Here is a 72,089-nt window from a genome sequence, read left to right on the forward strand (position 1 = left end):
AAGTGCACATCACACCGTCCACTAGATCCCTAGTTCCCGTTACCCACCATAGAAAATCTGACATCCTAAACCGGGTAGCCGGACCTGATAACCACCACAAGGGGGAGGCTCAGAACACTTCCATTATACAGATGCTAGGTCTTTACACCTACATGTGAGTGGACACTTGATCTACCTAAGATAACACAGAGACTAGGTCGTGAAACAACAACATGCACCAATCATGATCACTATGGCTCTCATATAACCAAATGCAGGTAAACATGAAAAGAAAGAAACATATTCCCTTTATATTTTAGAAAATTTGGCAGCATAACAGCTACATTTGAATAAACCCAAAAATCATAACCTGCATAAATAAGTAAACAAAAATATATATTTGGCACTCAGTGCCCTCAGAACAGATCAGAAACACATGCAGGTTAAGTTTTCTATTTTTTAAACATTTTATAAATATCGAAATTGGAATATGTTGAATGCAATTTGATACAAGTAAAATAAGTCCAATGGTCTAGTTGAGTCCCTACCTCTTTAGAATTTAATCCGAGCCCAAAGCAACGCTGCTAGGCTTATCGATGATCTTAGAATGATTTAGTTCGATTTTAATATCACGTTTTTCCTATGTGCACCAAATGAGCAAACGATTATCATCATAGCATTCCTTATTCAAAATCGTGTCCAATGACATATAATATGACCATATTTAAAATTTCAAGTTCCGAACCTCACCCAAGCAGTGCACAATAGCGGTTGGTGGCGGTACCGCAAACATCGACAAATATATGCATGACACATATCAAAACGATCCTCTTGATGAGTACATCACGAAAGTACAGCTCCTTCGCCCAAATGACCTCCGGTGTCGCCGGAAAATGCTTCCAAAGGGCGAAGATACCCAAAATCTCGCCGGAGAAAAATGGCGAGCTGACCGGAATGACTTAGTGGGCGACAATCCTCTCACGATGCTGATTCCAACGGTACCACCCACTCGCCGAATGGTGGTCGGAGTTCGCCGGAAACTCACCTCAAAGTTTCGACGGCGAAACTTCGAAGTGATCGCACATGCGCGTCCTTGCTCCGATGGTCACCAAATTTCGGGGTTGTCGTCGTCGCTGGTCAGGGAAGCTGCAGCTCCGGCGCGTGTTAGAAATGGTGCTCCGATGGTGGCGTGTCTGAAGCTTGCCGTGGCTGGTTTGGAGAGAAAACAAAGGAAAGAAAAAGAGAGAAGAAGAAGAAAGAGAAAGGTTCGGAAGGGAGGGAGAAGAAAAGGGAAAAAAAATCAAATATATAATTTAAAAAAAAAAAATTTCCTCTTATATTTGACTTTTTCAACCTGAAAAGGTCTCAGGTTTCACAAATAGTGTGGACCATGAAGATCAAGAATAACCATTGTTGTTCACCATATATTTATAAGAAATTTCCATGAATCAGCTAGCGATTTCATAGACTTTTTTTTATTATATTCTAACTACAAAAGAATTGCGTAGTAGCAATTCTAGCAAATTAACTTATACCACAAAAAAATGAACTTTATTTTAAGGATGAGAATTATATTTATCTATATGATATAATGTCTTATGAACTTTATTAGGTGAATCATGTCACATGTATATGAGTTATTTAATGGTAATTTAATTTTTAATCATAAACAAAATAAAAATGTGGGATATAAATATATAGTAGTTTAATTATGATAATTTATGTTATATTATTTATAATATAATGTTTAGATTAAAAAATGTGATAAAGTGTCACATATTGTAAGAGTTATATTTTTTGGATAATGAAAATATCCAAATGAGTAATATATTTGAAATTACAAAATCAGTTACAACTTTGCAACTCCCAAATATTCTGTACACATTTTGAGTTTGAATTTCACTACTTTGCTAGGTGAGGGCATTTGTAAATTCCTTCGAAACCTTTGTGTGGGACACCCTGCTGGTGACATCTACCCTACAAAATAGGGCAAAGACTCGTAAACAAGGCGCATATATTTCAAAGAGGCTTGGGAAATGATGGCCGTGTGAGTTGGTTTATAGGGGCATGATCCAAGAGGCCTTGCGTAGGTGCTTATGCACGAGGTGCCTTTCTTGGTGCTAGTCACAGTTCTAGTGAGGTGCGACTCTCCCTTGGCGCGAGGCGCATGCCTTGCAAGGCGTTCTTATCGTCATTATGCATAATATTATTTTTACAAATGTCTCTTTTAGGACCATTTTTGGCTAGACGATTTGGTGGTCGTTCTAGGCTTATTGGTGGATGCTCTCCTTGTGGCCTTACTCCTCGTGCAAGTATTAGCCTTTATTAGGAGACTATCCTCGTGAAACATTTTGACTTTTTTTCACAAGCGTCTATTTTCAGACTCTTTTTGGCTAGACGGCTTGGTGACCGCTCTATGCTTATTGGTGGACGTCATCCTTGAGGTCATACCCCTCGTGGAGGTATTATCTTATCATGAGGTTGTCCTTGTAGAACATTTTGACTCCCTTGACATCCATAAGGGTAGCTATTCCTTATGAACTCATGAAATGCTCTAGGCTTATCAACGGATGCCCTCATTGAGATCGTACCCCTCGTGAGAGCCTTTGTCGCGAGGTTAACTCTATAGAACATTTTGGCTCCCTCGATCTCCATCAGGCACTACAAGAAATAATATTTTAAAGGTGATTTTATCAGGGGCGACTATGTGTCACCTCTAATATTCAAGAAATCAGGGGCGACACATCAGCCCCTAACAATTAGATACTTTGACTAAAACTGAGTGGGAAAATTTGGTGGTATGTTTTTTTTGTGAAAATTATTAGGAGCAATGTGTTGCCCCTCATATTATGACACGTCGCCCCTGATACTATGTATGAGCAACTTATCCCCAAATGAATCTCTAATCCATAATCCTCTCAAACTTTTCACTCTCACCTCTCAACTGCACCTCAATTCTGAAAACGACCATTTCTCCCAAAAAAAAAAAAAAAATCAGATCTCAATCGGCCACCCATTCCTTTTCTTCTTCTCCTTCATTATGCGAAACTTAAAATTTTAGAGCCGCGCCAAACTTTTATTTTCTGCACCAAACTTTGTCTTATTTATATATATTTGGAACGTGGATCACCTAAGGGTAGTAATTAGTTTTTAAATAAATTTCTTTATTACAAAAAAAAAAACAACAACAACCGGTTCGGGTCGTGATCCGACCTGCTTCAATTGCTAGCGGGTCGGATCAGATCTCGACCCGCCCCATTTTTGCCCCGTTTATATTCAGATCAGGGGCACCCTTTCGGGTCGGGGCTCCAACCCGCCCCGACGCGCTGAGTTTTTTTTGCCATCCCTAGAAGGTATGGGGTTGAGATGATAGGCCCATGAAAGAGGAGAATTGAATATTCCTTCTTGGTGAGGAATCTGGAATCCATTTTATGAAAAGGATCGCAAGAGGAATATTTATGAAGAGTCGGAATTGAGGATTATGTTATGCATGCAATCAAGTTTTTGCTTTTTTTTGTGGGCAGTACTATATATAAATGCTGATCAATTATACTAGTATGTCTACAAAATATATAAATGTATAATTTTTTCTCTAATTTTAGATGGGACCAATATACATTTTAATAGTTAGGGCATGGCCACTCCTAGTCCCCGGCCTCTGTCTAATGATATGATCAACATATCTCTCATCGTCTACTAATGATATGACTGTATTGATAATTATTGTAAGTTGCAATAGTGATGACTGTTTTCGCAGGTTTGCTAATATGATTCTCATTCTTAAAATAAAGTTCAAGAGTATTCTCATTTTGTATAGTACATTTTTGTTCTTGGTATAAGTTAATAATTTGCTAAAATTGCGTAATACTCAATTTCTTATGAAGTAAAGATATAATGAAAAAAATCTATGAAATCGCAAATTGATTCATAGAAATTCTCTCGCCTTGAATCTCTGCTGTTTGTTTACGTATTCATATTTTTTTTCAAAAAAAATGAAAGAATATTGGGATATGAAGGGGTGGCACATAATCAAATTTTTAAAAATAATTTTGATTGCATCTATTCGGATTCTCCCTCAAATAGGAGAGTTAATATTAGTTGTTGACACGATTTTATAATTCTCATTATATATTTATATATTAAAGTCCACAAGATATATTTTTTTAATACGTAAACCAATCTCTACAATTCACGAAAAAATTCTAAAACAACCACGGCATCAGAACCCTAATTTTAAATAGCTAAAATTATTATAATTATTCAAATAATTAAAACATTAACAATCCTAAATAATAATCTCAAACATCAATAAAAGACTAATATAAACTTTGAATAATAATAATAATAAATATGTAGCTAATTAACCGGTGGTGATGGTGCTGTCTTCTGAATACTTCTGCAATAGTCTAGGCATTCTAAGATTAGTTGATCCCAGCCAACATCAGCAGGGCACTTGTTTGTAACGTCGATAATAGTTTCGCAACAATCTGAAGGAAGTGGTTTTTTCACGAGAGTGTAGTGTGATATATCTAAAAGGTATTTATGAAGTCGAGGTTCCTCTGCACATTTTTTATCAGCATAATTGATATTCGGGTACGGATCATCAGGTGACGGCTTCGGCTCTGGTGGTGATTGTGATGGCGGTGGTGGTGGCGGTGACGGCGGTGATGGTTTTGCCTTCTGAATACTTCTGCAATAGTCTAGGCATTCTAAGATTAGTTGATCCCAGCCAACATCAGCAGGGCACTTGTTTGTAACGTCGATAATAGTTTCGCAACAATCTGAAGGAAGTGGTTTTTTCACGAGAGTGTAGTGTGATATATCTAAAAGGTATTTATGAAGTCGAGGTTCCTCTGCACATTTTTTATCAGCATAATTGATATTCGGGTACGGATCATCAGGTGACGGCTTCGGCTCTGGTGGTGATTGTGATGGCGGTGGTGGTGGCGGTGACGGCGGTGATGGTTTTGCCTTCTGAATACTTCTGCAATAGTCTAGGCATTCTAAGATTAGTTGATCCCAGCCAACATCAGCAGGGCACTTGTTTGTAACGTCGATAATAGTTTCGCAACAATCTGAAGGAAGTGGTTTTTTCACGAGAGTGTAATGTGATATATCTAACAAGTATTTATGAAGTCGAGGTTCCTCCACACATTTTTTATCAGCATAGTTAATATTCGGGAACGGATCATCTGGTGACGGCTTCGGCATTGGTGGTGATTGTGATGGGGGTGACGGTGGTGGTGATGGCGGCGGGGGTATTGGTCGTGATGGCGGTGCTACTGCGGGTGGTGGTGGTGGTGGTGGTGGTGAAGATGGGGATGGAATGTTTGTGGTGGTGGTGCAATGTTGTTGGGCTTGAAAGAAAGCCAAGTTAGGTAAGGAGTGATAATAGGGTAATGCGTGGGGACAAAGGGCAGCGGTGGCAGAGATATCAACAACTGTGGCACAGCAAGAGGAAGAAATAGGACGCTGCCAATATGTGAAGCCAAGTAACTCACCAACGCATGGTTGAAATCTCATGTACTGACTCATGCAAACTCTCTTCTTGTTACTATAAGGCCATGGCCATCCCTCGGTGGAGCTCATCGATATGGTCCACGACAAAGCCAACAGAATAATTGAAATCTTCATCTTCGATAAATATATGTGATCAAGATCTGTAATTCTTTCTTTGGTTGGTTTGTATATATACTATTATGAGGTAAAAATATCACACCGTGTATTTCTCTTAGTTTGTTTTGATAAGATAACTATAATATTTTTTAGAAAATTAGTTATAAAAATATCTTATTTAAATTATCAACATTTTATAACATAATATAAATAAATATATATTTATATTTATATTTATATTTATATTACCAAAAATCATTTTTCAAGACGATTTGAAATGTGTATACAGAACACTAATATTTTTTTAAGGTAACGAATTTTTAATTTCAAAAATTTGGAAATTATAGATATTTTGACTCCCTAGATGAAGATGAAGAGTCCCACATTATTTTAGAAAACAAAAACATCATCTCTATATAGCTATATATTTATTTATATTATTATGAGATAGATGACTTACAAATAAATATTAAATGGAATAGAAATGAGATAGAGGGTAAAAATATCACCGTGCATTTCTGCTAAGTTGGTTTTGATAACGAAAATATCAAAAAAAATCTCATTTACATGTATATATATTTTTTAGAAAATTAGCTATAAAAATATCTCATTTAAATTATCAGCATTTTATAACATAATATATATTTGTATTTATATTACCAAAAATCATTTTTCAACACGATTTGAAATGTGTATGCAGAACAAGGAAACGAATTTTTAATTTCAAAAATTTGGAAATTATATCATATTCATGATATTTTAAATTTTCTTTGGAACTTATAGATATGAATAGTTAAAAAATTGAAAATGTTATTTGTTGATTCCGTAGAGGAAGAGTCTCACATTGTTTTGGAACACTTATTTGTAAGTGTATATATATTGTGGACTCACTACAAAAAAGGAGACTTTTGCCGGCGCAAAAGCAAATTTGCGCCGGCAAAAGTATGGTTTTGTGTCGTATCTCCATCGCTAATTTCACTTTTTCCGACACAAATCTAATGCGCCGACAATGGTCTTTTTTGGCGACGAAAAAATATGCCGGTAAAAATATGGATGCGCCGGTAAAAAAATCTGTCACGATATTGTGGAAAACACTTTTAGCGGCGCAATAATGCGCTGGCAATAGTTTAATTTTTTAGTGGCGCATTTTTGCGCTGGTAAAGGTGTATATGTGAAGTTAAGATTGAAACTTTTTACCGGCGTAATTTTACGCCGGTAAAAGTATTTTTAAAATAATAATTTTGATTAAATTACTAATATTATTTTCAATATATTAATATTAATTAATAATTTTCAATTTTAATATATTAATAATTATTTAATTTTTTAGTAATATTATTTAATTAGAAATAAAATTAAAATTTTATAAATAAAAAATTACAACTATTAATATTTATTGTCTCCACCAAACATGAAAATATAAAAGTAATTTAGTAAAATAAATGTCTCATAAATTAAATTTTAAATAAATAGAAAAAAGGTTCTACAAATGAGTACTGGCCGCCTCATCATTCCCACCCCCGTCAGCATCATCGTCCTCGCTCGAATCCTGGTCTGGTAAGTCAACAGTAAAACCAGGAGCCAATTGACCAACCTGCTTCAACAAAGCACTGAGCAGGAGATCTTGACGTCGTTGACGACTCTCAAGTTTAGTCGTATGCTTCTTTAGGTTCTGATTTTCTAGCATAATGTCTTGATTTTGCTGCAAAATGGTGTCCACTTCAGGTGGCAATTGTCCGAACATTTGAGAAGTTGACGAAGATGCTGCCCTCTTTGCGCCAATTGCCTTCAACCTAGGCAACCCCCCCAAACCCTTTCTTATAACGCGAGCGGGGTCCAAGGACATCCGTGACAATATCCATATCAGGCGGGAAATGACCGTCGACATTATCGCCGACACAAGAAGCAGCAGATGATGCAGGGGCCGTACTCTGCGATGCTCGACGTTCGGTCATCTCATTCTGCACAATAAAAAGCACTTATTTCGAATTCCAATATAAAATTATTTGAAAACCTAACTTATAAATTTTTAATATAACAACATATAAAATATAACTTTATTATCTATCTACCAACATCCTATCATTAATGACTGCAGACCAGTGATTGAAAAAGAATGTAATTAATTTTGTTCCCGTATCAGGGAGCAAGTGGGCTAAAGTAAATTTGGTCATGAAAATCCATTTCTGATTGAAAATCATGAAGATATTATTGATATATACGGTAGGTGCAGTTAATTCCATTAATGGGGAATTTACGTCTCCAAACATATACATCAACTACATTTTCATGTTTTTCAGTCAGAAATGGATTTTCATGACCAAATTTACTTTAGCCCGCAAGCTCCCTGATATGGGGACAACATTAGTTACATTCTTTTTTTATCTTAGTCCACAATCATTAATCATAAAAATATTGGCACATAGATTATAAAGATTTCATTGTTAAAAATTTAATTAATAATTAATAAATAATTACTAATTGACAACAACCAATTAATAATTAATATTTATTAATTATTTACTAAACTTTTTTAAAGTTAAATGATCATAAATTAGTTAAGGTTATGCAACTTACATGTTTTGTCGCCGCTGCATCACTAATCCACTTATCCTTCTTCTTGTGGAGGTGCTCGAATGTGTCGATCATGCTCGGGAGCTGGTCAGTAGATGGGTCCGTCTAAAAAAGCAAATTATTTAAACATTGTGACATTTATAATATTTTCGTAAATGTAAGGATATAAGTTATTATAATTTACGTGATCATAAACATGGGCAACGATGGATTTGGAACCGTGTCCTCCTGGTATGGTCATTTTAGCTCGAGCTTCTTTATTTTTCTTCGATATACGCTTCAAAAAGAAAACAGTACTCATTAATCTAAATTGTAATTTTATAATTAAAAAATTAATGTAAAATCTACGGCATACCTGGTGAGAATCAGAAGCCGAAAAATCACACAGAATTGCCCAATCAGAAGAAGTAATCGACACAAAAGGTTTTGACTTCGCTCTCTCATTGTCCACCTCTCCTCCAACATCTACCCAGTGTTTCTTCATCGTGTGGCGCCAATCAGTCAAATGTTTTTGCATTTGTCTTACCATGGTATCGTTGATTACTGGATTGTCTTCTGGATAAATGAATTTTTTTCCTAAAATCACAATTAAAATTGGAATTTGTTAAAATATTATGAAGATAGACAAAATATTTAATAATGAGTTATTAAAGGTTTAAAGAATGCTTACAGATAGTCTCTTTCGAATAACTTCGATATCAGCTGGTTTTACTTGTTCCCAAGCTAGTGTAGTTGGGGGTACGGTGCTACGCAAATAACGAGCCATGGAATTGTTGAACCACTTGCTGTACTTTTGAATAGCTTTTCCAGTTTTTTTATCAAACTCTACTTTCAAATGACTAACTTTTTTGATGGCCAGCTCCTTCTCGATATTGGCACCGTAATAAGCTCCCCTGCCTCTCTTGGAGCCACCACCTGTGTCATTACTTGTTTCGGCCATTCTACATTAAAATATTCATTAATTAACTAATTCAAATTATGTATGTCTGTTGTTTTTTGTTATAAAATTAACATTTATTCATTATGGTATTTCCAAACCTACCCTATTTCGACCTAGTGGATCACTTGGAGATAGTAAGGAGTCATGTACTTCTCCTCAGTTGTTTAAAATGTATCTCAAACATTTAAAAAAAATGAGGAGCAGTACATGAATACATTGGCTATCCCCAAGGCATCCACTAGGTGCATCACTATTATTTTTTGTTATAAAATTAATATTTTATTACTTATTGTCTTTCCCAACTTACCATATTCCGACCCAGTGGATCCCTTGGAGATAGTAAGCAGTCATGTAGTCATTCTCATTTCTTCAAGATGTTTCTCAAACATCTTGAAAAAATGAGAACCACTACATGAATACATTAATTATCCCCAAGGCATCCACTAGGTGCATCACTATTGTTTTTTGTTATTGAATTAACATTTTATTACTCATTGTCTTTCCCAACCTACCTTATTCCGACCTAATAGATCCCTTGGAGATAGTAAGCAGACATGTGCGACTACCCATTTTTTCAATATATTTCATCAAATATATTGAAAAAATGAGTACCAGTACATGAATACATTGACTATCCCCAAGGCATCCACTAGGTGCATCACTATTGTTTTTTGTTATTGAATTAACATTTTATTACTCATTGTCTTTCCCAACCTACCCTATTCCGACCTAATAGATCCCTTGGAGATAGTAAGCAGACATGTGCGACTACCCATTTTTTCAACATATTTCATCAAATATATTGAAAAAATGAGTACCGGTACATGAATACATTGACTATCCCCAAAGCATCCAATAGGTGCGTGTGTACCTATATCTGATACTATCATTAATTAATGATAATAAATAAAGTTTTCATTGAATTAAATAAAAAGTTACATACACTTGTAAAAATTACATATCACTGTCCTCATCATCACTAACTACAACATCATTACGAACATCACTATCACTATCACTATCAACTAGAACATGATCGTCATCCTCATCGTCTTCATACTCGGCCAACGTGTCGTCTTCAAATTCAACTTCATCATCGACAAAAAATTCATCTGAACCTTCGCCAACCAAATCATCAACGTTGTGCACTTCAGTGGCATTGACATCAATCCGATCATACTGAAGATTATCAAAAATTGGAAGTTCTACCCACAATTGAAATGAAGAAGAATTAACTTCTTGCAATATTGGTATATCATTTGTGGTCTCAGTATCATCAACATCGGAATTTGAGAAATCCCATACATTCCTTGGAATGTATTCATTAACGAGCCTCCAATCATCCCCATTTTTTACATCTCGAAGATAATACACCAACTTCGCTTAAGATGCGAGAACGAAAGGATCATCTTTATAACATTCTTCTTTCACATATACGCTCGTAAAATTGGATTCCACTTTAATTCTACTTGTATTGAACCATCTACACTTGAATAGGACAACATTGTAACCCATCAAGTAGGAAAATTCAATTACTTCTTCCAAAACTCCATAGTAGTTCACTCCTTCCTCACTTGGCATACATCCACCTAAAGTGCACGGGACCGCCAAGAATTGCCTCTTTCGGAAGGTGCAAAACCAAATGCACCATAATGTCGAAAAATGCTGGAGGAAATATCATTTCCAACTTGCATAAAATGGTGATAATGTCTGTCTCCATCTTCTCAAGGTCTTTCACATTCAAAGTTCGTGCACAAAGTTTTTTGAAAAAACCGCACAACTCAATAATTGGCTTCCGAACTTTCGGAACCAAAAACGACCTAATTGCGGCGGGCAACAACTGCTGAAACAACACGTGGCAATCGTGTGATTTCAACCCAGTTATCTTGCCATCATTGACATTGACATTCTTCGAAAGGTTTGCAGCAAAACCGTCCGGGAATTCAACTGACTTCACAAATTCACAGAAAACTAGACGCTCCGGGACACTGAGGGTGTAACTGGCGTGCGGTTTCTTCCACTTGTTTCCCTCTTTGCGGAGGTGGAGTTTTTCCCTAATTTTCATGTCTGCTAGATCAAGTCTTGCCTTGTCAGTGTCTTTAGATTTTCCCTCTAAGTTCAACAAAGTTCCCAAGACACTGTCGTAAACATTCTTCTCAATGTGCATTACGTCCAAATTATGCCTCAACAATAACTCCTTCCAATAATCAAGCTCGAAAAATATGATCTTCTTCGACCAATTAAGTTCAATCGGAGCCCTTTTGCGTTTCCCACCACCAAATTCTTTGTGTTTCCCAGGATGTCTAATCATCAAATTCTCTAATTGCTTCAACACATCATCACCGGAGTAATGTTTCGGTGGTGGCCTGAGTTCCTTGTTACCGTCGAATAGTGCTCGTTTGCTCCTCCATTCATGATCCATATCGAGAAATCTCCTATGGCCAATGTATGCAATTTTACTTCTAATCCCTACAGAGGGAGTTTCTTCATTGCATGTGGGACACGCCTTGTACCCTTTTGTGCTCCACCCAGACATCATAGCATAAGCTGGGTAGTCTTTAATGGTCGACAAGATTGCTGCACGCATACTGAACAAGGTACTATTGTATGCATCTCTTGTCTCGACACCATTCATCCATAACTCCTTCAACTCGTCAATCAAAGGTCTCATATAGACATCGATATCTTTTCCAGGTGAAGAAGGACCTGGAATAAGAATAGACAACATTAATGACTGTGGTTTCATGCACTTCCACGGCGGCAAGTTGTACGGGACAAGTATCACAGGCCACATGCTGTAAGAGTTGCTCATGTTCCCAAAAGGATTGAAACCATCTGTAGCCAACCCAAGCCTAACATTTCGAGGTTCGGCTGCGAAAGATGGGTACAGCTCATCAAGGTGCTTCCACGCCTTACTGTCAGCGGGGTGCCTCATCACACCATCTTCTCTTGGCCTTTTAGAATAGTGCCATCTCATATCCTCTGCAGTATATCTGGAACTGTACAGCCTTTTCAATCTTGGCGTCAACGGAAAGTACCGCATGACCTTATGGGCCACTTTCTTCCCGTTCCCACGATTATCTTGCCAGTGACACTCACCACAAATCGGACAGAATTCCAAATTCGCATTCTCCTTCCAAAACAGTGCACAGTCATGCTTGCAAGCATCGATGGACTCATATCCCAATCCAATACTCCACAACTTTGCCTTCGCCTCATAGTTAGACTTATGTAAAATTGTTCCGTCAGGCATAGCGTCGACTAACAATTCCAGCAAACCATCAAAGTAATGATTGCTGCACTTGTTAATTACTTTGAGATGCATCAGCTTCACCAAGAAGTTCAACGCGGAATACTTTCAGCAACCTAGGTACAGTTCACTTGACATCTCCTTAAATAAATTGTCATACTTGTCGCGATCTTGAGGATCATCTTGGGGAGGATCATTATAGTTTCCAGCAGGAACGTCATCTTCAGCGTAAACATCCTCCAAGATATCCGCTATCTCATCTCTATCATGATCTCGTACCACAGCTGGTGGCGACGGCAGCGCCTCTCCATGGTAATGCCACACTTTGTAGGATTGTACGATGCCATTGTTGAATAAATGCATCGAAATTGCATTTATAGGCTGGAACTTAACATTCCCACATTTCTTGCACGGACAGCGAACCAAACCTCGATCGTTCAACTGATTTTTGGCGATATCGAAGAACTCCTTAACACCATTTCTATACTCCAGAGACCAACGATTCCTCGCACTCATCCAGCTCCTGTCGCTCGCCATCTTTAAGCAAAATAATTAAGAAAATATTAATAATTATCTTAAAATGAGGGAAATGATAGTCAAAGTATTTCATGACTGTTTGTCTCCCTAATTATCACTAACTGATAATAATATCCTATCCCTGGCAAAAATAATTATTTATAGAGATATTTGCGGCTAAGTTACTTAAACTTACAACTTACTAACACTTACATGACACGTGACACCACATGATTGGTACACATTATTATTATTTTAAATAATTTTTCATAAAAAAAATCATTTTATATTTTTTATTTTTTTTAAAAATTCCAATTTATTGTTTTCCAATTTAAAGGTAACAAAAAATAATTTTTTTTTCATTTTTAAAAAAAAAATTCAAATTTGCTGCTTTTAATAAATTATTTAGGATTAAGTTAAAAAAATATTTAATCTTAAATTATTGCTTAGATTTTAAACAAAATTACTTAATCTTTAATTGCAAACAAGTAGACAAAATGATAAATAGGAAGATTTTAATAATAATAATAATAAATTAAAAAATTTGATGATATTAACAATATAAAATTAAATTTAAAAAAACATGTATTTTTCATACTTAATCTTAAGTTGAAAAAATTTTTGAATTTTTTTTTAAAAAATGTAAATTTTATTTTTTTGTTAAATTAAAAAATATTTTAAGAATAATAACAATGTAGATCAATCATGTACTGCCATGTGTCCGTTGACTAGTCTACTTTAACATTTACTTATTTATTACTTTTAATTTAAAATTAATTTAATTATACATTAATCTCCATTTTGTAATTTTTTTATTAAATTCTTCAATTTGTATTGGATTATTTACTTAATCAATAATAATTTTATTATATTTATATTTTATTAAATCATTTATATTTTTAACTTTTTCAATTACAAAACATCTAATATTAATGTTAAAATTAATTATTAATTATTATGATTGGTAATTTTATTTTATTTAAATTATAGTTAAAAATTATTTTTCTGATGAATTTTTAATTATACTTAAATTTTTATTTAATTAATTATTAAACTTTTATTAATTTTACTAACTCCAACAAAATTTGGGCAGCATAACGACTATATTTCAAACTATCCCAAAAATTGAAAAACCTACAAATTAAACACATATATAACCAGAATATTTCCAGAGCAATATACAGAACATTCTCATAACATGCACAACATAAACCAAGATTACTAACATATATCAAATCTTTTTATATCATTTTATATCAGTAGCATCAAAATAATTTATTTAATAAATATTTATAAACAAATAATATTTAATATAAAAAAATATAATATATATATTTTTAATATACATAATCTAATCTATTTTTTAATATACATATTAAGCATTAAAATTAAAAAATATACATACTCAAATCAAAATTTTTTAATAAATACTAAAATCGTATTTTATTTTTCATTATTAATCTCATTTTTATAAAACTACACATATTTATTTATTTTTTTAAAAGAAAAATATAACTATAATACCAAATGTCACACACATACATTTATATTAATCAATTTTCTAAAAAAATTTAACATTAAATAAACATATATACACACACATTTACACATATACATAAACATATATATAAACACATTTACACATATACATAAACATATATCCATACATATACTGATATGCATATATATATAAATATATATATTCAAATATATAAATATATACATATACTCGGATATATACTGATATATATAAATATATATATAAACTGATAAATATAAATTAATATATATAATCAGATATATATAAATATATATAACGAAATAAATATATATATATATAAACGGAAACATATATATAAACATATATATATAAACTAACATTTTTAGTCTTATTTTACCGAGAGGAGCTACACACCTGTTTATATAGAAAAAAAATCCAAAAATGTTAAAAATACCGAATACAAACTATGAGAGATAAGCTTCACTAACCTTGAGAGAGAAGCCACGGTGGGATTATGGCTCACGGTGGTCGAAGAGATTACACAGAGGAGAGAGAGAGAGAGAAGCTTTGTGTTTCGAAACTGTATAACTGAAATGGGGAAGAAGGAGGCTCGGGCGGCTGGGTATATCGTTATAACTTTTGCCAGCGCGTTTCGTTGTGCCGGCAAAAGTCTAAAACTGCGCCGGCAAAAGTGTTTAAGTAAACCCTAAAATAAAACGACGTCGTTTTAATTATCACGACTTTTGCCGGCGCAACTAAACGCGCCGGCAAAAGTATGCCCACCTACCTTATTTCAAATGTGTGAAAATTTTAAAAACACATTGACTTTTTCCGCGCGTGTTAGGTGAAATGCACCGGCAAAAGTTTTGTATGTTTTAATTTGAAAATCTGGCAGTACTTTTGTCGGTGCAATTAGGGGTTGCGCCGGCAAAAGTGATGGCATTTTTTAACACGATACTTTTGCCGACGCAACCCCGAATTGCGCCGGCAAAAGTCACCTTTACCGGCATGAAATTGCGCCGACAAAGGGTTTGATTTTTGCCGGCGCAATTCACGAATTGCGACGGGGAAAGTAATTTTTGCCGGCGCAAAGAACTGATTTCTTGTAGTGACTTGAGCCACAACCTTGAGGGGTACCTACTTTTGTGGAAGAGGGAGGAGTTGCACAAAAATTCACCTGAACACCACACGCGTGCCACCGTCCGACTGAACTGGTTGGTGTGCACCTTATTTTTTGGAGAAAATTTATTTATTAAATTATAATTTTATATTTAATAAAAACATTTTATAAACGTGATTAATTTTTGGTAAACAGAAGACTTTTTTTCTTCGTCTCCTACGATCTCAATTAACGTTTTTATTCCAGTTATCTTTCTGTCCACTTCTTCTATATAGTGCGATAGATTTCATGGGGTAAATGACATCTCATTTTTTCATCAGAAAAAAAACATTGGTTTCTTAATTATGGATTCAGAGCAGTAGTTTTAGGGTGTTGTATTTGACGGTTCTCTACAGTGCAGTGGGGGTCCGATATAGTGTTCGATTGGGTTATTTTATCCTGGCACTACAAGAAACAGGGTTTTTGTCAGCGTGTTTCAGAATTACGTCGGTAAAAGTTTCTTTTGCCAGCGCGTTTCACGAATTGCACCAGCAAAAACTTCACTATCATCATTGGCAATTTGCGCCGGCAAAAGTGGTTTTTCCTGGCGCAATTATGAAATGCGCTAGCAAAAGAATTTCTAATTGTGCCGGCAAAAGTTTGCACACTTTTTACAACCTACTTTTTGCCCACGCACTAGGCATTATTGCGCCAACAAAAGTGATTTTTATACGAACCTTCATTTGACGGTGGTATTTTGCCGGCACATTACAATGTTGCACCAGTAAAAGTCTTCTAAACACGTCAGTAAAAGTCATAAACACATCGGTAAAAGATAAAATTGCGCCTGTAAAAGTATTAAGAAATTTAAATACACAATTCTTTTTTACTTTTATAAATGATTATAGTTTTATATAGTATCATTCATTAATCAATAATTATTTAACATCTAATCAATGGTATAAAGTTGTTAGATTGATCTAAGATCAACAATAATACTAATTAACTTTGTAATTATGAACTAAGATTGTTGTGATAATTTTCGATTATGCTTATCTTACCATATGATTATCATTTATTTTTAAAAATTGTTATCATGGGTCTAATTATGAACTAACCTCTGGGGTTTGTAACTTTCTTCTAATTGTTCTTGATACACAATTGGGGTTTGAGAGTAGTTTTTTAAATCTCTGTACATTACATTGGTGGTTGTAATCTCTTCTATTTTCATAGTGAATTTCGTCTAGGGCTTTGCCCGGCCTTGGATGTTGGTAGCAAAAATATTTTTCTTTTGTCTACTAAACCAAGTAAACTTGGTGTTGTGTGCTTATGATTTTGTTCTGGTTTATTGTGTTAATTTTTTATCTCCTGTCATTGGGTTTAATACTAACAATATGTTTACAATGCAATAAGTTGGAGAGCTTTGGCAGAGGGCGTACATATCAAGGATTTAGCGACCATAAGGGATCGGGCCTACTATTATGAAATTTATTAAGTATTTTGAATGATGTTTTTAGTTTTATTGTTGGAATTAAGAGTTTGTTTTATTTTACTTTATTTACAATAATTACAAAAATTTTATTTTTTTAAATGTTTTTTTTTTTGATAAATCAGGAAAATTCACTACTTCTAACAGAAACATACAAACTCCAATAACAATTCAAAACAGGGGAAAACAAATAAAACACAAAGCCCCATTACAAAGTCCCAAACCAATCTCTATCCTTTTGACTAATTTTCTTTGGTAAACTGTACGAAATTCTATTTTTAACACTAACTTTAGTATTATGAACAATTAACTCAGGTTGTATCCTCTTCCCAAGCCACAAAGTATCATTTTTGGCCTTCCAAATGTGATAGAGTAAAGCTGCTATAGCTGCTATAGCAGCCGAAAACACTTGCTTCTGAAATTTGCTATTAGAAGCTCTCTCAATCCACCTAACAACTTTCCTCAAAGTGGTTAGCTTAGTTCCCCAATTCAGCCACTGTAATATCTGATGGTAGCAAAATAAACTGAAATGGTTCCTTAAATTGTTGAGGTACATCAGCGAAATCCAAGTAATGTCCTGGCAACAACAAAGTGACTTGGAGGCCTATCTCGCGGAAAAAAGCTTTGTCCTCCAAGACAACCACTTTGTCCGTCCTAGGATCAAGCTGAAGATCTAGTGGTTTCCCGGAATTTTGCCTTCGAATTTCAAGTGGCTTCGAATTAGCCAGGCCACGACCCTTTCTTCTCGGCACTTCAGCTATCCACATTTTCAAGAATAACCGAAATTTGAAATATTAATATATATTAAACATTCGTTGAGCTTGACTTTCAAGCTATGAGCAAAATTTGAAAATTATTATTAACCTAACTCGCAGGAAGAGGGTACTCTACTAGGATCTGGCGGGTCTAGACCTCCACCATCTCCGCCGTGAGAGGTGGCTATATCTGCTGACATTATACTTAGGAACAAAGATGATTAGTTAATATTAAATTATTAGTTAGTATCAAATATCACCAATGGAAATGAACAAAATGATTACAAGTCTCATATATTATATTTTAAACAATTGTCTTTATTACAAAAATATAAAAACTAAGTAGAATAATCACTATCACTTTCATCATTAATTAAATTAACATCAATCGGAGACACATGATTAACATCATCTTCACAAATATCAACTAGCTATTCATCTTCTTCATCGACTTCTTCTTCGCCTAAGTCGTCATTTATGAAATTTTCATCCAATCGATCAGCAGGTGAATTTTGTATAGTGCCAATATATGTTGCAGGTTCATGAGATTCCATAACCAACTGACCGAGATCCACGGTCAACACAAAATTTGATGAGTTTCTTTCATGTAACATGAACATTTGCATCAGCTTCATCGTCCTTGATGTCCCAAATTTGACGGTGATTGACATCCTCAACAATTTTCCAGTGTCGGCCTCTAAGTAGATCATCGAGATAGAATACTTGTTTAGCTTGGCTAGCAAGTATATAAGGCTCATCTTTGTACCATTCGCTACTGACGTTTATACTAGTGATATTATTTTCAGTGATTGTTTTCTTCTTGCTTGGATCAGTGTTAAACCATTTACACCTAAACAATGCAACTGAATATGCACCAGTGAAAGATAAGACCAGTACTTCTTGAAGCGTGCCATAATAGTTAAAACCTTCAGTTCCCGCAACAGACACTCCACTATTTTGTGTGGTGCGCTTTTGATCTCGGTCATAAGCGATAATTCGAACACCGTTAACTATACAACCTTCGTAGTATGTTGCCAAGTGATCTGACCCAGATGCTAAAGCTAGCAACTCATCACCATTCTCTAAAGATCCATGTTTGTGCAAGTCATATATCTAAATAAATTAATAAACCTATATTAGAATGATAAAAATATCATTATGATAATAAAGGTTTAAAAATAATCTCAATTTTACCTTCTTATGAAACCACTGGCGAAAATTTTTCTTCTATAAAAAAGATTATGATCACCATCTGGGAATTTCAGTTTGATCTCTACTAGGTGTTCGCTGTAAATTTGAATGCTTTGGAATAAAATAATTTGGAATAAACATAAATTTAACTTTAAAGGGAATAAACTTACTCTAAGTAATCCTGAATTTCGGGTGAATTGTTAATGATGAACCATTCAGCCATTTCACGAGTCGCAAGATCGAGAGGCTTGAGAGTTCCCTTTGTTAGGGGACGACATTGAGATTGAAACACAGTAAGGTGTCGTGGGACATACACCTCATCTTTATTGCGATCAAGACGATTAAATTTAGTTTCAACCCCTTTGAAAAACATCGAACAAAATGTCATAGCCTCATCAGCGACATAGCCTTCAGCTATTGACCCTTCAGGACGAGCTTTATTTCCCACGTAGTTCTTCAATTATTTCATGTACCTTTCAAAAGGATACATCCATCTCATAAATACTGGTCCACCCAAAATTGCTTCTTCAGGCAAATGTAAGACCAAGTGAATCATTATATCAAAAAAAGCCGGAGGAAAGATCAACTCCATCTTGCACAACTCCATCCAGACAAACTACTTCGAGCTGGAAAATCATTGACTGTCCATAAAAGGGCTGCGCGCAGCTTGAACATAGTGTTGGTCGTACTATCTCTCGTAACAACTCCGTTAGCCCACAACTCCTTCAACTCATCCACCAATGGTCTTAGAAATACATCTATGTCCTTACCCGGTGATTTTGGACCAGGAATAAGGATGGTCAGCATCAAATTGTTGTCTTTCATACATAACCAAGGTGGAAGATTATAGTTCGCCAACACCACAGGCCACATGCTGTATGCCAGGTTCGTGTTGCCAAATGGATTAAATCCATCAGTAGCTAAGCCTAAACGGACATTCCTAGGATCACTTGCAAAACCAGGATGATTGACGTCAAAGTTCTTCCACGCCGTCCCATCCACCGGGTGTCGCATCATTCCATCATCTTTCGATTTCCCAGTGTGGTGCCATAGCATGTCCTTCGTTGTAAGCCTTGAGTTGTATAGTCATTTCAACCGGGGTGTCAATGGAAAGTAACGCATCACCTTATGCGGCACCTTTTTTCCTTTAAATTTTTCAAAAGTAACCCATCAACTAGTACGGCAAACTGGACATTCCTCTTTGTTTGCATGCTCTTTGTAAAATAAACAGCAATCATATTGGCACACATGAATCGACTCGTATCCCAACCCTAATTTCTTCAATCTCTTTTTAGCCTCATAGTACGTTGATGGAATTTTATTTTCCTTCAGAAAGGAAAGCTTTAACAACTTCAATAATTCATCGAATATGTTGTTAGTAATCTTCCCTCTAACTTTCAAATGTAATAGCTTAGCTAAGAAGTTAAGGGAAGAAATCCAATCACATCCAGGATACAACTCAGCTTCAATCTCCTCAAATAACTCGTCGTAATATTGACTTGCGCCACTATTATCTACTTGCTCAGTAGTCGGTAACAGGAAGTCCTCCACTATGGGAATCATCTCGTCAACTTCATCATCATCAACTACCTCATCAACAACATCTAGTTCCGCTTCCCCATGATAAATCCACCTCTCATAACCTTGATAAAATCCCCTATCGAATACATGTGCTTCGACAACAGGTAAAATTTCAAGCCTATTATTTATGCATTTGACACACGGACACCTAATTCTTCCATCAGAGTCCTTATATTCCGAGGCCATCCTCAAAAAAGATTGTAGACCATTCCAATATTCTTGACAAGCACGATTTCTCAATGTTGTCCAAGTTTTGTCAATCGCCATCTAGAGTGTTACAAGAGTTTGTGAGTTTTAGTAATGTGAATAGGAATGGATAACAAAAAAATTTGTTATCATTTTTTAAATCTTAAGAAATATTATAATATCTTATGTTATTTTATGATGTTTTATTAGATAATGTTATTCAAATTTAAAAAAAAAATCATTTCATTATTTTATTGTTAATACTTTAAACTTATCATTTCTGTGCCGATATCCCTGTAATCGATGGCTGTAGTCAACAACCATCAATCACAAGCATACCGAGACAGAAAAAATAAATTATTATAAGATATGTAGTAATTTTTAATTAATCATTATTAATTGTAAAAAAATTTATTAAATTTTTTTTAATTTCTATATTAAAATAATTTAATAATAGTTAATATTATTAATTAGATAACATTAACTATTAAATTATATAATTAATAATATTAACTATATAATTAATCATTATTAATTTTTAAGATTTGTATTAAATTAAATTAAATTATTCAATTAGATAATGTTATTTAATAAAAAATAAATTATTATAAGATATGTAGTAATTTTTAATTAATCATTATTAATTGTAAAAACTTTTATTAAATAAAATTTTCAATTTCTATATTCAAATAATTTAATATTAGATAATAATATTTAATAAATAAATTAAAATAATTTCTTATAATAATTTATTATTTATTTAATTAATCGTTATTAATTTTAAAGACTTATTAAATTAAATTATTTAATTAAATAATGTTGAATCAAAATTTTATTATTTAATTAATTAAAAAATAAAAAAATAAATTTTTATAAGATATGTAGTAAATTTTAATTAATCATTATTAATTGTAAAAACTTTTATTAAATAAAATTTTCAATTTCTATATTAAAATAATTTAATAATAGTTAATATTATTAATTAGATAACATTAACTATCAAATTATATAATTAATAATATTAACTATTTAATTAATCATTATTAATTTTTAAGATTTGTATTAAATTAAATTATTCAATTAGATAATATTATTTAATAAAAAATAAATTATTATAAGATATGTAGTAATTTTTAATTAAACATTATTAATTGTAAAAACTTTTATTAAATAAAATTTTCAATTTCTATATTCAAATAATTTAATATTAGATAATAATATTTAATAAAAAAATTAAAATATTTTCTTATAATAATTTATTATTTATTTAATTAATCATTATTAATTTTAAAGACTTATTAAATCAAATTATTTAATTAAATAGTGTTGAATTAAACTTTTATTATTTAATTAATTAAAAATAGTAAAAGATAAACTAGCTTAATAAGCATAAAAATGTAGATACTTAAAACAGGGCTGAAATAAGAACAAGAATTCTTAGAAAGAAAAATTTCAAACTAACTCCAATGTTAAATTGTACATTACATAACAGAGAGTGAACTAAGAAACTTATGTGTTACTAGGAGCATTTGATTGAAAAATAAACTTAGTGGCATGTAATAATACTTTTTCTCATTCACAACAATGCAGCTTTTGAGCAAAAACAGCACCCGAAATAGACAGAGTTTTCTTCATTGAAAAGCTATTTATCCAAACAAACAGAGTAACACAAAGATTTAGAGGAGGATAAGGAATCATACTTGCCAAATACCCCAAAGAAAAATATCCAAAGTAGGGATCTACACCAGGTGGACTCCTTGTAAACGATCCAAGTCTGATATAAAAATACATACACACAATCAATTTCAGACATACTTTCCCAAAATTAAGCAAATATATATATAGAACATACCGATAAAACAGCGAAGATTATGTAAAAATCAACCCAAGTTGTCACAAGCCACCTGAAACAAAGTAGCAATGAGTGATTAATTTGTTAAACTATAAATGACATCGAAGTGAAAAATGAAAAATAAAGATATATATAAATATATATATATAGAGAGAGAACGAACTGGGAAACAGTTTTATGGCGACTTGGTGTAAAGAACGTGGTGTAAATTATAGTGACGGGAGAAGAATGGGGTCCAAGAAAATGGCAGTCGAGAGAAGAATAGGTGAGGGAGAAGAATGGGCCGGGACGTCGGAACAAAATAGCAAAATATGTTAACAGACATTATATAATATTATTACCGGCAGGTCTCCACCGGTAATACAACATCACCGGCGGGTCCCGCCGCATTTAATCCGCCGGTAATGCACTATCACCGGCGGGTCCGCCGCTATTAACCCGCCGGTATTATACTATTACCGGCGGGTCCCGCCGGTATCACCATAACTCGTCGACGAGTCCCGCCGCTATCACCATAACCCCGCCGGTAAAATCCCCGCCGGTAATAAATTTGAAACTGGTCTCCAGGCATTGTATTAGCGGCGGATAATCCGCCTCTAATAATAGGAAAGTCCGCCGCTAATAAAAAAATTAATTTTTTATTTTGATTTCCTCATTATTAGCGGCGGACCCAGTACTCCGCCGCTAATATACTGCACATTACCGGCGGACTAAGTCCGTCGGTAATATTTCCGCCTCTAAAAACTATTTTTCTTGTAGTGATTGCAGACCTCTTTCCAATCCAACACGAATGGTTAGGTCGATTGATGACATACATTTATTAGTAAGCCTATATTATTTATGAGTTCGTTTAGTTCTAAGTTTAGTTTTATGTAAATGTGTTAATGTTAATGCTAGCTATCTTACTTAAGTACTTATTTTTATGCTTATGTATGACATTTCTAATTAATGAAAGTTAGCATATTTTCATTAAAAAAATCATAACTAATTCTAATTGTAAAAATATGTATAACTATAAATTCATATAATTAGACTATTTAAAAAAATTAGGACAAAAAAAATATAAAAATAGAATTGGGTCATTTTAAAATAATTAAAAATAATTATTCTAAAAAAAAAAATTAGAGGGGGGTTCTGCTTCGGTTTTTACATAATAACCGAAGTAGAAAGTCTATTTTTCACTTCGGTTCTTATCTACTTTTAACTTTGTCCTGAACTACTGCAATTACGAATTTAAGCGAAAACCGAAGTAAATCCAACATAAAAACTAAAGTAAAAACCATTGGTTCCTTCCATAACTAAAATGTTTCTCAGTTATATATACTTAGCAAGAGATCGATCAGAAGTATATATATTAGCGCTATCTAAAGAGTTTTTTTGTATATGATATAACTTATTATGTCTCTCAAAGAAATGGATGATATCGATCAGTTTCTTGTACTTGAATTTCATGGTGGGGAAACTAGGGTGTAGTTATATAGGAGCTTCAAAGTACATGGAATTTTCTAACTTTAACATTTTCTGATTGGGGACCATGAAATTAAAGTGGAGAAAAGCTAATATTTTCAATGGAAAATTTATCCAATTTTGACCAGATCATGGTTGTAATTTCACTTCTTTATTTGACCCCAACAGTATAATTGACAGCATTTCCGTGCAAGTACGTTTGTGATATTTAATTAACTTTTGTTCATATTAGAGATATTCACATAATATTCCTATCTTATCCTTTCACTATATGTGTACCAAAATTATATATAATCTCTTCACTGAAGAATATATATATCGTGAGAATTGTAGGTGAGACTCGAGAATAGTAGGTAAGTTAACTTTAATAATTAGGTGATCAATCGAATGAAGACTAACGTGTGATATTGGCTATATAGTTAGGCAAAAAACCCTAATTAAGATCATAATTAACTTTGTGACTTCTTCTTTATTATATTAATTAAACCAATCAACTCTTGTCTAGGGCAACATATAAACTGAAAAAGACATGAAAGGGATGCCTAACTTTACTATATTTTTTAGAAGATAAACAATCCATACACAATTAGTTTAATTCGTAAGAGGTGGCGCCACATCTTAGCTAGCTAGGATAGGTCAATTAGGGCGACACTATCATGTTTAAAATTTAGATTTCTAAGTTCCAAGAATGCGAAAATTCAAAGGCGGCAAAATATGCAAATCTATTATCCAATATTTGACAAATAATAATATTAGAGACGCTCACAAAGTCGGCAAAATATTCAAATCATTATGAATTATTTGAAGAATAATGTTAGAGACACTCATAAAGTCGGCGAAATATATAAATGATATTTTTGAATATTTGACTGATAAAGTTAGAGAAACAAAGTCCGCGAAATATACAAATGATATGAAATGAATTAACCAAAACATGTACGTAATTAAATTAATAATTATAAATATGTAGTTTTAAATTATAATCATATTAGATGTCTAAATTTTACATTTCATCAATAAAATATTATAGGATTGTAATCAATCATATTATAATCATATGAATTATCATTATGTATAGGTCAATTAGGGCGACACTATCATGTTTGAAATATAGATTTCTAAGTTCTAAGAATGCGAAAATTCAAAGGCGGCGAAATATGAAAATCTTATAGTCCAAATGATATACAAATGATATTTGACAGTATACTGACATGTAAAAAAAAAAAAAAATTACAATTTATCAATATATCGAAAATACTATAAATATAAAGATTAACAATCACTACTCTATATATATATTTATATATAAACATATCTTTGATAGCTAGGAGTTGAAATTATTAGTCACAATTCGGTTTATTTTCTTATTGAAAAATTAAATATCCATGGTACACACGATAAAATAATACAAGCAAATATACCACATGAAATTAATCATGAAGTGTTAAATCATATATAAAATTATTACAAATAAATAAATAGTGGTAATCAATCAGAACACAACATACTATATGTGAATTGTTTTTGTAGTAACTAATATATTAACAAAATAATTGGATCAGCCTATCCCTCAAGTTTTTAGATTGCCTTTCTATCCTCACCACGAGTCTTTCTTTCCCGGGAAAGTATTTCCGCAACCCTGCACCAAAATAAATAAATAAATAAATTGATATAATTTTGCATAATTAAAGAGTACTTACATATATATGAATATTTTAACACTTTATATTCTATTTTTTTTTATGATGAAGTACATTATAGTTATAATAAATATCTCCTTAATTATTTAGAAATTTTTAATAATTTACGATATTGAAATCAGAGTTAAACAATCAGTTGCACGTGTGCCTAATCTTTTTTATACTCGTGGTAAACAGATTATTTAAACTCTAATTTCGACACTATAAATTATTTATAATTTCTTAAAAAAATTAATGAAATACTTAATATAACTCTTATGTACGCTGTCATTAAAAACAAATTGGTTAATTTTCGTGCGAAAAATAGAAAAATGCCACCCTAATGCACCTACAGAAACACCTTATATATATACCTTTTGATAGCCACTTCATTTGTAACATCATCATGACAAGGTTCTTGTAAACCTGTCTCCAAATTAACTCTCGTAACAGGTTTCTTCAACAAAGCCTCTCCAACTTTCACAAGCTCGTTAAGGTTTTCATCGGTGGCAATGTCTACAGAAGATACCTTTTCGGCCAATGTATCATCCTGCGCGCATTGATTAATTTTAATACCGTTATATACATATACAGTTAATGCAATTCATGTATGCATAGAAGATATCATTGAAATATATACCTGGATACGAAGATAGTGAGTCTCAGAGTCTAGAGCCTGTAATAGTGTGGAGAGGTAAAAATCGACCAAGTCACTGCTTGCTTGGGTGAAAATATCGACCAAAGGAGTGGAATGGTGGCTGCTCAACCACCCCAGAACACCCCACTTGGCTGCTTCGACTGCGTTGTACTTGTCATCAGCTTTTGGCGTACCCGTTCCTAACGACACGATCAAGCATCGCCCATACGTACGCTTGGTCACAGAGAAACTACTCCCTGAGTTGATGTCCTTTGACACTTCGTTCATAGCCACCAAAGTCTGATCCATCGATTATGATGAAAATAAATAAGTTCATTCATGAAATATATATATATATATGGAAATTATCATTTTATTTTAAGTTTTACCGGTAGGGCTCTCAGTATTATCAACATTTGAATAGTTTTTGGCGCGATTTTTTTATGACCGTGTATATTGTAGCTATTTAGAACATCGGTGCGATTTTAAAAAAATTCTGAATATTTTACGGTACTGAAAACTAGGTTCAAATATGTTGTTGTATACGTGACTAATTTTTTTTTATGCGCGTGGAAAACAATATATTTTAACCTAGTTTTCGATACCGTAAACTATCCGGAATTTTCTGAAAATTTGCATGATACTCTAAACAACTACAATACACACGATCATAAAAAAAAATTACGCCAAAAACTGTTCATGAGTCGAAAAATAATGAAAGTCTACTGGTAGAGCTTAAAGTAAAGCTATATTAATTTACGACAATATAATATGTACCGGATTGTTAGCCGCCATAGCACCATCGATGAGGTTAAACTCTCTGATCGCTTGGCCGTTGGAATCTTTGGTTTCGAAAGTATGGGCCGGAAGATAGGTTGGGGCTGCCGAAGTCCCGGTGCATATATCAGAGAGTAGGGCATCTAGGCTTGAATTCTTTCTCACCTAATAATAATAATAATTATATGAACCATTAAATCACATTAATAACGATGATTACTATATCACCATGTATAGAATTATATATTTACCTCGTAGGAAGAGAAGATAGTGGGTTGGAGGCGTTTGATGTCAAAGGTGGGGATAACAACGTTGGTCAATGTCTGACTCAACCGTAGCTCTCCTAATGTCTCCTTGAGTAGGCTGCGAAAATACTTACCATCATATTTTGGACCAACTAGAGATCTAATTGTCTCCGCCGCACCCCCAAATATTGGAATACTACTGCATATGAATTTAAAAAATTCCAACGTCAATAACTATGCATAACCTAAATTAGTTATACATCATATACTAATTAGGTTCTCATATATATATATATATAATATTATGGGTACGTGTAGTCTAGAGTGCCACTCCTAAAAATAGGTATACCTCCAATTATCATGGGCAATTTTTTTAGGGCTATGAATATTATAATTATCTAGAGAATTTTGTAAAATTTTGAAATTTTTTGAATAGTTTACAGTGCCGAAAACAATGTTTAAATAATTTATTGCATGTGGATGGCTATTTTTTCTTTATAGGAGTGGAAGATAACTTATTTGAACCATATTTTCGATACTGTAAATTATTCGAAATTTTATGAAAATTTGTAAGACGCTCTAACTAACTACAATTTACACGATCATAACAAATAAATTTAAGCTGAAAATCATTCCACTACAACCAAAATTAAAAAAAGGGGCACTGGTGTTCCCAAAAACATTTGCACTCTAGAATTTTCAAATATTTATAACTATTTTATATCTTTTATATGATAATGTATTGCACTGTTATTCATTACCTATCTTGAGGAAAAATCTTAGGACAGTGTTTGAGGTAGAAATCGTTGATATCCTTGGCAGCAAATAAGGGTCGACCGTTTTCATTCGGGGCAGTAAGCATGGCTGTAACGAGTCCACCAGTACTTGTTCCAGCGATCACATCAAAGTAGTCTGCAATCCTTACTTCCTCACCATCTAGTCTCTGCATACATATACATATATAGAGAGAGTTAATAAACTAAAACGAAGCTTATTTATATATGCATACGGCGTCGTTTTGTACGTACCTGAAGCTCGGATTCTAGACAGCTGAGAATGGTGCCGGGAATAATACCCCTTATCCCACCACCATCGATGCTAAGGACAGTGATGACATTATCATAAGTTGGAGACTGTAAAAATGACCTTGCTCTCTCCATTTTACTATAACAAATAACTCAGATTCTTAAGAACTAAAATCAACAAAGATAGAAAAACTTGCGACGAAGGTGTTTTTTTTTTATCACAAGAGAAGAAGAGCTTATTAAGAGTATTTGTGGTGTTGTGTATGCAATTTTTGAGACAAGAAAGAAATGAATCTCGAGTGCTCGTTATATATGCAATTTTTTGGGTTTGAACTTTGACTTGTCACACCTGCCAAAAGGTTGGATATTTGACTATTAATTCAACTTTTCAAATATAATTAATGTATAAGTGAGACTACTATTTCATCTTCTTTCCTGTTTCTGATCCTGATTTGATCTTACGATGTAGAAATTATTATAAATAGGAAGTTGGTACGAAGTAGTCCCATTGTTAGAAAATTATACACGTAGATGACTTTTTAATCGATCACATAGAATTTGTTATATTATCGATTTAAAATTCCCAGGCGGCATTTTTTGTACTTATTGATAGCATATTTTGAGTGGCCCAAATAAATTTAGGGATGATGATATCTTGTAACAGGTTCGTGATGATGATACTTTTCTTCGATATATAATCGTGTGGACCGATTCCAATATACCCTACCCCATGAAAGGTCTGATTTTGTCATTATTTTATACAGTGAAAAGAATAACTTTGTCTTGTTTAGGCTTTGCAAAGTTAAAATATTATGGAAAAATCACACCTAGTACTAGCACTGTAAATTTCAAAAAAATTTGAAAAATAAAGAATTTTACAAAAATGATAAAAATACCAATAATAACTTGTTACGGTTCTGTAGTCGCCTGATACAGTTTTTTATTTAGTCTGTAAATGTTATTTACAAAATTGTAACATATGGTTACAAATTTGTAAATTTTAATTACATATTTGTAAACTTTAGTTACAAAAAAACTGTATTGTTACAAATTTGTAAACTTTGTTTACAAAAAAATAATCCGTATTTATGATTATGCCACTTCGTATTTTTGTAATTTTTTACTGATTCTGTATTTTTAGTAATTTTTTCGACCAGCTGTCTAAAATTTTCGACCGGTTGTTTGAATTTTTCGACCACCTATCTAAATTTTCAACTAGCTGTCTAAATTATGAGAGACAATTTTGCAAAGAATTATTAAAATTAGGCTAGAATGCAAAATGATTTTAAAAAATAGGTAATTTTGCCAAGGACTTCTCTGTCTCTCTTCTTCTTCTTAAATAATAATTGTGTTGCTTATTACATTGTAGAAATTAGATGTGGTATCCAATTTAAAGGAACCTCTTTCATTTTCACCCATTATTTTAGATTTTCACCTTAATACCCAATATTTCATTAACATACCTATTATATCCCTCTCATTTCATATTGAACTAGTGGAGCTTGTAGAATATTATTTAAAGAGGGAAGTAAATAACATATTTAGGCAAAGATTGAGATTTTTACATTGGACTTCTAGTAGTGTTTTAAGGGTAATATGAGGAATGTGATTAAAAAAGTGGGTAATATTCAACTAAATGTTATTAGTAGCTATTTTTGGTTAACTAATCCTAAATCTGGGTACATTTCAAGTTATCCCTATTTTACATTCATATTCTCACTAATATCAAGCTCTAGATAGATAAAATTAACCTTCACTCTCCAACAAAAAAAAATATAGATACAAATAACAGAAAATGTTATCAAGGACTTAAGTGTGTAACTAATAAATAGTAAATTTTTGGCGAGTTAAATGCTACAAATAAGTAAATAAGGACCCCAATTGATATTAATGGTTACTGTGTGAATGTTACGTGTAATTCTGAGACAAAGGAGATTTATAAGTTAGACTGAGTCATTAATTAAAAAGTATGCCAAGTGTAGAAGTCAATCGTCAATGTCTTATTATTAGGAGAAGAAGAAGCTTCCAAGGTAATTTTGAGGAAATTGCATTCTTCTTTCTTTCTTCGAAAATTTGCTTCTCTCTTCTATATTACCTTACATTTTTTTTTTTTCAAATATACTTAACATACCTAAAAAATTATCTTATTACACATATTTTTATCTTTTCTTACCTGATCATGTATCACTTTTTGAAACAAAAGAAAAATAATGGACAATATATTTTATTTATTTTTATATGTGGCACTTTTTAGGCCCTTTTGTTTAGGAAAAATTACACTTAGCACTGCAAATTAAAAATATAGAATTTTATAAAAATTACAAAAATACGGATAACAGTTTGTTACGGTTCTTAATCGTTTGTTACAACTTTCTAGTTAGTGTGTAAATATTGTTTACAAAATTGTAAGTTTTAATTACAAATTTGTAAACTTTGTTTACAAAAAAAAATCATATTTATGATTATGCCACTCATTATTTTTGTAATTTTGTACAGATTACATATTTTTGGTATTATTTTTAAAACTTAAGGTATTTTTGTAAATTTCTCTCAAACAAAACTCTTGTAAAGTTTCCATGAAAGTAGCTAACATATTGGCCCAGTTTGACTTATGGGCTTCTTTTTACTGGGCCAGTATATTTAACAAATTCACAATAAATTTCTTTCTTTTATTTCTAAGTATTTGGTATCTGATTCCGATTGATCGAAGATCATATAAAGATTTCATTCAAAGTATCTAGTTGAAGCTTTTAATTAAGTCTCTTACTTTTCATTTGGGTTTGACAAGAAAAAAAAAAAGGGTGTCCTAGAAGCTGTAGAACAGCTCAAAGGATATATAATCAAGACACTCCACAACCATCCATCTTTTTGTTTTGGTATTTTATTTTCTCGTGTACAAATTTACACTTGATAAAATTGTGGTTTTCCTTAAAAATAATAATAGTAGTTAAAGGGTACGTAGAAGAGGTTTCTTTTCTCATTGTCTTATTCAAATCAAACATAAAGGGCATTGACGATGTCATTTTCTTTAGAGATAAGCCAAGCAAAAATTAGAGTCCACAAGAAAACTATGACCATACATATATAAAATTTTAATCCTATGTGACTATATAAGACTATTCCAAGGTTATTAATAGATACCCTTGACCTACTAATTTATAAGAAAATTACACTGTTTCTGGCGACCCATCAAATCTAAATGATCATTCGTATTGGTTTTACTCAATATTAATTCTAAGTAATAACAATAATAAATAAATAAAAAAAATTAACCATCATTAATCACTACATATAAACATATATAGTTTATTTTGTACAAATTAAATATTGATCAGCTTGGACTCGTAAAGCATAGCTGGCCTAGTACCTAACAAATATTTATTAACTATATAGTAATTTAAAGTATGGAGAAAAGAAAAAGTTTGCTAGTTGAACTGTATTAATCTAAAGTTTCTGGCAATTAATTTTCTAATACAAACAATCGAAAGACCATGTACAATCAAGAAAGTTAAAAAAAAAAAAAAAAAAGTGCTATAGATTTCTTGCAACTCTCATTCTCTTTCAAATAAATGGCTATATATATCACATTTAGGCCTATATAAATTTTTGCATTCCCAAAATTAAATTTTTTTAGCTAAGATTATATATATATATACAAGAATTAATATCAATATACAATATGGCTTCCCAAAGTTACTCCGTGGCCATTTTTGGTACAGTTATTTTGGTTATTTTGTCTCTGGTTCAAGGGCAGCCCTTAGTTCCAGCACTGTTTATATTTGGAGATTCAGTGGTTGATGTGGGTAACAACAACCAACTAGCCACCATTATTAGGGCAAATTTTCCTCCTTATGGCAGAGACTTCGTCAGTCACAGGCCAACTGGTCGTTTTTCTAATGGAAAGCTAGCCACTGATTTCACAGGTATATATACATATAACTATACAAAGTACACGTAATTTTATTCCATATACGTATACACTTCGAATAGATTTTGTTTAATTTAGAAAGCACACAATGAAAGCTACATATTTTTAAAGGAACATTATTCAAATTGGTATTTGGAATATTATATTATAATTAAATTTGATCTCTTTACTATTATATGGTCGTCATGTTATTTCAATTTACTTAAAAACCCTTCAACATCTATGTAAATTTCTCTAATGAGTTTTTGGTATTTGGTGCTTTTTCTTTGGTTTTGTTGCACAGCTGAGATGCTTGGTTTCAGTTCGTACCCACCAGCTTATCTTAGCAGAAGAGCTATTGGAAGAAATCTATTGATTGGGGCCAACTTTGCTTCTGCTGCTTCTGGCTATTTTGACCCTACAGCAAATATATATGTAATTAAATACATAAACATATATTATATATATTTGTCATTATATAAAAATATCTATATACCTCTCTATATATAGAAATAGTCACTCTCTATTTTTTTTACGTCTTTTTTTTTGCAGCATTCAATCCCACTAACGAGACAACTAGGGTACTACAGAGACTACCAAGGAAAGGTTGTGTCCATGGTGGGGTCAAACAATGCTTCATCCATTTTCTCTAATGGAATTTACCTAATCAGTTCTGGAAGCAGTGACTTTCTCCAAAACTACTACATCAACCCTCTTCTTCACAACACCTATACCATCGACCAATTTTTCAACATTCTCTTCCAAAATGTTGCACAATTTATCGAGGTACGTAATAAGTAGGGATGACAATTTGACCCGGCAGAATAGTACAATAGAATTTATAATGAATCAAAAACTAAATATATTAATTAAATTATTATGTAATAAAGGAATTGTATGGAATGGGAGCAAGAAAGATTGGAGTGACAACATTGCCACCAATGGGGTGCCTACCAGCTGCGATAACATTGTTTGGATCAGGGAGCAATCAGTGTGTGGAAAGAATAAACAACGATGCTATTTCCTTCAACACAAGACTCAATTCCACAGCTCAAAACTTGCAAAACAGGTTATCTGGTCTCAACTTGGTTGTCTTGGATATTTACACACCTCTTCGCAACCTTATTGCGCAGCCTGCTGAAAATGGTACCTCTTCGATCGTGTTTTTCATTCATGGTTGTTCGCTAAATTTATCAATATTAACAAAATAATTTTTTTTAATTTTAGCCCCAATATGTATATATATCGAGCTTTTTTGGATACCTACATAGCAATTGTTATAGTTTTTTGGTCATATAGCGTATAAATAAATATGACACTTTTTCTACAGGGACTTCACTTTAAGTCCTTTTGATGGGGTCCTCAGTGTTCTCGACTTGTGAACAGTTTTCGGCGCAATTTTTTTTATGAACATGTATATTGTAGTTGTTTAGAGCCTCCTATAAATTTTCAAAAAATTCTGAATAGTTTACAGTACCGAAAACTAGGTTTAACACATGTTATTTTCCACGCGCATAAAAAAAATTAGTCACACGTGCAATAACATGTTTGAACCTAATTTTCGGTATTGTAAACTATTCAGAATTTTCTGAAAATTTGCAGGATGTTCTAAATAGCTACAATATATACGATCATAAAAAAAATTGCACCGAAAACTGTTCACGGGTCGAGAACACTGAGAGCCCCACCAATAAGACTTAAAATAAAACCCCTATAGTAAAATTCCCCTAATTAAATATTTATATAATGTGATATTATGTTTTTATTATAGGGTTTTCTGAAGCAAGGAGAGGGTGCTGTGGATCAGGGTTACTAGAAACCTCACTACTATGCAACCGAAGGGCAATTGGGACATGTAACAATGCATCTGAGTATGTATTTTGGGATGCTTATCACCCTTCCGAGGCAGCCAATAAAATTCTTGCTAATGCTTTAATCAGTGCTGGTCTTTCCCTGGTCTAATAATATATATCCCAATGTTAATGAAGGGCTTTTTTTTTTAATATTGAATTTCATGACTTGTTATTTCTTGTGTACGTGTGTTTAATCAAGTAAATTAAGAACACTATTTTTAGTGTCTATTTGTACTATTTATGTATCAATTGTGAAGGCCGTACAATGAAAATAATTATGCCTTGCTACTTGAGAGCAATGTCTTATTATTATAACATACATATATGATTCATTATCTCATATATAAATATATTTTTTTTTCTTTGAAAATAATGCCTTGCGACCTGTACTCTCATGTCTAGATATCATGCCCAATTTTAGCAAATTTTGTCAATCTTTTCGAAACACACACAAAATGAAATTTTACTAATCAAAGGAAATGAAAACTCTCCAACTTTTGAAACTACACCACGGAATATGTGGGAGTAGTTTCTCCAAATCCCAACTAATTCTATTAGCGGAATGTTTGATTCACAACTGTCATAATAAATCCATTAACTATAATGTTATTTTTAGTTTTTGGTCTATAAAATGACAGCAGAGAAAAAAATTCAGATGAAACAAGAGAAATACCAAATTAGATGAGAGAGCTAAAGTGTGGAAATTAGGAATGAGTATTGAGAAAGGTTGTGAGAGCAGGGATTGGGGAACTGTATTGAGAAATACAATTGTTGGGAAAATGCTTGCTCAGGGATTGAGAGGAAAACAATTGTGTGATTTGAGTGTTTAGAGAGTTTGATCCAAGATTGTTCCAAAAAGTTTCATTGAAGCTTTGTACTCATTTCGTTGAGTGAATAAAGAAGAGATATCGGTTCCTAAAACTGGATTAGGTTCAAGAGCACATTGATCTTGTTCTCAACCAATATATATACTTGTATTGATTTATGCTTTCATGCTTTTCGTTTTCTAACTGTTTGATAGCTAGTCTTACTGATTTGTGTTCTTAGATTCATCTCTTGTTCACTAAGATTCATCTAAAGTTCTTGAACTTCATTTCCAACATAATAGTATTTTAGCAATCTGATATAAATGCCACATATATCTTTAGGACATTAAAATACTGTGCCAATAAAATTCTTCTTTTTCTGTAGTGTATAATCTACCATTGTCCTATTAACTCAATACAAAACTCACCACCATAGCACAATTATATATAGGCCTTTGAAAATTTAATGTGTACAACCTAACATTTTGTTGAGTTAACTTGAATAAAAATACACTTGTAGAGACTCAATTAGAGAATCAAAGAGAGTGAGCTAGCTTCACTAACAACTGAAAAACCAATTGCCAAGATGAGCTGGCACTTATATCACTAATAAGTTAGCGATTTACAAAAAGGGAAAATTTTAAACAATAATAGGATGAGAAAATAGTGACTATTACAAAATTGACTTGTATTAACACTTTCTTAAACATCAATTAGAGACATAATTAATAATAATAATTATGATTAGAAGACGAGGGAAGTGCCAGCAGTGATCATATCATTAGCAAGTATATTGTTGGCAGCCTCTGAAGGATGAAAAGAGTCCCAAAACACATAATCAGATGCATTCGAACACGTTCCAATCGACAATTTATTGCATAGAATTGACGATTCTACCAACCCTGTTCCACAACAACCCTTCTCTGTCTCTTTAAATCCTATAAAAAAATAGTTATATATTATGATCATTAATTAATTTATAATATGTATTGATCGATGAACTAAATAAAAGATAAAAGGAAAGAAATATGGTACGTACCATGTTCTTTAGGATTTTTGATAAGATTGTAGAGAGGTTGGTAGATGTCTAAGACAACCAAGTTTAAGGTGGATAATCTATTTCGTAGGGTTTGAGAAGTTGAGTTTAATCTTTTATTAAACGAAAGAGCTTCATAATTGAGTTTTTCCACACATTGGTCATTTCCAAAACCAAATAATGTCATGGATCCTGGCAAGCACCCTAGTGGTGGCAATGAAGTTACTCCAATCTTTCTTGCTCCCATCGAATACAAATTCTACATATATATATATATATAAATCACACCATGATAAATATTTCTTTTAATAATATATTAAATACATGTCAAATGGTTTATTATTATTAGGTGCATCATATCATGTGTTATTATTAAATAAATTTTTGTATGTATACAAATCACTAAAGATGTATACATTGCAGTTATAGTAAACATTCCACGCATAATATTTCTCTTTTGCGAAAACAGGGTTCCAAACATCTGCTACATACCATTGTGTGCGAAATAAGTTGTTGAACCCTGTTCTCGATTGACATAATAATATATTAACTCCAGAGTTAACTATTAAGTGTGGGAGGTTTACTATAATTACAATTGTACACAGTTAGATATAAAACTAGGATCATAATTTATCCACGTAGATGAATCCGATAATGCACCACAACCGCTCCTATATATACTTAACATGTGAAGAATTAAACAAATTAAGGCATGTAGATGAAAAATCAACGTATAGATAAGCTTTTCTAGATTAATTGACAAATAAAAGTGAATATATTTGATAAAATAATACCTCAACAAATTGTGCATATTTTTTTAGAAGAGGAACAAAATATTGCTCAGCTGTTGGATAGGTAGCCTGAAGAGTGGGACTAATATGATAGTTTTGAAGAAAGTCACTTGTTCCAGCGCTGATTACGTAAAGACCACCTGAAAATATCGACGAAGCTTTTTCTTCACCCACCATTCCTACTACTCTCCTTTGGTACTCTCCATAATTTTCCAACTGCTTCGTTAATGAAACTGTAAGCTACAAAATCCAACCATGCATATATGTTTAATGATAGTCTAATTTTTTATCATAATGAAAAGAAAAAAAAATGTCACAATCAATTTATATAGGGGATATTTCGGTACAGCCAACATTTTGGTGCATACGGTTGGAACATTTAAATAAATTTTTTTTATGAAAGTGTACACTGATGTCAATTAATACATTCTGCAAAATTTTAAAAATTTCTGAATAGTTTACGGTGCCAAAAATAAGGTTGTTGTATTCGTATTTATTTTTTATATGCGGGTGTAAAATTCAACTGTTTGAACATTGCTTTTAGCACGGTAAACTATTCTAAATTTTTTGAAAATTTGCAGGATGTCTTAAATGACAACAATGTACATTGTCATAAAAAAAAATTGGAAAAAAAATTGTCTAAATGCACGAACCGTACCTTGGCTGCACCGAAGTGCTACCCTATATATATATATATATACTATGGTTAAAAGCTATTAATTAAGAAAACATGGTGTAATTTACATATAAGTCAGCTGTAGAATCATCATATCCTGAAGCAGCTGAAGCAAAGTTTGCTCCAATCAAAAGATTCTTATCTGTGGCATTTGTGTTTAGATAAGCAGATGGATAAGATTCGAATGCGAGAGTGTCAACTGCGATTGAAAAGATAAAATTAAGTAATTAACAATGACTTAGAGAATATGATTAATATATTTAATCAGGGGATGAATGAATTAATTAATTAATGTTTTTGGTTAGAGGAGATTATTACATTAATTACCTAAGTAATCAATGGCTAATTTTCCATTAGAAAATCGACCGGTTGGGGTGTGGTTGGTAAAGTCCCTTCCGTAAGGAAGAAAATTGGATTTGATAACAGTTGGTAAATTGTTATTGTTGCCAACATCGAGTACTGAATCTCCAAAAAGAAAAACTGCTGGAACTAATTGAGTTTTAACGCCATTTATTAACCATAACCTGAGAAAAAATGAGAAGATTATGGCTATATTGAAATTAATTAAATCAAAACTACAAAAGAAATATATTAAAATTTATCAAGATTAAAGTTTCATATTATCATACAATGTGAAGAGCTTCCAAGAGAGAGAGAAAGATAGCCAGAGGAACGTCATGTAGAAATTTGTTAAGGAAGAAAGAAAAGAAGAGAAAAAAATGCTTTGTATATGGCTTTCAATTTATTTATTTTTGTAAATTTTATTACTAGGTTTATATATGTATAAATGGCTTTCAATTTTATTAGGTTTGAATGTTTTTCTAAAATTCTTACGTTCTTGCGCATGATTAGCTCTATATTGATGCACCTTTTGTTGTTGTAGTGATGGTGAAAATGTAATTTGGAATATGGGATAGACAAACAAGTTTGAATTCAAGGTTGACGTTGAGAACAATTTTCTAAATATAGTTTTTTTTTTTTTTTACTTGTAAAAATTTGGGAAGTTATGTATAATTCTCTACATAGAAACTGTCTATATATATATATATATATATATATATAACACACACATTGAAAAGCGAAAAATTAAGTTAGACGAGTCATTGTTTGTCAAAATATGGAGTACTAACTTTTACCCAGAGAATGTTCTTCAATAAAACGTCAATTTTCGTCATAAATGACAATGTTCTTGAACAACGATCGATGTTACTCATAAAACGATAATATTTTTTGAAAACGACTGTATACTTTAAAAGCGACAAGATTTTATCAAACGGTAATTTAACTAGACAACGACAACATTTGAAAAACGATAAATTTAATGCAAAACGACAACTATCATAAAAACGATATTATTATTAACAAAAACGGTTTTTTTTTTCCATGAAAACTACAATTTTGCTGTCCTGTTAATTGTTCCCTTGATCCGTTAATTTGTGATATATATATATTATCTATAATTTTAATAAAAAATGATTCACTATTTTTTTTAAATATATATATAATAAAATCAATTATAGTTCTATAAGATTTATAAATATTCAATAATATTTACATATATGACATTTAAGCACAACGTTAACATAAATATATATTTACATGACTACATGACATATATATATATAAAATACAATAATGATTAAAAAAAAATAATAGAAATAAAATAAGAATAGAAAAATTCATATTGTAATATACATGCATAAATTGTTTTTAGTTTCTAATTTATCTCATAATGTCCTTTGGTAAATTTAATGAAGAAAAATTTCAATTACTTGATAAAAAATAAATTATCACGCACTTTTATAAAATAAAAAAAACGATATGTATGTTGTTGACATTGTTTTTCGTCAACTTAAATCTGAAGAACACTAAACACTAAATTAAGAAAATAAATAAGAACAATCAGGATTTTACGTGGTTCAGCAGTTAAAATCTGCCTAGTCCACGAGTCAATATTGTTGAGTGGTGGTATTCTCTTAAAGCTTTAACAAAGCAATTTAGCAGAGTATTCTCAGTGCCAAATTGTGCGTATCTACAAATAAAATTCTCCAGTCTATTTATAGACTGGTTAACAAAATATTTTCCCTTTTAATTCGAAAAGTTATGATTCAAATTTGAAATACATATAATTAAATATACTAATCGTGTAATATCCCATGATAATCGGGATTAATTATCAGATATCAACAAATCCCCAAGGAATAGAGATTTCCTAAAAGCCACCGCGCCCAAACTGGGTTTCCGACCTCAAACATACAGTTTACACACTTTCGAGATCGACCAACATCATAAGCTCATTATTCTGGTTAGCCTCACCTTTAGCCAGCAATATCATCGATCTTAACCCTCGAAGATCAACATTTTTCGAGTTTGCAATGAAGGTAATTGCTCTCAAATACTCCGGAGAAGATCCATCCTTTCGAGCTTGATGCTTAAGCTCGAATCTTCTTAACTGGTGCTTGATCACCAATAGGAGCAAATCAAGAAACATGTTAATTTATACAAGTGTTGAGCCCTTACTTGACATTTTCGAGCTTAATTACACTTTACGAGCCTACACTTCGAGTCTTATTTATGACGATTTCGAAATTTGGGTGTAACATTTTGCCCCCTCAAAAGTATTGGTTCGAATCCTATAAGAAGGAAACTTTTGAACTTCATCTTTCAAAAACGTGCCACCTACCACACTCGAGTATGGACACGCGTCACTCGGGGATTGCACACCCAGAGTACTCAAGTACTCCCTATTTATGCACACGTCCTTTCATATAACCCCTTTTTTCCGCCATTGTTAGAATTAAACCCCATCAATCAGATCATTTCTCAACTCGAATCAATTCGACCTTTGACATCCCTCTTTGACGTATATATATACCCCACCTTCTTCCTCGTTCTTCACTTTTACTTCTTCATATAACACAAACCAGAGAAAAAGAAAGGAAGAACCGAAGTTTTCCTTGCATGTTTTCAAAGCCCAAAAAGCAAAGTACTATTTCAACCTTTGACACCGCTTCTTCAGTCTACGATGTCATCATATCTACGAACAACTTTGTGTATGTTTCTGTTCTTGAATCTCTTACTTTGGTATATACTTTTTTTTTTATGTGTTTCTTCTATTCATGAGAATACCTTCACTAGTTTTTACCAATTTTTTTTTAAGGCTTCACTTTGGCACTAGGCAAGCTTTTGCTCCGAGTAGATTTGGAGTAGCTATAATCACAGTTTAGACCAAAAATAATTCTGGTACAAACATGTAAAAATGGAGTTTTTTTGGTAATGGATGGTTTCGTGTAGCTTAAGAAATAGAGTTTTTGTTTGTTTAGGGTTTTAAACGCACGAATCCCAAAAATATCACCTTTTCAGGTAACTGCCAACTTTTTCTCTGAAAATCTGGGATTCTTTTAAACTAGTATTAACCTCCCCACTCTCACATGGGTGCATCCTCAATGCGCGAACTTTACAATAGTTCAGGAATGACATTTGACTCAATCTCGCCCTTTTGAGCCTTCAATCTCGATTGAGGCAATCTTGTTATCTCGAGCTTTCGAACTCGAGTTATCAAAATTATAATTTCCTTATGATTTTCTATATAATAGGCTCTCACCTTTTTATTCATTTTTAGATGTCCCAATACTCTGAGAATCGGTGGGGGCCCGAGCTCTTTATCCTTTATTACCCATCAACATCCATTCCTAAGTCACATTTTACTCGAAACCAGTGACTGATCTGCCAGCACAAAGAGAGGAGTGAGCAAGAAGACATACGAGACCACTTTCGACATCAGATAGACGAGGTCGAAGAGAAAAAGTGGAAAAGACTCCGAGTGGCGGCTTATCCTGACCTAGACCCTGAGATCAGGCCCATTCCCTTAGACCCCAAGCTTAAAGTCGCAGTTGCCTTTCCACCTGGTGCCCTGTCTTTTACCATAATGGAGGACTCTTCAGCTCATCCATCCACCTCCCAAATTATTTCAGTCCCCACCTCAAAGGAGAAATTTTTCGAGACTGAGCACTACTGGAGCTCAGTCATGTCCACCAACCATATATCCGAGCTGCTGGCCTATCATGGCCTTAAACTCTCTGGTACACTGATGAGTTGTCCACCAACCTCGAATGAAAGGAACTGCTACGCCCCGTGAGATGGCAATCTCGACCATAAAGTCAAGCTCACCGCCTGGAGCCGCGAGCATATGAGGATTGGGGCTTTGCTACCCTTGAAGACTTACTTCTAGGATTTCTTGGACTTCGTCAGACACGCTCCCTTCTAGCTCCAGACCAATTCTTTTAGGGTCTTGTCATCCCTCAAGTCATTGTACCATGAGATGAAATGGAAGGGCCCATGACACCAGCGATATTATATCTCTTCTGTAATGCCCCATGTCACTATGACTGCTTCTTGGAATGACAACTGGTCCTACAAACCAACACGAGTCTTTCCCGCGTGCTTTGTCCTCACTTGTACGCTTTCTGGGAAAACTTCCCAAGAGGTCACCTATCTTGAGATTACTCCAGGTCAAACACGCTTAACTTTGGAGTTCTCAAGTGATGGGCTACCGAAAAGAAGATGCATCTTGTTATCATACGCAGTACCCATCAATCCATTTAAGCCCTCTTCAACTGTGTAGTCCCATACCTACATAGTCTCAGAATCATCACACTTGACCTTCCCCAGGCAATGTGGGATTGCAAAACTTTTACCCAGTTTTTCCCTCTGTGGATCACGGGATTCTGATTGTCACAATCACCCACACTTAGGGGTCCGACATCCTCGTCGACCACACTTCCGGCTAGGGAAAGGCTATGTTACTATTTGTAACGCCCATGTCACTATGGTTGCTTATTGGAATGACAACTGGTCCTACAAACAAACACGAGTCTTTCCAGCGTGCTTTGTCCTCACTTGCATGCTTCCTGGGAAAATTTCCCAGGAGGTCACCCATCTTGAGATTACTCCAGGTCAAGCACGCTTAACTTTGGAGTTCTCAAGTGATGGGTTATCGAAAAGAAGATGCATCTTGTTAGCATAGGTAGTACCCATCAATCCATTTAAGCCATCTTCAACTGTGTAGTCCATACCTACACAGTCTCAGAATCATCACACTTGACCTTCCCCAAGCGATGTGGGATTGCACAGCTTTTGTCACAACCCGAGCCCTAGGCTGTGGCAGAGTTGTAATATCCATAACTTGGGTGGTCAAAGGTCAAACTTTGACCCTTGGTGGAAAATAGTCTTTATAAATGATCCTTTAATTTATTTTAAATATTACTATAATTATAAGTCAAGACAATGGATTAACACTTATAATTATATATGAAAATATTACGGATAAAAGTAGGATCATTTATCTTAATACATAGAACAATAATATCCCAACAGTTATGTAGTCACCAAACAGTTAAATTTAATAAGTCATAAAACACCAAAATAATACTTAGCATCCACCATTCCTCATTTCTAACTATTACATAGCTAACTTAGATATAGAGACCGATAGGTTCCAAATTAAATACATAATGTTCAAAAGATAGAACTAGGGATCTAAACACATTAGCTTCAGCGATAATTCACCTTATCCACATTTTTCGTCACTAGGATCCTGGAATGGGAGAGACATAGGGGGTGAGCTTGTAAAGCCCAGTAGGAAAGCAACTAATAACATAGGACTCAAAAGTTCAATAAAAACCCCTGCATGGTTAGCTTTTTAAAACAAAACATACATCATTATGTATAGGGAAATTTGCGGCATAAATACCCATTTTGTTCATTTTGTTGCTAATAAGTACCCAATTTTTAAAAATTGCGGCATAAATACCCATTTTGTTCATTTTGTTGCTAATAAGTACCCAATTTTTAAAAATTGCGGCATAAATACCCATTTTGTTCATTTTGTTGCTAATAAGTACCCAATTTTTAAAAATTGCTGCATTAATACTCAAAATTCCACTTTTTAGACTCTGTCGTTGGTATCCACTTAACAGAGTTACTATTAAGGACACGTGTACTGTCCTGATAATTCTTCTTTTTTTTCACCTAATTAATTAAGAAAATACAATAAGTACCATCAATAATGTGTCTAGCTTTATTTTTAGCCCGATAAAAAGTCCAAGAGGAAACTTTAGAGTACTTACTATCAGATGTCATCTGTCTGTAAGACTTTAGAGTACTAATTTTTATTTTTATTAGTTTTATGTATTTTCTTAATTAATTAGGTAAAAAAAAAGAAGAATTATCAGGACAGTACACGTGTCCTTAATAGTAACTCTGTTAAGTGGGTACCAACGGCAGAGTCTAAAAATTGGGTACTTATTAGCAACAAAATGAACAAAACGGGTATTTATGCAGCAATTTTTAAAAATTGGGTACTTATTAGCAACAAAATGAACAAAACGGGTATTTATGCCGCAATTTTTAAAAATTGGGTACTTATTAGCAACAAAATGAACAAAATAGGTATTTATGCCGCAAATTTCCCTTATGTATAAACCAAAATAGAGAGAAACCATAAATAATCATAAGAGCATAGCTACCAGTGCACATCACACAGTCCACTAGACCCCTAGTTCCCGTTACCCACCATAGAAAATCCAACATCCTAAACCGGGTAACCAGACCTAATAACCACCACAATGGGGAGGCTCAAAACACTTCCTGTATACAAATGCTAGGTCTTTACACCTACAGGTGAGTGGACACCTGATCTACCTATGATGACACAGAGACTAGGTCATGAAACAACATGCACAAATCATGATCACTATGGCTCTCATCGCTATAACCAAATGCAGGTAAACATTAAAAGAAATAAACATATTCAATTTTTATTTTAGAAAATTGGGCAGCATAACAGCTGCATTTGTATAAAACCCAAAAATCATAACCTGCATAATTAAGTGAACAAAATAATATATTTGGCACTTCGTGCCCTCAGAACAGAACAGAAAATATGCAGATTAAGTTTTCCATTTTTCAAACACTTTATAAATATCAAAATTGGAATATGTTAATGCAATTCAATAAGAGTACAACAAGTCCAATAGTCAAGTTGAGTCCCTACCTCTTACGAATTTTCAGTCTGAGCCCCAAGCGACACTCCCAACCTTAACGATTATCCTAGAGTGAATTAAATTGGATCTATATATCACGATTTTCCTACGAGCATCAAATGAGCAAACGATTATCATTATTGAATTCCTTATTAAAAATCGTGTCCAACGACATATAATATGACCATATTTAAAAATTCAAGTTCCGAAATCTCACCCAAGCGGTGCACACTAGCAGTTGATAGCGGTACCGGGAACGTCGACGAATATATGCATGGCATATATCAAAATGATCCTCTCGAGTAGTACATCACGGAAGTACAGCCCCTTTGCTCAACTGACCTCCGGTGTCGCCGAAAAATGCATCCAAAGTGGCGGAGATACCCAAAATTTCGCCGAAGAAAAACGGTGAGTTACTGAAATGACTTAGTGGGTGACGTTCCTCCCTTCACACTGGTTCCAACGGTGCCACCCCACTCACCAAACAGAGGTCTGGGTTCGCCGGAAAGTGCGGTCAAAGTTTTGACAACGAAACTTTGACTGCTCCGTTCGGGTGCATCTTAAGTCCGATGGCCTTGAGGTTTTGGGGATGAGGCTGTCGCCGACCACTGGTGCTCCAACTCCAGCGCGTGGCGGCAAAAGGGAACTCCGGCCAAGGCTTTGCGATACCCCAACGTGGGTTATTGCAGAGAGAAAAAGAAGAAAAAAAACAGAAGAAGAAGAAGGAGATGTGCTCGGGAAGAAAAAGGAAAAGGAAAGAAAAAGAAAAGAAAAGAAAGAAAAGAAAAAGGAAAGGCTGCCAAATAATAAAGTAAGTGGGTCCCACCACTTAAAATAAATATTATTATTTATTTATTTATTTTTTAGTCTTTACAGCTTTTACCCGACCTTTCCCTCTGTGGATCACGAGATTCTGACTGTCACATCTTCTGTCTCAAGAGAAACCCTTCTCGAGCTTGTGGAGGAGACGACTTCTACTACTTATCAAGCTATCCGAAGGAGAAACGACTATTCGAGGATATCCCAAACCATCCTCCAAACTTCAAGACCACATTATTCTGGACGGATGGCTCGCTCCTTCCCAATTTTATTCCTTCTAACGCATCCTTAAGCATTTCAACACACTTTTATCCATTTTTCATTGAATAATCAGGCTCAAAATATTCACACTATTCTTGCTTGCAGCCAACTACCACCGCCCCACTCCATCAAAAGCCATGACGGAACACAAGGCATCCATTTTTTAACTTCCTTATGTAAAACACTTTGGTCGAAAAGTGATAAGTTAATTAAATAAGGTAAATGAATTGAAAAAATAAATATACAAATATAATACTTGAGCCATAATAATTTCTCATCACATATTTTAAAATTTCACATTAAAATATGTAAATTACTTTATTAAGTATGTTTTCAAAACTATAACAGAAAAATATTTATGTGCTTAAATTTATTCTTTTATATTTTTATTTATTATTTATTTTGTCATTTCATATATTTTTTTTAATCTAAACATATGTGTAATAATAAAATAAGACATAAATATACATATTTTCTTATTTTACCATTTAGTTTTTTTAATGAGAAATTACTTACTTCAATTACTCAAGCCATTAATTAAATAATATATATTTATATATAAATTTTGTTGCCTCTAAAATTTTATTAAATGAAATAATTAAAATATGATCAAATAAACTTTTTAAATTCATAGTTTTAATTTAGTTTTTTTTAATATTTTATTGTATTGAAATTTATGGGTATACTTTCTAAAAGAAATGAGAAAAAAGTATTTAATTTGAAAATTAGAATTTAACATATTTTTGTATGTAAAAAGTGTCTTTTTGGTTTAACAATTTTTAATAATTCATTTATAATATATGACATTTTTTATTTATTTAAAATTTATATGACAATTAAAAAAACATAATAAAATTAAATTAATTCATTTTCTAAATAAAATTAAGCAAACGTACATTGTACATTATTTTACTTAGTAATTATATATAAATTTATCAATTTCGTAAAATAAAGTTATCTACTCGTCAATCCAATCTAATTATCTAATTTTTTTTTTTCAATTAATAGTTTGAGACTTATTTAATAAGATTTGCACTTTTTAAATAAACCATTATTAAACATTATAAATTATTAACTAGTCCCATCTTTTAAAAAAAAAAAAACTAATAATAAAATTGGATAGTGGTAGGTTTATATTGATTGGACTTGGATTAAATATTAGGATCAATTTGGTAAAAAAATTTAGTAAATATAAGAGTGTATTTTCAAAAAAGTTTTACAATAAATTTGTTTTATAAATAGACACAAGAGCAACTTATTAAAGAGCTTTTGCAAAAATTAAAGTTAGAATCTAAAATGGTACAGTCCAATTTTAAATTTTAGTTTATAGATGAATTGATAGTTATTTTATTAAACAAATTATTTAAATTAAAAATATTTCAAATGAATAAATATAATAATAAAAATAAAAAATAATTAAAAATGAATTTTAAAACATATTTAAATGTAGTCATAAACATATTTTACCGGTACTACCCATCCTCCCACAAGGAGGAGGTCCCAAATTTGAATCTCCCATCTCTTAGCATAAAAAAAACATGTTTAAATAATAAATTTTTTTTATTTTCTTCCATGAATTGAAAGTATTTATATTTTTATTTATTATCAATACTTTATAATGTTCTTTATTTTACTAATTTATATCTACAAATCACAATTTTATCAAATTAATAAAATAATTTTTGAATTATACTTACCAAATATTTAAACTTCATGCTTAATTTTTCTACACCTAAACCTAATTGTTGAATAAGCTACAACTCTACCCAATTAGTCCTATACACAAATGACTTTTTATATACATATTTTTTCCTTTTCTGATTTTCATATGTTTTTTAAAGCAAAATTAAACAAAATTATTAAAGACATGCATTTAGTTATCATACACAAATAAAATTAAATCCTGCCATTTTACCCTAATTAACTAGGTTAATTAAGGTCACAAATAAAATTTATTAGCCACTCTACAAAGATATGTAAAAGTGTTGCAAGTGAAATGCATGACTATAACTTAGTATTAGCAGCAAATTTTCAGTACATCTAATTAATTTTTTACTACAAAGTTTAGTTTATAAATGAATACGGAGGTGTGGTTGGGGAGAATTCGTCAATTCAAAAAGATAATAATTATACATTTATTTGGACATTTATTGATTGTTAGAAAAAAATTTGTCTCATACCTTATAAAGAGCTATTACTTTTACTACGTACTATGATTTTCTTTTTGATAATAATTTTATTTAATTGGATGGAGACAAACAAAGTAGTTACAAATTATTATCACGTTTTTAATACTTTGAGATAAGAGTATTTAACAATGCGCATTTTACTCTGTGAATTTGAATTATAACACTTATTTCCATTAGATCTCTAAACCTCAAAATTCTACAATTTATTCCTGGATTTTTAATTTTATAACAGTTAAGTTCATTTCATAGTAAAACAAAACAACTCTAAATTAATTAACAATATAGTAGAACGAGGACATCTAGTGTATAGGTAACTGGATTAGATTAGTTAAACAATTTTAATAATGTAATTTGATCATGCGGTTATAATGAACATTCAAAATATTTGTTTAATCAAGTCAAAGTTAGTTTGATTAACGTTTTACAATAATTTTATATCATTAGCGAGAATTTTTTTTATAGTTTCGTATTTATTTTATTTTCTCACAATTATATATTAAGTGGCCTCCTTGAGCGTGCTTTTATTTTTGCGACGAGTCTTAAGACATCGGTTATCTTCTCGTTGTCAAATTCATTCTCATCAAAAGGCACATCTTGCGGCTGCCCTTGTGGTTATTGTTATTGCTCGAGCTGCTCTCTTTCTAGTTGTTCTGGTTGTTTTTGTTATATGGGTTGCACATCATTTTGCCCATTAGTCGCGTACCTTGCAACCTAGGGATCCACAGCCGAACTTTGTTTAGTAGTTTGCCTGATCCTTGCCAAATCTGGAGAACAGAAAGCAATGGTTATGGCCTTTTCAACAAACAAAAACCTGCGCGATGCCCTCCTGTTGGTCGGAATTCCGACCAGGAGTGGATTACCAGAGTCAGGATGTACAATAAAAATTCAATTATTTGGAACACAAGAATTGAACACATTAGCGGCAGGGGATTCCGCCGCTAATAAGGAGGACATCCGCTGTTAATGCCCCACGCCAAATTATTTGTCGCTAATAACTAATATTAGCGACGAACTGATACACCCGTCGCTAATAGCATATTATTAGCAGTGGATATTAGCGGCGGAACTCGCCGCTAATACATATGTCAGATTCAGTATTATTAACCGCGGGGTCCGCCGCTAATATTGTTTTTATAATATATTTTAAAATTTATTTGAAATAAATTAATAAATTAATATTTATTAAATTTAATTATTTTAAAAAATAATTCATAATATAATTTTAAAAAATACGGACTCGGTCCGCCACTAATAGCCTTTATTCTTGTAGTGATCCGACAGTATTTCTGATCGGGAACAAAATAAAAATCATAATAAGATATGTAAAAGTGTTACAAGTGAAATGCATGATTATAGCTTAGTATTAGCAGCAAATTTTCAGTACATCTAATTAAATTTTTACTACAAAGTTTCGTTTATAAATGAATACGAGGTGTGGTTGGAGAGAATTCTTCGATTTAAAAAGATAATAATTATACATTTATTGATTGTTAGAAAAAAAAATTGTCTCGTACCTTATGAAGAGCTATTACTTTTACTACGTACTATGATTTTCTTTTTGATAATAATTTCATTTAATTGGATGGAGACAAACAAAGTAGTTACAAACTATTGTCACGTTTTAATACTTTGAGATAAGAGTATTTAACAATGCATTTTACTCTGTGAATTTGATATTATAACACTTATTTCCATTACATCTCTAAACCTCAAAATTCTACGATTTATTCCTGGATTTTTAATTTTATAACAGTTATGTTCATTTCATAGTAAAACAAAACAACTCTAAATTAATTAACAATATAGTAGAACGAGGACATCTAGTGTATAGGTAAATGGATTAGATTAGTTAAACAATTTTAATAATGTAATTTGATCATGCGGTTATAATGTACATTGATAATATTTGTTTAATCAAGTCAAAGTTAGTTTGATTAAAGTTTTACAATACTTTTCCACATACTGAAACCCATTTTTGTCAACACCGTAACCGTCCCCTATAATTATATTAAAAATTTATTATTAATAAATAGAATTGGCAACAATTGTGAACACAATAGCATAAAAAATTAAAATAAAAAATAAAACTAATCATTTTTATTCTAAATGAGCTATTTCTACAATTGCTTACATATGTCATCACAATATGCTTTACTCCAAAAAAAAAAAAAAAAAACTTCATAATCAGTAAAATTTAACCTTTAAACTACTTTCTAATTTTTACCACAAATAATAAAAATAATATGGAAACAATATCATGTGCTTGTGTCCAAAGAGAGGACAATTGTAGTATTTATAATTTCTTATAATTAAATCCTTTAAATATCAAGCGTAGAGTTAACCTAAACTACTCATTAATAATAATGATATACTAGAATCCTAAACTTTACATTTATTGATTTTCTCTCTAGCCTACATTTTCTATCTCTCCCATTTTTGCTCTATACATTTCCATAGTTCTTTGAACTCTTTCAGACTCATGCGTTATCTTTTAATTTAAAGCAAGAAACTCTGACACATGCAATGCCCTTCATTATTTTAAAGGCAGTACCCCTCACTTAAGTAAAAAAAAAAAATTCATTTGTATAAGTAAGAATAAAAAAAATTGATATTTCCAAAATCTTATAAAAATTCGAGAATTTATTCATTTAGTATACAATGCTTTTGTAAAGAGAATTGGTATGGAGCACAAGTGGTGCCCAACACCAAAAAGAGGTGGTATATTACTATTAGTAAAATTCAATATCAGGTGGTATCAGGTTGCATATATTTGAATTTAATAAGTATTATAAAGTATCGCTAGCTAATTATGATGTGCAACATTATGTGGTGTTGAACACCTTAAGGTGCCAAATATCAATACTCATTTATAAAATATGATTTTGGTAACATCTTTTTTCAATAATACTCATATAATACTTTGTATATTGGAGCAAAATACCATTTTATTATATTTGGTATCTTAAACTTAAATTTGATAAATATTTATCTCGAACTACAATTAATAATATATAATTATTAAGTAATAGAATTTAAATTTGGTAGTTCGATTAATTTTTAGGAGTAAATATATATAATTTCAAAATATAGAAATACCTAATTCGTATGAAATTTGAATATAACTCTGAGCGTTCTTACCATCTAATTTTACATCATGTTTCACGTGGTCTATTCCACAGGCAAAGAAGAAAAAAGCGTGGTGTGAACAGAGCAGATAAAAATAACAAGACCAGAAAATGGCTATAAATAGAACAAGATTTCTCGAGCTCAAGCCACACTGCAAACCATCACCAAGCTAGTAACGAGTTACAGAGCGCTCTCTCTCCCCAAAACTTTACTTCATCTCTATCTATCATCATCACCATGTTGAACGCAGTCCAAGGTGTCGTTTCGAAAGTGGAGAGTACCGTTTCTCATGTGCACCATCACATTGAGGGCGAGGCCACAAACATCTTCACCATGTCTGATAAGAAAATCATTGACCTTGTCTATGGCACTCATGTCCATGCTGAAAAATCTTTCGACGAAGACTCTCTTTTCGTCGTCGTCGAAAACGTTCTTATGCGTTCCTCCCAAATTATTGACAAAATTGTGCAGGTGCAGACATCCACATAAATATATATTACATGTTACATATTGTTGTTTATTCTATCTATCTATATGTATATATATATATATATATAGTTCAGTATCTGATGTAACTAATTACAGGGAGTTCACGTTCACGTGGACAATATTGAGGAGAAGCACAGCAAAGGTAACCTGAGTGTTCCCCTGTGCACGCTCAAGGCCATCAATAACGAGGTAAACGTGTCACCCTCAATACTAATTTTGATTAATTTGTTCTCTTTGAGAAGTAAACTTTGTCTGAAATTGATCTCTACCTATTAAAGCTCTCATGCAAAGCTCCGAACGAGGAAACTGCACACGAGACAACACTAGCGATTCTTAACAAACTGTCAAACTATACGTGGGAAGCAAAGGCCGTTTTGGCACTTGCGGCTTTCGCATTTGAATTTGGGGACTTCTGGCTAATCGCCCATCATTACCATTCGGACCCACTAGCCAAAAAATTGGGGCTCCTCAAAAGAGTGCCTGGACTAATCATGACTTCTGAGCTCCAGAAACGCCGGCAAACAATTCTTGAGCTCAACAGCCTCATTAAGCTCACCATGAGAGTCATCGCAATCTTTGATGAGTTTGAGAAGCTCTCTATTGGTTATGACCTCAAGTACATTCCCGGATTGTCCATTGCCTTGGACCTTATGCCACTCTATGTCTATTGGGCTATTCTAACTATTGCAGCATGTGCTACCAAGCTCGGCATTCTCATAAGTGATGAGTAAGTACCTTGTTCTTATAATAAATCTTCTTATATAATTTGTCATATCGTTGTTGCTTAATATAATATATGTACACCAGGCCGGACAGAGCATATGATTTGTCTCCCTATTCACAAAAAATCAGCTTCATCTTCAACCAGCTCACTATGCAGCTGAATGTTTGCAGAAGACAACTTGGTAATTGAGAGTTCTTAATTATTCTATAATATATATATATATCATATATATAATTGGGTTTGCTTTTATAATAAGCTGAATTGTGTTTGTATAATCTGTGTACTATATATGCAGCGGAGGCTGAGGCTTACAGGAGGCTCTGTAAGCTTATCCTTACTCCAACTGAAATCATGGAGATTTTCAAGGCTTTGGTGTTTTACAAATTTGATGTTGGGAAGCCACTAATTGATGGTTCTACAAACAGAACGGTAATTTAATATAATGGTACTAGAAAGAGTCACAAGTGTATGTGCAGGAAAATAAATCTATAATTATATATTAACCATATTGATATTACTCTTTAACCAGGTGAACATTGATGTGCTGAGGAGGAAGAATGTATTCATGTTCTTTGCTGGCCTAGACATAACAGAAGAAGATATTTCCATTCTCAAACCAGTTTACGACTTAGTATCAAAGAAGGAAAAAAGCTACACAATTGTATGGATTCCCATTGTGGAGCAGTGGACCGATGAGCTAAAGAAGAAGTATGAAATTTTGCGGACCAAGATGCCATGGTACAGTTTGCAGCTATTTTCTCCACTCGCAGGAATTAGATTCATCAAGGAAAATTGGCAATACAAGGGCAAGCCTATGTTGGTGGTGACTACCCCTCAAGGGAAGGTGGAGAATCTCAATGCACTTCATCTTATTCGTGTGTGGGGTCTCAAGGCCTTTCCTTTTGATAAGAAAGCTGAGGAAATCATCGCCAAGGAAAGACATTGGATTGGTTCTGTTCTCAACAACGCCCACCCAACTACAGGCACTCTGGTAATGTTTATCTTTTGTAATCGTTTTGATACATAATATATGATGTATGGCACTAGAGTTGAGTTTATCAGATATTCACATGTTAAAAAGTACATACAGTTAGAAATTATATATCACAGTCTTCAGGTCTTTGTTGAATAATGATTATGATAAGGTAAGACGTACTATTAATCTTTTGTTGATCAATTATGATCACAGATGAAAGAGGAGAAGTACATCTTCTTATATGGAGGAAAAGACAATGATTTCATCCAAACATTCACCAAGAATGTAACTGCTCTTCAGAGTGATCCCTTCATCAAGGGTGCGAAAATCAACATCGAACTGTTCTGCGTGGGAAAGACAGCCAAAGGAGGAGAAGACCATGGCATTCTAACTCGGTTCTGGACTGGAATAGAGAGCTTGTTCTTCACTAAGGATCACAAGGAACTTGACCCGGTGACTCAAGAGATCCAAAAGCTTCTTTCGTACAAGAACGAGAGTGGTTGGGCTGTTCTTAGCAAAGGGTCTGCGGTGGTGACAACCGGCCATGGCTCAGCTTTTCTGAAGGTAATTGAGGACTTTGAACAGTGGAAGGAAGTCATTAAGGTGAAGGGCTTCGAGGTTGCTTTCAAAGAGTTTCACACACAGGTCACTCACACTATTCGCCCTTGCTGCCGGCTTGATGTCCCTACCGTTGGCGGAAAGGCCCCAGATAGAATGAAATGCCCAGAATGCACTCGCACCATGGAGACTTACATTAGTTATAAGTGTTGCCACATTGATGGTCCTCTCATTGCTCATCACTAATAATTGAATCGTGTGGCTGTCTCCCTTTCTAAGTACGCGCGCTTAGCATTGTTCGACTACTACTTTTACGTAAGCACAGAGTGAACATGCTTTATTTCTAGTTTTACTCAAATAAATTGGCTCTTACATGTCACCATGCATGTTAGGTGTCGTTTGTGTCTTATTTGCTGGGATTATTATGTAGTAGTGCTTTTGTTTCGTTTATTAATGCATGTAATGTAATAAGGATATCTATCTGACTTGGTTCACATATATATAATGGATTTTATGGTTGGTTTTAATGTGTTTCTCCTTTTGTTTTTATTTATAAACTTCTGAAATAGTTACAATTCTTACAACTAAATACTAGTAGTTATAATTCTGTGAGTTAAATACTCATGTAAAATTTTGGACCGATAAACTATTTTAGTGAACTTTTTTGCACTTAACTTCCTCTTGTTATAATTAAGTCAATGCTTAAAACTAATCATATGTGACACGTGACACAGCCTCCATTAAAACATGTATTTTAAAAATTAAAAAATAACATTAATTTAATAAAAAAATCTAAATAGAAATCATCCAACATGAAATTAGATTGCATTGAGATTTTAATCAAAATCAAAGTGAAATTTTTACGATATTATTTAGATTTTTCAATAAATTATTGTATTTTATTTTAAAAATACTTAGTGTTAATTTTTTGGAATTTGAAATATTTTATTTTATTTTTTCTGAATTTTTAATTATTTTTAAAATATTTAAAAATTAAACTTTTAGGAATTAAAACATTTTTTTATTTTTTCCTGAATTTTTTAATATTTTTATTTATTTTGGATGAATTGAAGGCTATCACGTGTCTCATAGAGTTAATTTCAATAATTGCACTACTACAAAAAAGGGCAATTGTGTCAATCAAACGCGTCAGTCAACGCAGTTGACCAAGAATTAGCATTTGTGGCAGTTGGACACTGCCACAAATGAGGGCCCAATTGCGTCATAACGTACACTGACACTGTTTAATGGGACCGTTTGCGTTAGTGGGGCACTGACGCAAATGGGTCGTTAACGGCGTCAGTGGCCCACTGACGGTAACGGAGCATTTGCGTCACTGGTGCACTGACGCAAACGCTCTGTTACCGTCAGTGGGCCACTGACGCAACTGGGCCTCCATTATAGAACCCCTCTTCGTCCCCAGCCGAGCCCCATTTCACTCAAATCGTTTCAGGGAGCGTTTTCTTCCCAAACCAGCAGCGCCCAACCGAAGTTCTCCACATTTAGGTACGTTTTTAGCCTTTTTTTTTCTTTCAATTTTAATGTTAAAATAATGATTTATATATGTTTATGAAACTTATATATCATTTTTTTGGATTTTTTTGTATAGATTTTGTTTTTTGAAGATTATAGCTAGTTTGAAAACCCATAATCTTTATTGGTTTTTTTGGGTTTTCTACATCAAGAACCCACATTGCTCAATTACCACAAGTAAGTGTAATTTTATTAATTTTTATGATTTAAATATAATTTTTGTGAATTTTTTTTTTATAAATTGACTATATTTCGGATTATTAATTTTTACATAGTTTTATTAACTTTTTTTTAAAATTTAATTAATTTTCGAATTTACTATGTAAATGAGTATGTATATATAGATTAATGTATATATTTTGTATAAGTTTCATTTTATGAATTGTTTAGTTTGATTATTATTAGTAAATTTTTGTTTATATTTTGTTAACTTTTTAAAATTATTTTTAAATTTTGGGTTTAATTGGTTAAATAGGTATATATTAAATTTGTTTGTTTTTTTAAGTTATATTTTATTATTGATTTAGTTAGGATATTTATAGTCGATTTTTATTTATGTGAGTTGTTAACTTTTTTTTAAAAAAAATTTTATTTCGGGTTTAAGTAAACAAATGAGTACATATAACAAATAATTTGTTTTCTTTAAGCATTTTATTGTTTATTTAGTTACAATATAGCTTTATGATATTTTTCTTTATATTTTGTTAACTTTTTTATTATTTTTTTGTATATTGTTATATTTGAGTAGGTATTTTGTTGACAACTTTGTTGGTGAGATCAAGCTTTGGAGGATTTTATATTAGAGATAATATTTTAAACCTTAATATATAATTAATATATTGAACTTAGTAGCATGTACGAATTATAAAATAGTGGAGATAGGATCTGAGACTGTGTGCTGTGGTGATATAAGGCTGTAATTGTGCATATTTGATTGATTACTCGATTTGTTGTATTTATGTGATGAATATAGGTTTATTTAAATTTTGGGAAATATGATAGAAGTAAAATTGTGTTGACCAGTATACTTGAGATGGATGTACCCATTTGAACGGTATATGAAGGTTTTAAAAGATTATGTTAGAAATAGAAGTAGACCTGGGGGTTGCATAGTTGAATCCTACATTGTTGAAGAAGCAATGGAGTTCTGCTCAGAATACTTATCAGGTATTGCGAGAATTGGACTATGTTTTTCTAAAAATGAGTTAAGTAAAGGTGGTAGAGGTGGTGTTGTTTCTGAAGTAAATAAACCCGATAGAGATGAAGCACATCGCCTAGTCTTACAAAATATTGATGATGTTCAACAATACATCGAGCAAGTTCTCATACATATGCATGATCAACCTTATTTTTATCTTTCATTATATTGACAATGATATAAATAATTTTTCTTGAAGAGAACATTTCAATTGAATCAAGACTACTTATCTCAATAAGTCTCGGAATAAAAAATGGGTACAAGATGAACATTATCGAAATTTTAGCACTTGGTTCGAGAATGAGGTAAAATACTTGTGTTGTTCTTGTTTGAGTGTTGTTTATGTATGTTAGCTTGTTAGAATTTAATATACTTTGTTTAATTTTTATTGTATTCTAGGTTCTGAATAACACCACAAACAAAGTGTCTGAAACACTAAAATGGATAGCACGAGGTCCTTCAATGAGTGTAATTAAGTATCAATCTTATTATATTCACGATATTCAATTCAACACCATGGAACGTGATAATATTAGAAAGACACAAAATAGTGGTGTTACTATTATCGCCCAGACTTTTCAAATATCTAGTTCCAAAGATAAAAATCCCATAAATTGTGATATGACATTTTATGGGGTGATCAAAGAAATTTGGGAACTAGATTATGTGACTATTCGAATTCCTGTCTTCTTGTGTGATTGGGTGAAAAGTGATAATGGGGTCAAAACAGATGACCTAGGATTCACATTGGTGGACTTAAACAGAATAGGACATAAATCTGGCCGCTTTATAATGGTGTCACAAGCCAAGCAAGTGTTTTATGTGAGTGATCCAGTAGATGCTCGATGGTCAGTTGTTCTAACAAGTCAACCGAAAGATTATCTGATCAAAGAGTCTGGGAGCGATGACATTATACTTGAACAAGAAACATTTACCATTGCTTCACCGCCTATTGGTGTCACCATTGATAATGATGATGACTATATACGCGAGAATGGTGAAGGGTCGTGGGTAGATAATTAAAGGTATATATATATTAATTTTGTAATTTTGTTTTTATGTATTTTTTGAAGTTTATACTAGATAATATTTTTGTTTACTTAATTGCATATTTATTGATTATGGATCCATCACATGCTGATGAGGGCGATCCGTTTGTTGATGATGATGCTATTGGCCTTGAGGCCTCAAGACAAGAGGATTAATGTTACCACACTAACAAATACACAAGATAAGAAGTATAGGGGCAAATCGACTTGCAGTGATGTATTCAAAGCAAGAAGTGAGGGGCGTAATTATGAGGTCGAGTACAATCGTTTTGGTCGAGCGATGGGAAAAGGGGGGATCAAGATGAACAGCACCATCGGCCTTCTATCATGCACAACCCTTCCTTTAGATATCGACAATTGGAAACAAATGCCGAAGGATAAAAAGGAGACTTTATGGGGTCAAATACAGGTAAGTTATGGTGTTAACTATTAAATTTATCCTAACAAATTGATATATTGAAAATTTTTTAATATTTTTTGGTTCGTTTGTGCAGACTACGTTCAAACTTCCAAATTCTGCTAAAACAAACGTACTAAAAGAGGCAGGAAAAACATGGAGAAATTAGAAAACAAGACTAACAAAAGATCTTATTTACGTAAATAAGAATGTAGCTCCTGAGCTTCTTGCCAATCCGCCACTAGAGTACATCGAATATTACGACCCTAAAGATTGGAAAAAATTTGTTGCAAAAAGACTAACTCCAGATTGGGAAGAGATGAGAAAACAAATATAAGATGCTCGGTCTCAGTACAAGTATCCACATCACTCAGGGCGTGGCGGTTATGCACTGGTAGAGCAACAAATGGAAGATGAATTAGGTCATGAGTTGACCGAATATGACAAAGTTGAGATGTGGACACGGGCACGAATGAATAAGAAAGGAGAAGTCATTAGTGAAGAAGCTCGAGAGGTGGTGAAGAAGATTGTAAGCGTTCTTCGATTTTTTGAAATAATTTTAATGATCAAACGCCAGATTTGTGACAGTGTCCAACTGACGCAAATGCTACTCTGGTTTGCATCATGGGCAATTGCGTCACATATTAAACTGACGCAAAAACTCAATTGTGGCAGTTATAAACTGACGCAAATTGCCTTTTTTATTGTAGTGTTGACTTAACAATAAGGAGTTAAGTGCAAAAAAATCTACTACTTAAGTAGTTTTGTCGTCAAAATTTTTACATAGATATTGGACTTACATAATTGTAACTACTTGAGTAATTTTGCCGTCAAAATTTTGACATAGATATTTAAGTGTAAGATTTGTATGCACTTAACTAGTTTTTCCACCATTAAGTTATATTTTATCTTAGGTGACCTTAATTTGTCGAGTCATCAGCTTCCTATACTGTTGTAGAGTCCAAGAACTTTACTTAGCTAGTTAGATAGTAGTAATAATAGTAATAATAGTAGTATTTTTATGACTGTGGATTTTGGTTTAGACCGGGATTTAATTGGACACTCATAGTAACACGTGTAGATTTTCTAAGTTTAACCTATAGTTTAAGAATATTAATTTTAACCTAAGGTTTGATTAATATGACTGATATTGATGGTGATATTTATTATATTATAAGGTTTAGATAGACCCAATAAGAAAGTAACACTTTTCATGTGTATGCTTAATGATAATTAAGTATTTTTGAGGAATAAATTTATTAAGAGTAATATTTGAATATCATAGGGCCTGTCAGCAGCTTTGAAAACGTTAGAAGACTTAGTCAAGGCTGTTTACTCAATTCAAATTAAGCTGAAATTGTGCAATTTCGTGTTTAAATATTCAGCGTATACCGATATATCGCAGTACGGGGATACGAAAAACACGTAACTTCGCACGATCACCTCGACGTGCCTCGGGCATGCTGGCCCAGGCGATATATCACCTACAAGGGGCGATATATCGGCTCCTTTGGTATATTTTTGAATGTTTTTGAAAACATTCTCATCTTAATCTTTAACCTCTTGATAAGTCCAACATCTTTCTGACCGAGTCTTCAGCCTCTGCTGAACGATAATTCAAATATTTTTCACTTAAAAAGCCATTATTTTATTCAAGTTAAATGAAGATCTTTTCATTCTTGAACTCTATAAATAGGACCTAGTACTCAGCCATTTATTCATTCATCAAGCTAAGTTCAGAAGTTGCAAGCTGCTAGGTTATTTTGAGAGTGTAAATACTTGGGTTGGAGATTATAAGCTTAATCATTATAAACTTACCAAACACTTGGGAAGTAAGGTTTATAGCACATTTCGGTTCAAGGTTTAGATCGGTCATAGAAGCATTCAAGGTATTCCAAACTTTAGTTCATTTTGGTATTGTTTTCCTTAAGTTCTTATAGTTTTCTACTCAGCACCCTAACTTTATTCTTTGTTCTTGGATAGGAAATCTAAGATCTTGAACATAAGGTTTTTGGTAAGTATATTCTTGATGGTATAGTTCGTCCATTCTTTTCATTCCTCTTTCTTCAGTATACTCACCCTTTCATTTGTGGTTTTTAGGAGAGTTCCAAAGTCCCAAACCTGTTCTCATATCCCGGTACTTTTTATAAGGAAAATAGGATATGATATTATGTGTTATGCCATATGTTATCTTATGATTTATGTGTTATGTTAACTTATGATTTGTGTGTTATGTATGTTTGTAGACTTGGGCATATGACCTGTACAACTAACAAGCCCCAATAAATTTATGGGCATATGACTTGCTTAGCTAGCAAGCCTCACAAATCTAATGGGCATATGACTTGTTTAGTTTATGGGACCCCAAGTAATAATGGTCATTATAGTATATGTGACATATGTTATGATATGTTTTTAGTATATGTTAATATGAATTTTATGTATATGATTTATGTGTTAGATTTTCCTTGTTGGACATTAAGCTCACTCCTTTATGTTTATATGTGCAGGAAAATAGCTTTGGTGGCGGGAAAGGTTTTTGGAAGCTTGGGGATGTGTATTGAGGCGGAATGTAATCAAATGACCGAGAGTTCGATTTGAGGATGAAGTCTCTTTAAATTTTATATGTATTTTCCGGACTTATTATGTAACCCATTTATTTAAAATTATGTTATGTTTTTATTTTAAAAACAATGGGATCCCATATCCTACTTTAAATTTTATGTAGTTTAATATTTGTTTTACAAGTTTTTAATGAAGTTATGGTTATTTCACTTGTAAGTTTTATTAAAAGTTAATGTCTATGTATAGTAGTCATTAATAGTCCAAAGTCTAGAGTAGTTTGGTCATTACAACTGTAGCTTTTCTCTACTCGCTACTGCTACTGATTCTATTATTATAGTAGCTACTTGGTTTTTGGATTATGAGTAATTTATCATGAACCTAAAGTAAAAAAACAGAAAGCCTGCTATGATATTGTAAAAAACATGTGTAAAACTTCAAATTGTTGATTCATAAAGGAAAAAAATTCAAATCTCTCCACTAATGTAAAATAATTATGTCTCAATTAGTAAGACACCATATTCATTATATTTGAAGATTTTAGGATAAATATTATTAGTTTTCGTTGTTTCACAATTCAATTCTTGAAACAAAATTAATAATTAAGTAATCAAGTTCTAATATTATTTGTTTGTTTTCACAAAATTCTTAATTTTTTTTGTTTAAGAGTTTTTTTTTCCTAAAACTCTTATATTTATTATTTTAGTTAATTTTTTTAATAGTGATTTTTGTAATTAAAATGCTACTGTTTCTCTGCTGATGTGTTCTTATTTTCTTTGCAAATATTATTTTTTTTATAAAATTTAATTTTATGGTAAAAATAAATAAAGATCAGGAGAGTTAAAAATATAAATTTTCAGATAATTTTTTGGTTAGGTTTTATTGGTGGTATATATATAACATCTAAGTTATAACCCATTTTTATTAAAACATAGGATTGATCCTAATGTATAAATACATAATTTTGGTATGTCGTTTAATGCATGACAAGTAATAATAAAATAACAAAATAATTAATGAGAATACATTTCAAATAAGAAAATACCTTCTTTATTGATCATTCTACGCGTTTTTCCCAAGGCATTCGATTAGGCTAGTGTTAGGACTAGTTTTGGTATGTTTTTATGGCATGTTTTAAGATGCAATTTTAGTCTTTTATTTGTTTTTGTGTGATATTATGCCAGTGTTTATTGTGTTTTTCAGGATTAAGTGTGGTTATTAAGGAAATCGTTTGAAATTGGAGGAAAATCGCTTAATTCTTGAAGAAACAGTGTAAAACGGGCTAAGGAATGGAAACTAGGCGTAACCGGGGGTCAAATTGATGATTTGGTGAAAAATTGGAATTAGAGCCGCAGCTCTATGGTGTAGAGTCGCAGCCCTAAGAGTTTCAGAGAAGAAGAAAAGAATCTATCAGAATTAGAGTTGCAGCTTTATCAGACAGAGCTGAGGCTCTATTAAAATCAGAATTAGAGCTGCAGCTCTATCAGACAGCGCTGCAGTGCTACAAAATCCTGAGAGGAAATCTGGATCGAAAAATGCACTAGAGTCGCGACGCCAGTCGGTATGGAAGCCAAATTTATGACATTTTTCAAGGACAATTTTGTCTTTTCGCACAGAATTAATTAGGGATTATAAAAGCTTTCTTAATGATGTTTTTAAGGGGGATTAAGCCATAGAAGACGGCTGGAGGCACATTGTGGAGGATTGCAAGTGGAATCAAAGAATTCATCACAGTTTTCTTCTTTTCTACTTTGGATTTTGTATTTTGGGATGCTTTTTATTTCTCCAATGGTTATTATGAATTTTGTCATGAACTAAACTATTTTTCTAGGGTGTTAATGGATTCTCCTGAACCTTTATTTTAAATTAATGCAAGTTTTATGATTTCAATTTTATCTTGTGATTTATTCAATTTGAATCTAATGCTTGTGAATGATTGATCACTATTGACATGAAATATATGATTTTATTTTGAAATCTGAGAAGTGAGAATTGAATATACTGTAATTGAATAAACAAAGATTTCATATTAGGACGAGAGTACCTGTGTGGCCTGTCTAGTTTTAGGGTTGTTAATCTTAATGCCTATCTTATGTTTATTTATCACAGAGTTGTAGAAAATTTGCATAGGATTGAGACTTATATATCATAGTACAAATATAAGTTATTATTGTTGACCTGCTATCACGAGAGAAAAATTGAATAATAAGATTTGTGTTAATGAGAATTATATTAAGCATCTTACTAATTTTTTAAGAAATTCTGAATAATTTACAGTGCCGAAATTAAAGTTCAAATAGTTTGTTTCTTACGTGCATAAAAAAAATCAAACATACGTGTAACTCACTATTTGAACTCTGATTTTGATATAATAAATTATTCAAAATTTTTAAAAATTTAACGAAATATTTGTTATAACTATAATGTACGTCATCATACAAAATTCATACATGTACATACTTTTTAATTATGCAAATTATAATTAATTATTTATTTTGGTGTAGGGTTGCGGAAATACTTTCTCGGAAAAGAAAGACTGATCGTGAGGATAGATCAGCAATCTAAAAATTTGTGGAATAGGCTGATCCAATTATTTTGTTAATATATTATTAGTTATTACAAAAACAATTCACATATAGTATGTTGTGTTCTGATCGATTATCTTCTTTATTTATTTGTAATATTCGTATATATGTTTTGACACTTCATGATTAATTCATGTGGTATATATTTGCATGTATACTTTTCCATCGTAGAAACTTTATTTTTGTTTTTATCGTGTGTACCATGGATTTAATTTTTCAATAAGAAAATAAACCGAATTGTCACTAATAATTTCAACTCCTGGCTATCAAAGATATGTTTATACATAAAAATATATATAGAGTAGTGATTGTTGATCTTTATATTTATAGCATTTTCGATAAGTTGTAAATCTATTTTTTTTTACATGCGGTGTATAATAAAGTTACATGGAATTTTTCACAAAGTTTTAGAAAATTCTAAATTATTTAAAATGCTAAAATCAAGATTCAAACAACTTATTGTACGTGTGCTTGTTTCGATATTTATATTGGTATACAACATAAATTTATAACTTTGAGTGATTTTGAGTTATGGGATGACCACTAATCTTTAAAACAACATAAAATTTTTGGGATTAATATCACTTTTAGCTGCGGCTATTAGTAAATTTTTTTTTTTGGTGATTGATTACACATACAAAGAAAATAAAATCATTTGAATTTCTTTTTTTTCCTCTTAGAATTCAAAGTCCCAGGCCTAAATAAATAAGCAAATAATTTTATTTCTATCGTTTTCTCTTCTTTTATAAAAATAAAGTCCAAAACCTAATAAATCACAAAATATCATCGTATTACTCAATTACGATATATGTAACAGATTTTATATCAATCATTGTAGCTAGCAATAGGATGTAGCATTACATTTAGAAAGTTATTATTGGCTGCAGTCTAATTCAAAGATTACACATCAATAATATATATATATATACTAGTTCTTTTGTTTTCTTTATAGAATTTATTAATTATTTTTATTAATATCATATAAATTTTAAAATAAATATTTTATTTTAATTAAATAATTTATTTATTTTTGTTTAAGTTTATGTTTGTTTTAGTTTTTTAATTTAGGAGTAACAACAAAACATTATATATTATATATTTAATGTAATATTAAATATTATATGTGAATTTTAAATTTAAGTTTTTTGCTAATTTTATTAAAAAAAATAATTTGTAGCTAATTTACAGTAGATTATATTATATGTTTAATATGATATTATTCTAATAAGTGAGTTTAATTTTAATTAAATTTTATTTAAGTTATAAAACGTATGATTTTATTATTTTTAAATAATTATCATTGTAAAATATCTCAAAAATATTATATTTTAATTTGTTTAATTATTTATTATTTAAAAATAATTATCATTGTAAAATATCTGAAAATATCTAATTTTAATTTTTTTAATTATTTATTATTTTTAAATAATTATCATTGTAAAATATCTCAAAAATATCATATTTTATTTTTTAATTATTTATTTTATTTTATTTAAGTTTAGGTGTTTATAAACTACAATGAAATAAAAAATATTCTGTTAAATATAAGAATATTCCGTTAAATTTAACATTAAAAAAATAGAAAGTCGTTAAAACCAAGAATTTCCGGTATCTACACACTTATTATATAGAACAGATATATATCTGCAACAAATAATTAATTTTATTTATAAAGATTAATTATGTAGCAAGATTGGACTAGGATTTTAGTCCCGGTTGGTGGCTAGAAAACGTAAATAACCCCTGTTACACCCAGATTTCGAGCCTTGAGAGTTGTGACCTCGAAAGCCGGATTCGTCAGGTGTAACTCGCCATAGCTAGAATACATGTTCGCAATCTAGGCGCCAAATCTTCAAAGTTGGTGGCAACCTCGAAGATGGGTAGCCTCGAAGTCCTTATAAGCTCGAAAGAAAGAACATCGAAAGACGTCCATTGTCGGGTGGCCTCAGATCAAAAGGTCTGAGCTTAGCATGAGTGTGAGCTCGAAACAAGGTGGTTTTCGGTGATATTTACCCACTCCGAGCTGGTCTTGGGGAAAATAATGCAACTTGTAATTTATTCGGAGACCTAGACTGGTATGATGCTGATTGCTGATCTCGAACAGCTTAATAGGTCACTTAAAGAGACGCAGTCCATGCCTTCAAGAGATATTAATTGTTGTAACTTCCCTAATAAAGGGATATTTACTAGTCGGTTATACGCCCCCTGATCTTCAGGGGACGTTTCATGGTATATAGGAGTTACAGGCTTTAAAGCCATTAAATTTATTAATATACAAAATAACTTCCCGAAACGTGTGAGATAGTATTCTGAGATCTCCTCTATAAATAGAAAAGTCATGTACCATTGTAAGGGACCGAAATTTTGTAATCTTGAGAGGACCTCTGTAGAATTCATCCTTGAAGAATTTCTAAAGATTTCCTAAGTCTTAATAAAAAGGACTCGTGGACTAGGCAGAGTTAACTGATGAACCACGTAAAAAACTTTCATTGTTTTATTGTGTTATTCTTACCATAGTTATTTACTGTTTACTTGCTCTACATTTTAAGTTCACGAAAAACGGCGTCAACTACTTCTTTTTTATTTTATTACTAATTGAATTTTATGTCCACCATGTAATCCAATAATTAGGATTTTTTGTTGCTTTAATTGTATCAAAAGAATATAGAGTAGGTAATTAATTAGTAGACTAAACCGATTAAGTATCATTTTTATATACCATATATATATATATATGGACAATTATGTTCTAGTTTTTTCTTTTCTAATTAACATCAACATCGATCAATGCTACTAAACTCATCCCACAAAATTTAAATTTAACAAGTGTAGTTTCGGCTCACTTCATGTGTAATTTTTTGAGACTATGTAGGCTCATCAATAATTGTGCTTAGTCACAATTGTATACAATTACTAAAAACCCATTCGATGTTGTTTTTTCAAGTGTTATATAGTAATTTTTTAATTTAATAAAGAAGGATATATATCAACCATTCTACCATGATTAAACACTGTCATCAGATATTCGCACAAGATAGATAATTAATAGTATTGTAGCTATGGTATATAAATATAATGCCCAAATAAATAAAGATTACATATCAATGCACATCTCTTTTATATAAAAAGTGTAGATTTCAGAAATTTTTTGTTTTAACGATTTTTTATTTTTTTTCGCGCTAATTTTAACATAATATTTTTATATTTAACGACAAATTGTAAACATGATTTAAACTTAAATAAAATTAAATAAATAATTAATTAAGCAAATTAAAATAAAATATTTTAGAGTGACAATTATTTAAAAATAATAAAATCATATATTTTATAACTTAAATAAAATTTAACTTAGTGCCCATTGCACTGTGAAAAGTAAGAAACTTAATTATTATTATTTATTTTCTTGTCAAACCCAAATGAAAAGTAAGAGACTTAATTAAAAGCTTCAACTAGAGACTTTGAATGAAATCTTTATATGATCTTCGATCAATCAGAATCCCATCAACAAAGATACCAAATACTTAGAAATAAAAGAGATAAATTTATTGTGCATTTGTTAAATATTTTTAATATTCATAATACTTGTACTAAATATAACATTTAACAATTGGAGATGTTATGAATTTAATAATAATAATAATAATAATAATAATAATAATAATAATAATACCAATTCAAAAATAAGCTAGCTGGATCAAGGCATATGGACTGGCCCAGTAAAAAGAAGTCCATAAGTCAAGCTCGGCCAATATGTTAGCTACTTTCATGGAAACTTTACATGAGTTTTGTCTTAAACAAACTGTATAAATAAGTGAAAATTACATTTTATATAGGTTTTTTAATTAAGTTTTAAAAAATATGGCTGTTTCTTTTTACAAGTATTATTTTATGGCTTTTTAAAACTTTTATTCCTTTTTATGGGATTTTTTTCCCATATTTTTGTAAAAAAATCATTATTATGCCATATTTTTTTTCCCATAATCTGATTTTTTTAATTAAATTTATCCATACAAACCAAAAAAAGTTTAATTACCATATTTTTGCATATTAATGGCTAAAAAACCATATTTATGAAAAAATTCCTATAAATAATAGGGAAATTTACAAAAATACCTAAAATTTAAAAAGAAAATACTAAAAAAATATGGAATCCATAAAAAATTACAAATATATTGAGTGCCATAATTGTAAATACGACTTTTTTTTTTTAAACAAAGTTTACAAAATTGTAGCAATACAATTTTTTTGTAACCAAAATTTACAAATTTGTAATTAAAATTTTCAAGTTTGTAACTATATGTTACAATTTTATAAACAACATTTACACACTAACTAGAAAATTGTAACAGATGATTACAAAACCGTAACAAACTATTTTCCATATTTTTGTAATATTTGTAAAATTCTATATTTTTGCTAGGTGCAATATGAACCAGTGATGTAAATTTTGTGTTGGGAGTTAAAAAAAAAAAAAACCAAGAGCCTATTGGATAGAAACCTCCTATCGTATTATGCTAAGAATGTAAACTAGTACATACACATACACAGCAAGAACAGCATGAACAAAAACCAACAAAATGGAAAACAAAGATTGCATACTTACACAACAATGGCGATTGCAGAGAGATCGTTGACTGAAGGAGGGGTTGCAAATAAGAACTCACGGACTCGAACAAACCATGGTTTCTTTGTTTCTTTGGCCGAGAAAACATGCACGGGATAGAAGCTTTATAGGAAGGTCTCTGGTTTCGATTTTTCTTCTTTTCTTGCTTCTGGTGAACGTAAATAAAAAAGAAGATGAAGAGTGGGGTCTCGTATATATAGGTGGAAAGGGGGATTAATCCGGGGCGTTGAATGAAATCCTTGCTAGATCCAAAGGTGGCAGACGGATGATCGTGGGCATGTTCCCAAGGTACTCAAGTACCAAAAATGAGCAATACCTGACTGACCCGTGTCCATTTTCAAAAAGCGTATGACGGTATGGTTCCCGAGGAAAGTAGTTCAAAAGTTTCATTCTCTTAGGATTCGAACAAATACTTTTCAGGGGGCAAGATGTTGTACCCAGTTTTTGAGCCATGTTAAATGTGACCTCGAAAGTTGGATTCACAAACAATTGGACTCGTGAGGTTTAGAGTATGCTCCAGGACTAAATATCGAGCCTGCAAGACATAGATGACCTCGAATATGGTGACCTCGAAATGTTCATGATCTCGAAAGGTATCTTCGGAGACGCATCCATCCTCAGGGATGACCTCGGATCAGAGGTCCTGAGCTCGACGCACAGACGATCTCGAAAGCCATGTGACCTCGGGAGATGTCTCTAGCTCGAAAGCTGACAAGAAACCTGGGAAGCTAAGGCCTTGGAGATATATGGTAAAAACCTTGAATATCTATAAGTGTTGTCCATACGAGATGTAATCCTCATTTATTACTGAAAATCTCCTAGAATCGTGGGATATTATTTGGTCAGTTATACGTCCCCTGGTCTTCAGGGGACGTTTCCTTTTATGTCTGATTATAGGCATTTAAAGCCATTTATTTTATTTACACAAAAAGAGTAACTACCCAAAATATGTGGGATAGTATTCTGCAACCTTCTCTATAAATAGAGAGGTTATGCACCATTGTAATGGACCGAAATTCTGAACCTTGAGAGAAAACTCTGAAGAATTCATGCTTAAGAATTTTCAGAGATAATCTTGAGTTTAATAACAGAGACTCGTGGACTAGGCAGATTTAACTGCTGAACCACGTAAAAATTGTGTGTTTGTGTTGTTATAATTCAATTGGCCATTATTAGTTACTGTTTACGTGCTCTCCTTTCACTGTTGACGAAAAACGGCGTCAACAATATATATATATATGACAATTCTCATGTAGGAGCTTCACTTTAAGCCCTACCGGTAGGGCTCTCAGTATTTCTCGACCCGTGAATAGTTTTCGGCGCGAATTTTTTTTATGACCGTATATATTGTAGCTATTTAAAGCATCCTGCAAAGTTTCAGAAAATTCCGAATAGTTTACAGTACCGAAAACTAGGTTCAAACATGTTGATTTCTACGTGCATAAAAAAAATTAGTCACGTGTGCAACAACATATTTGAACCAAGTTTTCAGTACTATAAACTATTCGGAATTTTCTGAAAATCGCACTGATGGTCTAAATAGCTACAATATACACGGTCATAAAAAACGTCGCGCCGAAAACTATTCACTGGTCGAGAAACACTGAGAGCCCTACGGTAGGGCTCTTTTTGAAGGCCCTACCAAAGAAATTTCCTATATATATAAACACACACATTAAAAAGCGAAAAATTAAGTTAGACGAGTCAGTATTTGCCAAAATATGGAGTACTAACTTTTACCCAGACAATGTTCTTCAATAAAACGTCAATTTTCATCATAAATGACAAGTTCTTGAACAATGATTGATGTTACTCAGAAAACGATAATATTTTTTGAAAACGACTGTATACTTTAAAAGCGACAAGATTTTATCAAACAGCAATTTAACTAGACAACGACAACATTTCAACAACGATAAATTTAATGAAAAACGACAACTATCATAAAAACGATATTATTATTAAAAAAATGGTTTTTTTTTTCCATGAAAACCACAATTTTGCTGTCCTGTTAATTATTTCCTTGACTGATCCGTTAATTTGTGTTATATATATATATATTATCTATAATTTTAATAAAAAATATTCACCATTTTTTTAAAAATATATATAATATTTATATCAATAATATCTACATATATGACTTCCAAGCACAACGTTAACATAAATATATATATTTACATGGCTACATGACATATATATATAAAATATAATAATGATTAAAAAAATTAATAATAGAAATAAAATAAGAATAAAAAATTCATACTGTAGACAGTAATATACATGCATAAACTATTTTTAGTTTCTAATTTATCTCATAATGTCCTTTGGTAAATTTAATGAAGAAAAATTTCAATTACTTGATAAAAAATAAATTATCACACACTTTTATAAAATAAAATAAAAACGATATGTATGTTGTTGACATTGTTTTTCGTCAACTTAAATCTGAAGATCACTAAACACTAAATTAAGAAAATAAATAAGAACAATCAGGATTTTACGTGGTTTAGCAGTTAAAATCTGCATAGTCCACGAGTCAATATTATTGAGTGGTGGTATTCTCTTAAAACTTTAACAAAGCAATTTAGTAGAGTATTCTCAGTACACAATTGTGCGTATCTACAAATAAAATTCTCCAGTTTATTTATAGACTGGTTTACAAAATATTTTCCCTTTTAATTCGAAAAGTTACAATTCAAATTTGAAATACATATAATTAAATATACTAATCGTGTAATATTCCATGATAATCGGGATTAATTATCACATATCAACAAATCCCCAAGGAATAGAGATTTCCTAAAAGCCACTGCCCCCAAACTGGGTTACCGACCTCGAACATATAGTTTACACACTTTCGAGATCGACCAACATCATAAGCTCATTATTCTGGTTAGCCTCACCTTTAGCCAGCAATATCATCAATCTTAACCCTCGAAGATCAACATTTTCGAGTTTGCAATGAAGGTAATTGCTCTCAAATACTCCGGAGAAGATCCATCCTTTCAAGCTTGATGCTTAAGCTCGAACATTCTTAACTGGTGCTTGATCGCCAATAGGAACAAATCAGGAAACATGTTAATTTATACAAGTGTTGAGCCCTTACTTGACATTTTCGAGCTTACACTTTACAAGCCTACATTTCGAGTCTCATTTATGACGATTTCGAAATTTGGGTGTAACATTTTGCCCCCTCAAAAGTGTTGGTTCGAATCCTATGAGAAGGAAACTTTTGAACTTCATCTTTCAAAAAACGTGCCACCTACCACACTCGAGTATGGACACGCGTCACTCAGGGATTGCACACCCAGAGTACTCAAGTACTCCCTATTTATGCACACATCCTTTCATATAACCCTTTTTTACCGCCATTGTTAGAATTAAACCCCATCCATCAGATCATTTCTCAACTCGAATCAATTCGACCTTTGACATCCCTCTTTGACGTATATATATACCCCACCTTCTTCCTCGTTCTTCACTTTTACTTCTTCAGATAACACAAACCAGAGAAAAAGAAAGGAAGAACCGAAGTTTTCCTTGCATGTTTTCAAAGCCCAAAAAGCAAAGTACTATTTCAACCTTTGATTCTGTGAAATCATTCTTGCAACCGCTTCTTCAGTCGATGATCTCATCATATCTACGAACAACTTTGTGTATGTTTCTGTTCTTGAATCTCTTACTTTGGTATATAATTTTTTTTATGTGTTTCTTCTGTTCATGAGAATACCTTCACTGGTTTTTACCAATTTTTTTTTTTAAGGCTTCACTTTGGCACTAGGCAAGCTTTTGCTCCAAGTAGGTTTGGAGTAGCTATAATCACGGTTTAGACCAAAAATAATTCTGGTACAAACATGTAAAAATGGAGTTTTTCTAGTAATGGATGGTTTTGTGTAGCTTAAGAAATAGAGTTTTTGTTTAGGTTTTTAAATGCACGAATCCCAAAAATATCACCTTTTCAAGTAACTGCAAACTTTTTCTCTGAAAATCTGGGATTCTTTTAAACTAGTATTAACCTCCCCACTCTCGCATGGGTGCATCCTCAATGCGCGAACTTTACAATAGTTCAGGAATGACATTTGACTCAATCTCGCCCTTTCGAGCCTTCAGTCTCGATTGAGGCAATCTTGTTATCTCGAGCTTTCGAACTCGAGTTATCAAAATTATAATTTCCTTATGATTTTCTATATAATGGGCCCTCACCTTTTTATTCATTTTTAGATGTCTCAATACTCTGAGAATCGGTGGGGGCCCAAGCTTTTTATCCCTTATTACCCATCAACATCCATTCCTAAGTCACATTTTACTCGAAACCAGTGACTGATCTGCGAGCACAAAGAGAGGAGTGAGCAAGAAGACATACGAGATCACTTTCGACATCAAATAGACTAGGTCGAAGAGAAAAAGTGGAAAAGACCCCGAGTGGCGGCTTATCCTGACCTAGACCCTAAGATTAGGCCCATTCCCTTAGACCCCAAGCTTAAAGTCGTAGTCGCCTTTCCACCTGGTGCCCTGTCTTTTACCA

At 32.2% G+C, this 72,089-nt stretch overlaps 4 protein-coding genes and 1 long non-coding RNA gene across 6 annotated transcripts; 2 read left to right on the forward strand and 3 right to left on the reverse strand.

The window, feature by feature from the left end:
• Positions 1 to 22,376: 22,376 nt before the first annotated feature.
• LOC133815774 (uncharacterized) lies at positions 22,377 to 22,749 on the reverse strand. The gene is made up of 3 exons (XR_009884835.1): positions 22,693 to 22,749; positions 22,530 to 22,581; positions 22,377 to 22,451 (listed from the first exon to the last, which is right to left on the reverse strand). It is a non-coding gene; the product is annotated as an uncharacterized LOC133815774 (long non-coding RNA).
• A 2,545-nt stretch (positions 22,750 to 25,294) lies between these two features.
• Positions 25,295 to 28,647, reverse strand: LOC133816895 (patatin-like protein 2). 2 transcript variants are annotated; one of them, XM_062249219.1, is made up of 7 exons: positions 28,363 to 28,647; positions 28,096 to 28,277; positions 27,341 to 27,530; positions 27,090 to 27,254; positions 26,316 to 26,612; positions 26,050 to 26,225; positions 25,295 to 25,635 (listed from the first exon to the last, which is right to left on the reverse strand). In XM_062249219.1, the coding sequence occupies exons 1-7, from the start codon at positions 28,492 to 28,494 to the stop codon at positions 25,575 to 25,577; spliced, it is 1,203 nt and encodes a 400-aa protein (XP_062105203.1). In that variant the 5' UTR covers positions 28,495 to 28,647; the 3' UTR covers positions 25,295 to 25,574. The 2 variants fall into 2 exon arrangements, with proteins under 2 accessions (XP_062105203.1, XP_062105202.1); XM_062249218.1 differs by having other exon boundaries at positions 27,341 to 27,533; positions 28,363 to 28,646.
• A 3,289-nt stretch (positions 28,648 to 31,936) lies between these two features.
• On the forward strand, positions 31,937 to 34,412 carry LOC133815775 (GDSL esterase/lipase At5g22810-like). Its single transcript, XM_062248576.1, has 5 exons — positions 31,937 to 32,282; positions 32,571 to 32,701; positions 32,819 to 33,052; positions 33,157 to 33,412; positions 34,038 to 34,412. The coding sequence occupies exons 1-5, from the start codon at positions 32,039 to 32,041 to the stop codon at positions 34,226 to 34,228; spliced, it is 1,056 nt and encodes a 351-aa protein (XP_062104560.1). The 5' UTR covers positions 31,937 to 32,038; the 3' UTR covers positions 34,229 to 34,412.
• Positions 34,413 to 35,669: 1,257 nt separating this feature from the next.
• Positions 35,670 to 39,919, reverse strand: LOC133820003 (GDSL esterase/lipase At5g03810-like). The gene is made up of 6 exons (XM_062253399.1): positions 39,714 to 39,919; positions 37,756 to 38,003; positions 37,497 to 37,627; positions 36,756 to 36,992; positions 35,965 to 36,220; positions 35,670 to 35,863 (listed from the first exon to the last, which is right to left on the reverse strand). The coding sequence occupies exons 1-6, from the start codon at positions 39,917 to 39,919 to the stop codon at positions 35,670 to 35,672; spliced, it is 1,272 nt and encodes a 423-aa protein (XP_062109383.1).
• Positions 39,920 to 51,027: 11,108 nt separating this feature from the next.
• Positions 51,028 to 54,140, forward strand: LOC133816896 (protein SIEVE ELEMENT OCCLUSION B-like). Its single transcript, XM_062249220.1, has 7 exons — positions 51,028 to 51,337; positions 51,452 to 51,544; positions 51,634 to 52,082; positions 52,163 to 52,260; positions 52,375 to 52,508; positions 52,609 to 53,070; positions 53,269 to 54,140. Exons 1-7 carry the CDS (start codon positions 51,104 to 51,106, stop codon positions 53,857 to 53,859), a joined length of 2,061 nt encoding a protein of 686 aa, XP_062105204.1. The 5' UTR covers positions 51,028 to 51,103; the 3' UTR covers positions 53,860 to 54,140.
• Positions 54,141 to 72,089: the final 17,949 nt, after the last annotated feature.

The sequence above is a fragment of the Humulus lupulus genome, chromosome 2 (genome assembly GCF_963169125.1).
Source record: "Humulus lupulus chromosome 2, drHumLupu1.1, whole genome shotgun sequence".
Classification (NCBI taxonomy): Eukaryota; Viridiplantae; Streptophyta; class Magnoliopsida; order Rosales; family Cannabaceae; genus Humulus; species Humulus lupulus.

Bases quoted from the DNA above. Each gene is read 5' to 3' on its own strand.
- LOC133820003 (XM_062253399.1), bottom strand. From the start codon at position 39,919: ATGTTTCTTGATTTGCTCCTATTGGTGATCAAGCACCAGTTAAGAAGA. The intron at 36,993-37,496 runs GTAAATTACACC...TGGATTTTGTAG, and splicing joins ATTCTACAGCTGACTTATAT to CTTACAGTTTCATTAACGAA. The intron at 35,864-35,964 runs GTACGTACCATA...ATTTTTTTATAG, and splicing joins CAAAAATCCTAAAGAACATG to GATTTAAAGAGACAGAGAAG.
- LOC133815775 (XM_062248576.1), top strand. From the start codon at position 32,039: ATGGCTTCCCAAAGTTACTCCGTGGCCATTTTTGGTACAGTTATTTTG. The intron at 32,283-32,570 runs GTATATATACAT...TTTGTTGCACAG, and splicing joins GCTAGCCACTGATTTCACAG to CTGAGATGCTTGGTTTCAGT. The intron at 33,413-34,037 runs GTACCTCTTCGA...TTTTTATTATAG, and splicing joins TGCGCAGCCTGCTGAAAATG to GGTTTTCTGAAGCAAGGAGA.
- LOC133816895 (XM_062249218.1), bottom strand. From the start codon at position 28,494: ATGGAGAGAGCAAGGTCATTTTTACAGTCTCCAACTTATGATAATGTC. The intron at 26,226-26,315 runs GTATATATTTCA...CAATGCGCGCAG, and splicing joins CTCACTATCTTCGTATCCAG to GATGATACATTGGCCGAAAA. The intron at 25,636-26,049 runs GTATATATATAA...ATTTTGGTGCAG, and splicing joins AATGAAGTGGCTATCAAAAG to GGTTGCGGAAATACTTTCCC.
- LOC133816896 (XM_062249220.1), top strand. From the start codon at position 51,104: ATGTTGAACGCAGTCCAAGGTGTCGTTTCGAAAGTGGAGAGTACCGTT. The intron at 51,545-51,633 runs GTAAACGTGTCA...TACCTATTAAAG, and splicing joins TCAAGGCCATCAATAACGAG to CTCTCATGCAAAGCTCCGAA. The intron at 53,071-53,268 runs GTAATGTTTATC...TTATGATCACAG, and splicing joins ACCCAACTACAGGCACTCTG to ATGAAAGAGGAGAAGTACAT.